General features: G+C 38.1%; 1 protein-coding gene across 2 annotated transcripts; it reads right to left on the bottom strand.

Moving 5' to 3' along the window:
* Positions 1 to 13,485: 13,485 nt before the first annotated feature.
* Positions 13,486 to 65,413, bottom strand: LOC131901776 (POTE ankyrin domain family member A-like). 2 transcript variants are annotated; one of them, XM_059252853.1, is made up of 20 exons: positions 65,021 to 65,413; positions 62,877 to 62,991; positions 62,545 to 62,718; positions 58,372 to 58,478; positions 57,391 to 57,528; positions 55,367 to 55,425; positions 48,898 to 48,928; positions 46,366 to 46,438; positions 39,853 to 39,940; positions 37,964 to 38,046; positions 36,035 to 36,092; positions 30,704 to 30,732; positions 30,553 to 30,610; positions 29,090 to 29,118; positions 28,940 to 29,000; positions 27,217 to 27,311; positions 19,738 to 19,843; positions 19,129 to 19,205; positions 14,925 to 15,023; positions 13,486 to 13,984 (listed from the first exon to the last, which is right to left on the bottom strand). In XM_059252853.1, exons 1-19 carry the CDS (start codon positions 65,269 to 65,271, stop codon positions 14,949 to 14,951), a joined length of 1,707 nt encoding a protein of 568 aa, XP_059108836.1. In that variant the 5' UTR covers positions 65,272 to 65,413; the 3' UTR covers positions 13,486 to 13,984; positions 14,925 to 14,948. The 2 variants fall into 2 exon arrangements, with proteins under 2 accessions (XP_059108836.1, XP_059108835.1); XM_059252852.1 differs by having other exon boundaries at positions 30,553 to 30,613; positions 65,021 to 65,412.
* Between the last annotated feature and the right edge of the window lie 6,676 nt (positions 65,414 to 72,089).

Below are 72,089 nucleotides of genomic sequence, written 5' to 3'. Positions count from 1 at the left end.
TTCTGTACACACGCTGCTCTTCTTTTGTTCTGTTCATGGCCTCCACTCCTGGGGCAGTAGGCTAGCTTACTCACTGTTTTCTGTCCTTGTCCTTTTGCATTTAAGTCAGACATTTGAGCATCATGGACACCTCTGCCACAGACTTCTCAACACCTGTTTCTTAGGTTTCACCCTTGTCCCAAGAGGGGCTTCTGGGGTGATAGCCTGTCAGTAACAGCTTATAGGCATGTGACAGGAAACTAGAGACCAGGGTGAGCTACATCAAGGCTAACATATGAAAGAAGTCAGTTGGCCAAGAAAGCCCGTTTCTGCTGGGTTTCATGTAGAAAGGGAGGGTGCCAGATATGACCATGTAAATGGCCTAACATGGGCTCTGCCTAGTAATTTACCTCGAGCTGAAATATCCCCTCCAGAAGGAGAGGGGAGGCTCCTGAGATGTCACACATCTGGGAAATATGAAATCTAGAAGATTCATGAGGTCCTTCCCCTAGGTTAGAGAAAAAGTCAGCTATGGCTGGACTTTGAGCATCTGAGCTTCTGGGAGCCACATCCCAACCTGTTGCCCTGCCTTCTGCTCTCCTACAGCAGGGAAGGCCTCCGGTCTCTGAGCCAGGTATTTGGCGCTGGATATGAAAAAGGAAATTTTCTAGCTTCTCAAGAGGGTGAACTGAGATTCCACAACATTCTGAACAGGAAGTCATTGCTAAAAGTCAGATAATGTTGTATGTGCATGCATGTAATTCTGTGTGTGTCGTTTGCATGCACACATGCATGTACATTTCAGCTGTCTGGTAACAGTACACTAGACATGTGCTGTTCACCTAATTTCCCCTGGGCTGCTTCCCCTTGCTTAGACTCTGAGGATATAATTTCTGGAGGATGCAGATGTCTTACAAAAGCCAATTGTCTGAATGACTGCAAAATGCTCAGAATAACATTTGCCACTAACTTTGATAATATGTTCCACTTCTTACTGATTTCTGTTACCTTTTAGGGTCCGTCCTCTTTTGCAAAGATATTCCATGGAAAGAAATTTTACTGTTGACCTATAAATATTAAGGAACACAGGCTTTGATAATAAAAATTCCACTTTATAGATGAATATTTGCATGTCAATATTAATATGAATTTCATAATACTCCATTTTAAGGACAAAACTCCTGAAATTACCATACTCAAATTTTTGAGTAAAATTACTCAAAAATAACATTTTTATTTTCAAGTAATCACAATGTATAAATTGTAGTGTCCTAATTATGAAACTAATTACTTTTGCCCAGGAATTATGAAATATATTTACAATGTAGCAGTGACCCCCAGTGGTCAGAAAAGGATGGGCAACTGTTCATAGTTTAAAAGGCAGATAGCCTCTTCCTTCCAAACTGAATTTTTACAAAGAGTTAAACCCACACTCATGTTGTTTGATCCAGACAGGAACTAGTATTTGTAACTCTGTAGTTTACAAAGAACTGTGAATGCATGTAGCCAAGTCATAATCACAAGAATATTAAATTACCGCTCAAAGGCATTTAACTGTGCACGAATCAGGATTTTCTTATAAATTTTAGTAGTGTCCTGAAATTCAGAAGTTCCTCTAAACATCCACCTATGATGGAGGGGAAAGTGAGAAATAGACAAGCCACCTGGCCCCATCATATTTTTTACTTAAAGGTCTGAAGGACTCATATTAGATATTTCACTCAAAAGTAAATGTCTGAAAGGAATCACCCTCGCATCCATGCCTGGAGCATGCTTCATTCCTGCTTCGTTTCCTTGTTCTTTTCTTTGAGAAAGGGTCTCACTGTGTAGCCCTGGCTGGCCTGGAACTTGATATGTAGGTCAGGCTGGCCTTGAACTCACAGAGATCCGCTTGCCTCTTCTTGAGGCATGCTGGAATCAAAGGTGTGCGCCACCTCACACCAGCTCTGACTTTGTTTCTTGAACTGATTCCTGCTCATCACAGTTATCCTCTCTTCTGGTCTAGCAGTGTGGCTGACAGCCTCAATGACTTCCGGTGTCAAGTTGAAGTTGAGACAACATGTTGACCTTACTGATGACCACAACTCAGAGTTAAACCTATCTCTTGGAATGTTTATATGCCATTGTTCTTGTGTGCAGGCCGTTTGTTAATAGTTTTCTTCCTGTGCCTGTTCTAAGTTTAAACACTTCTGCAGGGCAGCACCATGTACTGTGTATCTGAGCTCTTGATGCTTCTGTTAAAACCGTGATTCCCTCTTTCCCTGACAGTCTTCAAAACACAGAGGCAGGGAAGGTCAAATTGACTACTTACTAGGAGAACTACTGGAACATCAAGAACAGCTCCAGAGCAAGTGGACACCAGAGGGATGATGGACACTCTGAGTGAGGCTCAAGGGTGAGAGGGCTGATGGTTAAGGCAACCTAGAATATAAAACACCACTGATGTAGACTCACTAGCATACTACAGACAGGCAGTGCAGTGGTCAGAGAACCTGGAGACGGGTTCATAGACATGTCCCCAGAGAAAGGATAAGTGATGTGGCATCATATTGCTACTGAAGAATTACACGGGTGTAGGAGAAATGGCAGAGGAGGAGGAAGGAGAAGAGGTATTTGTGGTAACAATGCCTGCAGCTTTCCAGTTTCTGACAGAAACCTAACCCTAGTCTCAGGCTGCTGGTGGCCATGCTATGCTGTCTCCTCCTGCTGCTCTAGGTCACTTAAGAACAGAAACAGTAAACACACTGACTTCCTTCTCATAGATTCCTTCTGCCATGCTCGTCCTCTCTGCGAATTTCCACACTGTTTTAGCAGTTGCACCCCACTTTTCTCCTCTGCTTGCCTTCTTCACGGTGGTCTGCCTCTTGTCGCTTCTAGATACCTAAGGTGTTTCTCCTCCCTGCATTTGTTTTCAAGGTTTCTTCCAGCGTCTTCAGGTTTTAGGATCTGAAGATGGCACTCAGTCTTGAGTGTGTTTATCTGGCCTGGTGTCCTTGAGCATCCTCAGCCTGCCTTGATGTTCACATGGCCCATGTCTAGTCTAAGGGATCTTCTGCAGTCTATTCTAAGTCCTCTCGGACCTCACCCTTTCTTAATAGAGTGAGTCCTAAATCTATCAATGATGCATGAACATCTCAAGATTTCCCCCCAAAGCGCATGTGTGACAGTTTCCTCAGCATCTCCACAGAGACAGCCAATAGCATTCTCAAATGTCACATCTGGTCTTTCCCGTGTCACATAACGTCAACTCACTCCTTTGTGCTCCTCAGTACTGCTAGGTTTCAAACCTGGGACAAATGGCTGAGGTGCCTATACCTATATCAAAATAGACTTGACCACCAGGTTCTCCCTGCATCCTTCAGTCCCTATCTGTTAAAGGGTCTTCCTGGCTGGCATACCAGGCCCCCTACCCTGACCTTCTCCAGCCCTGGGGCTAGGCTGCCCTTCTCCTAGCTACCCTTCCTTAATCCAATCATTTTGGTTGAGTGCTATCTGTGTACCTTTGGGCCTCCTGGCTGCTGCACCTGGTTCCCCTCTTTCCTCTCTCCCTTCCCCTCCTCCATCTCCTCACATGACCCACCTCAGTCTGGTCATGTCCATTCTGGGCTCTCCCGGATGTTCTAGCCTCTGGCTATGCTCTCCCACATATCTACAATAAACCTTCTCCTCCATACATACCTAGGAGCAGTCATGTATCCTTTTCCTTTTTTTCCATTCAAGTACATACTTCATTCAACTTAGATGCTACTCTTTGTCTATCCCTCATTCAACAAACACTCATGCTCGGGTGTCCCTCCTACATGCATGCATTCAAGTCTATACTGAAACTACAGCAGTGAGCAACAACTTGACCAAAAAAGGCTTCACGGGGCTTACATACAAGAAGGTAGGCCCAGGCAATATGCAACATCAAAATTTATAGGTGGGGATCAAGAGTGCTGTGGGTGTCATTTGACATTTTTAGTGGCATGATGAAAGCTTCACCAGGAAGGTGGCGGCTGAACCTCTTCTTGGAGGGCATGAGAACCCAGGTGTGTGAATATGTAGAGGGGTTTTCCAGGCAGAGGATATGGTAAATGCAAACACTCTGAGTCACCTGGCCCAGAATGATGAGGCCTGTGTGACTGGAGCCCCATGGGAGCTTCAAGACAGGAGGGTGGGGAAACAGAAACGGAGGCAAGTCAGATCTGGCAGGGACTTGACAACCAGTGAAAGATTGGTTTTTACAAGATGAGACGGGAAGCCCCAGTTCTGGACAGAAGAGTCATGACTTGGCTCCTTTTTTTTTTTTTTTTTTTTTTAAACCAGGGTTCCATTGCCTTTTCTCTGAGAAACCACCTTTTGAAAGTGAAGGTGTGGTCACTAAAGGAGGTTGGAAATGATATTGACTTCACAGATTCACAGCTACAGGGCTGTCCTATACGCCCTATGAACTAGCAAGCTTAACACTTGGGAAGACTCAGAAACGTTTGAGGAATGCCTTAATGGTCTAGAAACCACCGTCCAAACAATGTTACAGCAACCCCGAGAAAAGCAGGGGACTGTCCCAGAAATGGATCAATTTTAAGATGAGCTAAGATTCGGGTGTGGGAAAACCTGGAGTAAATTTCAGCTTCTGCTTTCAAATGGGTATCTCTATTTCATCCTACATGGATTTTAGAGTAATCTGTCGTTTACTCATTTTTATTAAGTATCTTGGGTTTTGTTGCTGTTGAATAAACTATAAAAATGTAAGAGCATACCAATGCAATAAAATAGTCTATTGATGTGGTTTTATAGGGGTTGTCTACTTGACAGGACATAGACTCACCTGTGAGGCAAGCCTCTGGCAGGCCTGTAAGGGATTGTCTAGGTTATGTTAATTGAGAGGGAAGACTCACCCTAGGTGTGGAGGACTATTCCTTGGACTAAGCTCCTGGACTGTGTGGAAAGAAAGCTCTCTGAGCATGAACACTCATCTGTCTTCGTGCTCTGACTGAGGCCGCAACATGATGAACTGCTTCAAGCTCTGGCCTCCCGATTTCTCCACTGTGATAAACTGCACCCTCCAACTTTGAGAGCAGACAACCCTTTCTTCTTCCATTGGTACACTGTATCACAGGAACAGCAAAAGTCACTGAGTGAAGAGTGCCCCAAACCTCCAGAACGTTCATTTGAAGTCTCTTCATGTACTGTGTGCATAGATATATACACATCTGAGACATTTGAGGCTCCACTGTCCAACCTACATGGGGAATTAAAGGCCATGCCCCTGTCCTGGGACACAGTCCATGCAGCCTTTGGTATTCTTTACCCACCTGATATTTAATGAGAGTAAAGAGATGGAATTGCTTTTAAAAGAATGTCTTGTCTCAGCCACTGAGATGGCTTAGCAAAGAGGCTTGTCAACCAAACCTGATGCCCTGAGTTTGATTCTTTGAGACCCAGATGGTGGAAGGAGAGAACCGACTCCCGCAAATTGTCCTCTGGCCTCCACAAGCATGAACAACACATGCACGTACACATAGAAAATGTTATGCCCAGATAGGGACCCCAAAGACTTCACCACAGACCTTAGGTTCAGAATGCAACAGCATGGTTTATTTCTGTTTGTTTACAAGCCACGGGCAGGGAAGCTCGATCCAAAGCACTCACTCGTAGTCGTGAGGCCAGGAGGAACTTGCTTTTTCTTTGTGTGGCTAGCTTTTTAAAGGCAAAATCCACAAGCCCTTCAGGGGGGTTGGGGGAGTTTTGCACGGGTGCAACTCGGATTGGTTTATTTTTATCTCTGTTCTCTTTTAATTGGGTGAGGGTATGTAACCTTTGAATTTACTGGTTGGTGGTTACAATTTATTACTTTGGGGGCAGTCCAGCACAAGTCCCAGGCTTTGTCCTTGAGCCACCATGGGGGCTGGCTGGTCAAGCACGTACTGCACATAACTCTAAGTTGGTGAGGGGCCCCAGAGAGTAAACAACTGGCTGAACTTTGAGCAGTCAGAGTACGTGCAGAAAGGGAGCTACTTCAAGGACTATGTCTTTTGTTCATAGCCCTCCCAGAAACTGCTTGCTCAAGTCTCAGGAAACTGAAATTGAGGCCTGATCTCTGAGAGAAGACTGAGCAGCTTGTTATGGCATCTGCTTGGTCCTTTCAGAAAATAAATTAATATATAATATTTAAAAAATAAAATGTGTTTCATTCCATTCAGCACGAGATTGCAAAGAAACCCTACCTTCTCATGACCACGATGTATGAATCACAAAAGGTTTTTCAAAGTCTTTCAGAGAATGGGAGTCTATCCAGAGGCAGCACTTTCTTGTTCCACCAGATCCCTGAAAGGCGCATGCGCAGGCTGCATCACCGGGCTTGTTTCTACAGGCTGGGATGCCACAGCATACCCTGCTTCATGTTCCCTCTGCTTCTCCTCTGGCCTGGCAGAGAATTCCCATGCCGGCCTTCTTCAGCGGACTCAGCAAATCTTTTAGCATCTCAGGAAAGTTCTCCCAGGAGTACAGGATGGCTGCATGTGATGTGCTGCCTCCACGGCAGGGTTTGATCCCAAAGCCGAATGCAGCTCTGGGCCTGGTTTGTATCTCAGTCATCAGAGGATACAGAAAACCACCATCCCAGAGACCTTCGCCTGCCCTGAGAGCTGTGCCGCTTCTGACACCATCAGGATGCCAGATTCTACTGACTTTTCTTCACCCAGTGGCTTCATCCAGCCCAGTGCTCTGCACCAAAGGAAGGCAAAGAGTTACAATGATACACACCCCACCTGAGACTTAGCCACAGATTTGCCTGGAGATAAAGCCGGCTTCCCAGACACAGTCACTCATAATCTTCTTTTTTCTGTTTAGTGTGTCTTTCTTCAGGTCCCTATAGACCAATGTTAAAGGTTTTGATTAGCATGTGCTCCCCAAGACTCAGTCAGAAATGCTATAATAATATCCACCTCAGCTCTTTGGGGGCCACACTACCCCCAATCTTGACTTTTAAAGTACATGTAGTCCCAAGGGCTTTTAGCAAGAAAGTGGATTTAGGTAGGGTTCTATAATACAATGGCTAATCTTGGTGTCAATTTGACACACCTGGGAAGAGGAAATAACAATGGAGGAATTACCTCCAGATTAGCCTATGGCCATGTCTATAGGGCACTTCTTAATTGCTAATTGGTGTAAGAAAGCCCAACCTGACAGGGCTATACCACACCCCTAGGCCTTGGGTCCTGGGATATATAAAGAAGCCAGCTGACCTAGAGCCTGAGGGTAAGCCTGTCAGCAGCTTTCCTCCACAGCTTCTGCTTCAGTTTTTGCCTCCAATTTCCTGTCCTGGCTTCCCTTGATGACGCACTGTAACCTGCAAGCAGCCAAATAAACTCTTTTCTTCCAAAATTGTGTTTGGTCAGTGTTTCGTCACAGCAACAGGAAACCAAATTAGGTCATAGGCTAATCTGGAAAAATGACCATGACATCTTAAACTTAAAAACTTTTTTTTTTTTTTTGGTTTTTTTGAGACAGGGTTTCTCTGTGTAGCTTTGCGCCTTTCCTGGAACTCACTTGGTAGCCCAAGCTGGCCTCGAACTCACAGAGATCCGCCTGGCTCTGCCTCCCAAGTGCTGGGATTAAAGGCGTGCGCCACCACCACCCGGCATAAAACTTAAAAACTTTTAAAGGAGCATTGGATACAAGTCCTTGAAAAAACAAATGTATACATACACACATGTGTTCATGCGCTTCAATATAGGCACAAAGATAGAGCTCTCTGGAAACATATGATGTCACTGCATTGTTTTTTAATCTTGGTTTTTATAAGTCTGCACCTTCAGCTCTGCGCACAGAGGTTTTTGGAAAAGTTGTAATGAGAGGAAGGGCGCACAAGCACATAATATCCTTTCATTATGAACCTAATTAATTTTAATCTTTATGAAAATCTAATAAAGAACTTCTCAGAAGACAGATGGAATAAATTTACATTAGATTTTTAATTTAATATCTAGTATTAATTCACTGAATTAATGTATATTTTACTCAGAATTTTATAACATTATCTAAATTATACAAGATTCAGTATGACAGGCATTTCCATCTGAACTGAACGTTCTTATAACACTGCTGAATGGTTTTTAAGCTACATTAAACAGAGACTCATTTTTTGAATGTAATAAACTTTCGTCACCACGAAGCTTGCCTCAGTGGGAGTTAGTAATGATGTAACAAACAGTATCAGGCTGTGTGTGTCCCATCCCCGCCCGTCCCGTGTGTGTGTGTGTGTGTGTGTGTGTGTGTGTGTGTGTGTGTGTGTGTCCCTGCCGGCTATATGTAAAGGCTATCTCAACTGTCTCAACTGGTTTTTAAGCACCTAGCCTGACCCATGACCACAGAATTACATTGACCTCTGCCTGGACCTAGGAGTCAGTACAAACCGTTCTTTGTACTAAACTCAATGACCTCAAATACAGTAAATTAATTTTAAAGAAAATATGTACATGTTGGTGCTAAAATACTTTATACGTGTTCACCAAATAGAGGAGAAAGTAAGTCAAGACACATTCAGCCAAGCAGATCCTAGATTTATGTTTTCTAATATGCAAATATAATTCTAGATAGAATTTTGATACAACATTATTCTACACTTGGGGGACATCATGGAATTTGTCTAAAATGTTAAGACCATTAGCTCTTGTACAGTCACAATAGTTCTGGTTGATGTGATAAATACATTACAAGTGCAAATTAAGGGGGTGCAGATTAATTCCAGCTTACACTGCAAGCAGTATGGTCTGTCCTGGCAGAGAAGTCAGAGAAGCTAACTGGTCACATGACACCTGCAGACTGGAAGCAGAGAGACAGGAATGCATGCATTCAGTTGCTTCTCTTTTAGGTCACCCCGGGACCCTAGCTCATGGGGAGGTGCTGCCTACATTTAGGATGGGTCTTTCCACTTTAATTAACCTAATTTAAAACATTTCTCACAGACAGCTCAGAGGTTTGTTTTCATGGTGACTCTGAATAGTATCAAAGAGAAGAAAGCGACCACCAGGTGGCAAATGGGTACTTGGCTGCAGTGATTATGAGCACTGGGAATGAGACCTTTCTCTATTGTCCTGTGAAAAAGTGGACCTGGGGGTAGGGGTGTAGATAAATGTTGGTCTCTTATCTGGGAAGTAAAAGGCTGGGAATTTAAGGATTATTAGTATAAATAGGGAACATGAAGAGAGAAGACAGATGTCAGATTGATCTCTGCGGTTTGAGCATTCATAGAGATGTCATTCAAAAGAGACCATGCATTCACAAGGTCACAGGGCAGGAGCCACATGCCCCGGCTGGCCCCGAGGATGATCAGTCCTACCAGGAAAGGGAGGCAAGGCTGATTTCTCCTGTCTCCTGGAGGTCCAGATTCAGCACACAGGAAGCCATCACGTCCTCACCTGAAGGCCTGCTGCTCAGAAAGAAACCAGAGAATATTGTCACCAGGGGACCCAACCAAAGAGAGGAAAAGGAAGACACCATTCCCAGTGACATCTAGCTTCTATTAGTCATGGAAAGGAAAAAAAATTTAGCGAATGTTTGTAAAGAAGCTCCGTCTTTAAGGACAAATCTGCCACCCTGTGGCAGTGGAGAAAAATACACTTAAAAAAACCCCTGCTTGGCATTTCAGCCTAACCTAGTGGAAGACCCACAGCATGAGATTTCAGGGTTATTATGCCATGTATGCTAAATATTACTTTGTATTTCTGTTGATTTATTTTGGAAACCTTAAGTCATCTTAGAAGGAGAGAACCAAATAGCCTGGTTCAAGGAAAGACGCTTGTCTTTGTCTTAAAGAATATTTATGTATATGTTTATGAATGTCAAGAATGTGTGATAATTTAGACTCAAAAAACAGAGAAAAATATATCCTTCTCAGTTGTTAACATGGTGTTTACACAGATAGCCAAGAAAATACTCTCACTTCTCTTTCATATTTGCTGTCCATCTTCGCAGAAAGCAGCCTTCTACCTAGAGAATTGCATCCCGCAGAGAATTCTCACCACAGTGGCATGTGTTGACTGTCTTATCAATAAACAGTGTACAGGGTGGTCCTTGACTTCACTATCAGGACAGAAGTCACCAGAGCACAGTGGAGAGTCACCAAGGGCACCGACTGCAGAGGCAAGCAGAACCTGGAGGTATGGGGAGTGCGCAGGACTTGGGGTCTCTTTCTGAGTGGAAATAGCCTTGCCAAGAAAATGAGGTGGACATCTGGATTCCATAAATTTTAAAGGATTAAATACGATGATTTAGCTTAATGACTGTCACAAATTATGAAAAGAGTGGTGGCCAGTGGGTACTGGATATCCAAAGACACTAGGAAATAATTTTTAAATTTTGTAGAGTGGAGTAATAACATACTAGATATGCAGAATAAGTGATCTTGATCTTTGCAAGTGGCTGATCTCTGAGTTTTAGGCCAGTCTGGTCTAGAGACCCAGTTTCAGAAGAGCCAAGCTTAGGCAGTGAAGGACAGAAAGCCAGGAAAGATTTCAATTGAACAAGTGGGTCATGTTCCAGCTCCAGTAAGCAGCAGATCTTGGCAGATTTGGCCATGTGGTTCTGGCTTTAGAGTTAAGGATAGAAGAAATGGCATGTGTCAGGATGTCCCTGAGTGGAGGCCTAGGAGAGAGGCCATTGTGTGAAGCTGGGAAGTTGAAGCCTGGATTTCCTTGGAGAACCCAATGTTAGAGATGCCAGTGTCATGGGATACCTGCAGAGGAGAGCTGCTGATGGAGAATGGAACCAGCTCAGGAGAGAGAGAAATGTGTTGCACTCAACAAAGTTGAACAGAGTTGGACATCTGACATCTGAAGAACTTTCTAACATCAGACATTGAAATGCAGCATTTGGAGTTTGTCTGGCTGATTTTCAGTCTTGCTTTGATCCAGTTTTTCTCATTATGCTCCCTTCACTACATTTTGGAATGTTAATGTACGTCCGGTGCTATTATATGTTGGAAGTATGTGATCTGGTTGTTTTATTTTGATTTTATAGGGGATTACATTTAAGAGACTTATGAATTTCAGAAAAGTCCTTGAACTTTGGACTTTAAAACATTGTTGAGATAATGATAGACAATGGAGACTTTTGAAGTTGACTGTATTCATTTTGCATTATGATATTTTTACAAGTTTATGGGTACAGGGGAGTGGAATGTGGTAGTTTGAATGTAACTGACCCCCATAGTTTCATAGGGAGTGACTATTAGGAGGTATGGTTTAGTTGGAGCGGACATGACCTTTTTTGAGCAAATGTGTCACTGTGAGTGTGGGCTTTGAGGTTTCCCATGCTCAGGACACCACTGAGTTTCTTAGTTGACTTCCCACTGCCTGCAAGTTATAGGATTCTCAGCTACTGCTCCAGCACCATGTCTGTCTGCATGCTGCCATGCTCGCCATCATGATGATAATGCAGTGAACTTCTGAAAGTGTAAATGAGCTCCATCAATTAAATGTTGTCCTTCTAAGAGTTGCTGTGATCATGGTGTCTCTTTACAGCCGTGAAAACCCTAACTAAGGCAAATATGCATGAGGATGAGGTCTAAAGTGCCATGGACATGCTAGGATGCTGGAGATGCAAGGAATGTGGGATGTATGTAAGCACTCTCACATTTAAAAAGTGGAATGAGCCTGAGAGAGGCCAGATGTACTGCAGGAGTTAAGGCTGAAAAGGGCCTCTCTATGTCCTTTGGAGTTCATTTCTTGTAATCATATTCCCCACTTTCTTGTGCTGGAGCTGCAAGCTTTGGTATTTTTCTCACTTGTATTTGGTCTCGCTCTTTTTAAGACTTTTGTGTACCATTACCTACACTTTCCTTTTAGAATGCTGGTCTTTAATTTGTGACTTTGTATGTTTAAAGACTCAATATTCATTCTGATTTTGCAAAGGATTAAAGCTTTGAGACTCAGAAGAGCCTTTGGATTTCAGACTTTTGTACATTGTTTGAATTGTGAATCACATGGGGACATTCCAAGTTGCACTAAATGCAGTTTACATTATGAGAAATTCATGAGCCTTATGTATGGAATATTCTTATTTATTTGTGAAGTGTCTTCCAGAGAGCCACCCAATAAATTCCTTCCCCAAAAATAGAGGTGCATTTTTTTTAAAAGTTGTGGGATCTTTAAAAGTTAAGGAATGCCCTGTACAGTAGATCGCTAGAGCCACCCCTTTGAGGGATTATCCTCAATCTTTAGTTTCAGAAGTACTCAGCTAGGTCAACCATAACCGGAACATCTGCCGCCTCACAGTTCAGCCACCTTCCACTGATTTCCTACACCATGCCTTCTTCATTCACATGGACTTAAACTCTCTAAAGTGATGTGCCAAAACCATGCTTTGTTTCTCAAATGGTGTTTGTCACACGACTTAAAGAAGTAATATAGTATCATGGAACAGACAACATTTCATAGTAAATTTTCTTTCTCCTCCTGTCCTTTTCACCAATGAAAGAATGAATTCTACTGAGCAAATGTTGTCCAAAATAAATTCCCATCAGGGCTTGGTTCTGAGGCTTAAAGTATCTTAAAAACAAATATTGACATATCACATATATTTTTTTCACATATAAGACTGTTTTTGAAACAGAAAATTCCTGCATTTATATTTATCTCAAACTATAAATAATGACAGAGAAAAGTGTTCCAATGCAGCAGTTTAACTAAAGCAGTGCTTCAGTCTTGATGGACAGGGAAGGAGCTTGGCCCTGTCTCAACTTGGCATATCATGCTTTGTTGACTCCCATGGGAGGCTTCAGCCTTTCTGAGGAGTGGGTTGGGGAATAGAAATGAGGTTGGGGAGGGAATAGGATGACAGAGGAAGGGGTGTGTGTGGGAACTGTGGTTGATATGTAAAATAAACAAAAAATTTAATGAAAAAAATGCAAAAAACAAAGTGACAAGAGAGTGACCAATATTTGCTGATTGCCTTGCATGGGACACTCAACAGTCAACAGAAAAGGCTTCAGTAGGTTTTATTTTACCCAGAATCACTGGAATGGCAGTAAAAAAGACATTGCAAAAGCAATTAGGATAGCTACTATACATAAAAGGAAGAAGTGTCAGAAAGGGTGTGAGAAATTGTAACCTTTGTGCATTGCTGATAGGTATGGAGAGTGATGTAGGAGCTGGGGGATACAGTATGGCGCCTCCTCACAAACCTAAATGGGGAATTACCATATGATTTTTTTCATATATATTTATATTTACTTCACATCTATATTTATTCCCCAAAAAATTTCATGTCAGGCTTCAGATACTCATGTACTTCTGAGAAAACACACCTCTGCATTGCTCATTATGATTGAAAGATACCAAGAAGAAATCCATTCATGGGTAAAAGAATAAACAATGGATAAACTAAAAAAACTAAAACAGTGCTCATTTACATAAAGAAGGTATGGATGAACCATCAATGACCATCATCAAATACTGTATAGCTGCATTAGTAACTAGAAGAGCTAAAGGGAAATATAGCAATCAAATGGACTCAAACAACTTTGAATGGGTAATTAAATTATCATTTAATTATTATTAATTATTAATTATTCAATAACTTTGTACATTCAAAAATGATATCTTCTAAAAATATATTACAAAGCACATAAACATATATACATATAAACATATATACATATATACACATATACATGAACTATTTACATCAAGGGAAGGAAGGTAAATATAAAATAAACACTGAAGATAGCATAACATATTAACATAATATAACATAATCTAGTAAAACAAGATAAACATATGGAAATAAAAACTGAAGATAATATAATAGTGTAATATAGTATAACATAATAAAACAAAATAAATAGGTGAAAATAACACTGAAGATTATGTAATATAATACTATATTATTCTAAAACATAAAATAAAAATGTGCTTTTTCTTGAAGCAATTATTGGAGAAGAGACAGATTTTCTCCTGAGTTGTCTTATTGTGGATGGTCGGAGAAGTTGTCAGGCAATTGTCGTAGGCTTGTCCAAGTTCTAGGATGAGAATAATTCATTTTAAATACACAGTGCTCTCTTCTGCTTTATAAACTATATGGTGAAAAGAGCTAGTTAGAGCATTCATAAAATGCATTTCTAGAACATGTGTGCCAACAGAGACGTTTTTGTAAAGTTCACCTTTCATCCATCATGAACATTCCATTGAATACTTCACTTTCACGACAGATCGATATGCTCTATGACATTTGTGAACCTTAATGCTAACACCTAACTCTAACCTTAAATCTACTCTAACTATATAACAGGAAGCCTAATCATAAAACTCAACCGAGCCTTAAAGTCTAAATTGGAACCTAGCTCTAGTATGTAACAACAGTGAGGAAAACATGGAAGATGGTTAGGAATACCTTTTCTTCTTATGAATGAAACCTTTGTGTTAGAAATCGCTTTATGTTCTTTTTACATTTTCAACACCATACTATTCCTTTTCTAAAGAATTTATTCTCTCCCTGACCACCAGACACACTGCCCCATTTTCCTCCTTTATGTCCAGTATTTGAAACTGTTCATATTCTTTAGCTCCCAGCTTTCTCTCTTCAGCTTTATTTCCTAATATTCCTGAACTTTTGAAATGTGACCAAAACATACACACACACATTCTAGATATCTATCTATCTATCTATCTATCTATCTATCTATCTATCTATCTATCTATCTTACTATCTATATAATCTATCTAAATAACTGTATATATATATGTGTGTGTGTGTGTGTATATATATATATATATATATATGCGATTGATGACAATCTTGATTTAGCCAGTTGTTGACTCATGAGATAATCATTCCATTGACAGTTAACTCTTTTTATCCCCCATGGTTCACTGAAATACTTATACTCCTGAGCTGGAAAACTGAGTATATATTTTAGATAAACATTCTTTCTAATACATTTAAAAAAATATAACTCTTACCATCACTTTTTTAAGTTTTCTCTTCTATTTCTTGTAGTGGGAAGAAGAGCTCCGTTTTTTGGTGAAACATGCACAAAAGCATGCTCTTATAGCATCAATCTGAAAGAGATTATGTAAAATAAGGAGTTTTTAAACTGAAAATTAAAACAATGTCACCAAAGATTTGAACCATCCATTCAACTAAAAATGGCAACTATGGCTGATTGCATATTTTACGTACATTCACAATTTTAGAATAAGTTACAATAGTATGAGAATTAAGTACTAGGACTCCTTCAGAAAGGGAGGGACTCTGAGTTCTAGGCTTAGGCTACCTCTGATGTTCCAGAAACTCCAGAACCAGATGAAAGATTCTGACTTCCCTTTAGGACCACATAAGATACCCATGAACTTTGTCCTGGGGCCTGACTTGCATGATCTCCTACAACAACATAAGGTCCAGGGATTTTCCTCCAGAATCCCAGGCAGTATGACTTCCTACACCAAGTGAGGGACCCTGCCTTCTAGATGTTAGGCCCACTGATGAACTAGGCAAACTCCATGACCAGTTGAGAGGCTCTCACTGCTTTGATTCAACCTATGTATTCTGCTCAGGACCATTCCCACAGGTGGCTATGTTTCACCTGCCAGGCACCACCTGTATTGACACATGAACCCTGCTCTAGGCTTAAACAGAGGCTGACTCCCAGAAGAAGGATATCCTTCAAATCACAAACATATTTAAAAATCTCCTTTGAATGTAATTCTAAAATCTAAAAGAAATGGATGTATTTCTAGATTCATTGTATGTAATGAAATTAAGTCAGGAGGAATGATATATATATATATATATATATATATATATATATATATATATATATATATATATATATATATATGCACTATTGAGATTGAAGAAGGAACAAAATACTTTTCAACTAAAAACTGACCAGGACCAGATGGAGTATTTGAAGAATTTTACTGAATACCAAAGAAAAATGAATATCATTGCTACTCAGATCATTTCATGAAATAGTAAAACAAAGGATTTCTCCAAAATTTTTATGATGCCAGTAATACCTTGATACCCAAACTAGAGAAAGATTCATACGAAAAGAATTAAAACCACAGACTGATTTTCATGATGAGAACAGATACAAAACTTCTAAATGTGAGATTGACAAGCTGGGGTTTGAGAAATGCCCCAGCATTGACAAGCAATGCCTATTCTTCCAGAGGACCCACTTTCAATGCCCAGCATCCACACCATATCTCACAGCTGTCTGTAACTCCAGTTCCAGGGAATTGGATGCTCTTTTCTGGCCTCTGAGTATACCAAGCACACATATCATGCACAAGAATACATGTAGGCAAATAACCATATATATAAAATTAAAAATGATATTGGCAAAGAGAATTTAAGACCATAACAAAAAGATTATCCATGATGGCCCTTTTGGTTTCACCCAAGAATGCAGGGTAAGAAAAATGTATGTAAATCAATCAATACAACAAATCAAATAAATGGAATAAAGAAATTCACATGATCATCCCAATATATGCATGAACGACCACTAACACAATTGAACATTTGGACCTTAATGATAAAAGTCAGGAGAGGCTAGGTATGGGTAGAGAATATGTCACAATTATACAAGCAATAAACAACAAGCCTACCATCTACATATTCTAAAATGGAGAAAAAATATTAATCTAACCATAATGATGAGAAAAAAAGGCAATCATTGTTCACTGTCTCTACTCTTTTTAATAAAGAGCTGAAGTTCTAGACAGACCCAATAAGGTAAGAAGGATATTAAAGCATACAAAGTGTGAGAGAACTCAGAATGCCCCTACTTAAGGATGGTAGGATTTTATCAGCTGTAAAAGGGTTGAGGCTCCATAAAAAGTCTTTCAGCTGATAAACACTACAACAAATTAGCATTTCACAAATTTAACACCAAAATCAGTGATAACAAACTGAATAAAAAAAATCAATGAAAGAATCCCACTCACCTGCCCTAGGATATAGAATCAACCTTGATAGCCATCAGCAGATGAATGGATAGGGAAAATGTGGTATATACACACAATGGAATATTACTCAATAAAGAAAAATAAAATAGTAAAAATTGCAAGTAAATTAATAGAACTAGAAGAAGTTTTACTCAATGAGGACAGCTAGGATTAAAAAAGCAAATGTGATATGCTGCCCTCATGTGTAGATATTAGACTTTTGTATGTTCAAATAGGATTACACGAGGAAACCTAGAAATTAGACGTGGTCTATTATAGATGGACCCATTGAAAGGGAGGTAGTAAAATATATGTAAAATTAAGTCAGAGAAGGAGAATACTGGATGTTGACAGTTTCAATCACGGAAGGATTGGAGGATAAAGGACAGAATGATGAGTGCCAAATAAAAATGAAGGTCTATGAATAAAGCCTTATAGGAACCAAGATCTTGCAAATTAAGTAAAATATAATTTAAGGGGAGGTAGAACACAGGTGACAAGAAATAACACTGGAGCGATAAGTACTCTGGGCTAAGGTTTAAGTGGCAATGAAGGTAGAAGAGTAAGTCAGAGCAGGGACTAAGGTGTAACTGAACATAAACTAAGGCTGTATGAAGGCTTGTGGAAGCAACTACTTGGTCAAATAGTTTAAAAGACATACTAAAAAGAGTTAGTTCAGAGGTACCTGGAATGTGTTGACTTATCTCATAAGACATGAAATTTATATTGAAACTCCAAAACAAGGGACAGCATACCTCCCTTTGAGTTGTCTGTCAAGTAGGCCTCCATGTCATCTCAAATAACAATCTATTTCTACACATTCTGGTTGTTTGTCATAACTAAATGGTAAGACTCTTTGTTGAAGATACCACACAGTCTGGTTGCAGGGCATTTAGAATTCAATCCCTAGCAGACAAGGAATTTCTGCCTTTCATCATAATAAAAGTTGTAATTCCAGCCACTGGTCATGAAATACATCAAGAGTCTATCCAGTCTTGGACCTTTCCTATGACAACAGTGACCAGCCAGGCAAGCTGTCCACAATGGTTGTGTGGTAGTTATGTAAATAACCAACCTTGTTAGGAATGGATGGGAGACCTGCACCAAGCAATGGATTAAATGTCTGATGCTGTAAACCTTGTCAAAAGCTTATGTCTGGAATAGTCATAAGCTAGTTCAGGAGAATTAACTAGTGCTATTATTATTTACATTTATACTCATAGGTTTGTTCTGCTCTCATTGTTGGTCATATGATATTTTTTTTCAGAAGGTAATGGTTAATGTTAATATTAACTAGTTAACATGATAAGGATAAGCCAGTGTGAAGGTTCATCTGCAGATGGGTCATTTGCATTGACCTTCCACTACTGAAAGCTCAAGAAACAATGAGGAAGAATGGTCTGAAAACAATGTAAGAGTTTGAAGTACACTGAAATGTTCTTTTGGGGACATGGCATAACGGATGCACAGATCAACTCAGAACAGTTGTGTCTTATACTAGACTTGCACAAGCTCAAGCCAGTCAAGATGCCAGCATGAGTGAGGAAACATCTCTCAAGGCCCCAGCACTAGATGAGGAGCAATTGGCCATGGCTGGTTGTGAAAGGAGGAGATTAATTTATCTGTGGGCTGTGGCTTAGGACAGATTGCTCATGTCCCAGAAAGTGTCTTCACACACATTCACAGATGGTCAGCCCTACTTGGACTCAGTGGGCTATTAATAGTAATTTTAAGAGCCAGGCAGTGGTGGCACACACCTTTAATCCCAGCACTCAGGAGGCAGAGACAGGCAGATCTCTGTGAGTTCGAGGCCAGCCTGGTTTACAGAGCAAGTTCCAGGATAGGTGCAAAGCTACACAGAGAAACACTGTCTCAGAAAACAAAAACAAAAGTTAATTTTAGGAGACATTAAGCAAAGAAGAGGAAGAAGAAGAAGAAGAAGAAGAAGAAGAAGAAGAAGGAGGAGGAGGAGGAGGAGGAGGAGGAGGAGGAGGAGGAGGAGGAGGAGGATGAGTTCCACCAGCACAAGATGGAAGGAGTCAGTGGTGAATGTAGTTTTCAAAGAATAAATAATAAGAATACTTAAAAAAAACATTTACGTTCTATGTATTAATTCTAGAAGACATACTAAATTTAACCTTATTTGGCCTATGGAACATTACTGTGGAAACAGCATAAATGTGCAATGTAAACTGAAGTATATACTTACAAATGGCCGCTTAGTTTTTCTAGCACTGTGCTGCTTCTGCTCTTCTAAGGCATGCTCTTGGTCTTCCATGACAGATGCTGTTAAGAAGTGCACATATTTCACTAAGCAAAGTACAATGAACATTTAGGGGAAAAGCTGTCCATTGCTATAATGAAGGCACATTAGGGATGATAAAATATTTATTTTCGTTTTCCCAAGCAATAGTTTGAATTAAGTATAAACTGCAGTGGAAATATTTAACTTTTCTTCTCTGCTTAATAAAGGATCTCTCTCCAAAACATGTGTCTGGGTGTGGTTTTTCTCTGAACAGAGGTTTAGGAAGTAGCCCCCACTGTATGGGAGTTCCCTTCACTTATATATTCAGATTGATCTCATATATTTCTGAAGATAAAGCAAATGAAATATGGACACCTGAGAGGTGGGAACAAGGACTCTGTCTTTGGCAAACAAAATCTTATCTGTTGCTCAGATTTGATAATGTGTGTGTTATTACCATTCTACTAATCCTTTTGCTTCCTATATGTGTAGTTGTCTGTCTATTACAGATAGTGTTCTGTTCTATACACAATCATTCTATAGAACAAGTATATTTTAAAATGTAGTACTTACTTCTCTCTTGATGCATTATTACATTTTTTTCTGCATCATTGTCCATTTTGGATGAGTTGGGACCTGTTGTAGAAGATTCCTGTGGTCCATTAGGGTCAGACACACTCTATCAAAAGGAGTATTGGTAACATATGTTAGAAAGGTCTTATTTGATTTCTAAGAGCATACTTGAATTCCTAATTTTATGACACGTGTACTTGAAATTCTATGTAGTATATATTGAAGACAAAGACATTTTAATAGCAAATCTATTGCGCACAGTAAAGTTTAAATCTATCCTTCATTTTTCATGGCACTTCACTATGTAAGAGGTACAAAGAAAAAAGGAAACACATTCAGAGGATTTGACCTGATGCACAATATTAACAAAACAAAAGCAACTACTTTTATATAAGAACTGTTAATGCTATTTATATTCCCAAATGAATTTGGAGGATATTTATAAAATAAAGAATTGCCTACCCTATTATCAGGAAAATTTCTTTGGACAGTGTGGTACTTTGAATGCAAATGGGCCCCATAAGCTTATAGGAAGTGTCACTATCAGAAGGTTTGGCCTTGTTGGAGGTGGTGTGACCTTGTTGGGGGAAGTTTGTCTCTGTGGGGGCCATTTGAGGTCTCCTGTGCTCAAGTTACACCCAGAGTAGACACAGGCTCTTTTACTGCTTGCTGATCAGGATGAGAACTCTCAGCTCCTTATCCAAGACCATGTCTGCCTGCATGCTGCCATGTCCCACCATGATGATGGTGGACAAAACCTGTGAAACAGGAATCCATCCCAATGAAATGGTTCCCTAATAGGAGTAGCCATGGTCATGGTATCTCTTCCCAGCAATAGAAACCATAACTAATACAAACAGTATTGATTTCTATTCTCCTATTTCTCTCCCTTTAATTTTGTTCTCCTGATTTATTGCTCCAGCTAATAGATTGAGCACAACATTGAAAAGGATTCAAGATGATAGACAAACCTGTCTCTTATCACCTCAATGCACTCATGTTTTCTTCCATTGAGGATGATGTTGGCTCTGAGTTTCTCCTTATATAATTGTTATTGTGTTGAGGTATTGTCCTTCTTGTCTTACACTCTCTGGACTGTTATCATGATGGTATATTGGATTTTGGCAAGGGCCTTATCTACATGTATTGAGAAGATTAGGTGACTTTTTGTCTAAGTCTGTTTCTGTGCTTTGTTAAATCTGTTGACTTGTGCATCTCTGAGACAAAAACAACTTGTTCATGGTGGATCATTGTACCTAGAGTTTTTCTTCCTGACCCACAGTCAGGACAAATCTCTCTCACCTGCCAGTCATACAGATGCTAAGACCCAACCAAGTAAACACAGAGACTTATATTGCTTACAAACTGCATGGCCATACCAGGCTTCTTGCTAACTGTCTTACAGCTTAAATTAATCCATTTCTATAAATCTATACCTTGCCACATGGCTCATGGCTTACCGGCATCTTCACATGCTGTTTGTCATCGTGGCGGCTGGCAGTGTCTCTGACTCAGCCTTCCACTTCCCAGCTTTATTCTCCTCCTTGTCCTGCCTATACTTCCTCCTGCCCGACTACTGGCCAATCAGTGTTTTATTTAGCAACCAATCAGAGCAACACATTTGCCATACAGAACATCCCGTAGCACTTCCTCTTTTCTTTCTTTTTTTTTTCAAAAAGGAAGGTTTTAACCTTAACAAAATAAAATTACATATATTTTGGGAATTTGGGTGTAGCTTCTCTTACTACTTCCTGCTGGAGGGGGCACTGTATCTTATGGGGACACAAAGAAAATTTTAGGATTATGGAATAGCCCATGAGGGTGTATCGTCTGAGCCAGTTGCCTTCAAACCATTCTGGATGTTGGATCATTTGGGCCATGGTGTCATCGGAGACCTTTCAGGGGGTCTTGGCTGGTCAAACCTGATATATCTTAATCTGGAACAAATCCATAGCCTCTGGCTTTCTGTGGGAACAAAAGCAGAGCCTCCTTTCCAAAGCAACACATCCTTACATCCAAATTTTGAAGTCAAGGTATCTTTAAAATATACATATTGGTTTAACTCAACGTCTTTTACAATCAAATGTTTTTCTGCAGTTAAAAATCCCAAAGACAACACAATCCAGATTCTCTTGTGTAATATTCATCTTTACGTGGCTTATTTTTTATATTAATTTTATTGTCTCTTTAAAGACTTTATTTTTTAAAACTATGTATTTGTTTCTATAACTGTATATATCACCTTTTTTGTCTCTTTCAAGCCTAAGTATATTTTACACACATTGTAAACTATTACATCTGAATCTGTCTTATTGTGAATCTATTGCTTTAAATTGCAGCATTTGTAAGACTGAAACGGTGCTATGGCTGCTGGCTCTGCCCACCTCAGTTTCCCAACATGGTGGTGGTACATTTACTGCCAGCTCTGGGAGCTATCATGGTTCCATACTTTCATCCAAGCAGCGTGTAGCCCAGAAACCTCTTTTTTTGTTTTGTACTAGCAAAGGCTAAATCCACCATGCAGCTTAGTGTGCCACTTGCAGAGGCCTCATTCCTGCCATACTGCAGGTCGAGTGCGCACATCAGGAACCCACAAGTAGCTCAAATTGGCAGGTGCTGCTCATTTGAGAGAGACTATTAGGAAGCTATTTTTAGCTCCGTTTTAGAATCTTTTCTCAGGTTTTAGGTGGAAACTCTTGCCAACTTGTTGGGCGCCATTTGTAGCTAGAGTTTTCCTGCCTGGCCCACAATCAGGACAAATCTGTCTCACCTGCCAGTCCCACAGCCGCTCAGACCCAACCAAGTAAACACAGAGACTTATATTGCTTACAAACTGTATGGCCATACCAGGCTTCTTGCTAACTGTTCTTACAGCTTAAATTAATCCATTTCTATAAATCTATACCTTGCCACATGGCTCATGGCTTACCGGCATCTTCACATGCTGTTTGTCATCGTGGCGGCTGGCAGTGTCTCTGACTCAGCCTTCCACTTCCCAGCTTTATTCTCCTCCTTGTCCTGCCTATACTTCCTCCTGCCTGACTACTGGCCAATCAGTGTTTTATTTAGCAAGCAATCAGAGCAACACATTTGCCATACAGAACATCCCACAGCAGATCATCATTTTGGTGTGTGTCTATTTTAGCTTTGAAAGTTATTTTATTGAGTATTTTTGAATCTCTATTCAAAGGCTCTTGTAAATTCTGTTGGTTGCTCTCCTGATCTGTAATATCCAGGGCTTAATATCACAGCATATAGTAAATATTCCCTACATGTGAATTACAACTTTTTGGTATTATTTTAAATTTATTTATTTATTTCACATCCCAACCACAGCTTTCCACCCCACCTCTACTTCCTGTGTCTCTCCCTACACTGTCCCCCATGCACTACTCAGTTTCTATTCATAAAAAGGCAGGCTTCCCATGAATATCAACAAAACATGGCATAACAAGTTCCAGTAAGACTAAGCACAAATGCTTGCTTTAAGGCTGGGCAAGGGACCCAAGTATGAAGAATAGATCCCTAAAGCCAGCAAAACAATTAGAGAAAAGTTCTGCTTTCACTTTTAAGAGTACTACAAGAAGGAAGATCTACCCAACTGCCACTTATATGCAGAGGGCCTAGGTCAGTCCATGAAGGCACTCTGGATGTCATTTCAGTCTCAATGAGCTCCTATGAGGCCAGGTTAGTGGATTCTGTGGGTTTTCATGTGATGTCCTTGACCCCTCTGACTCCTATAATCCTTCCTCCCATTATTCAGCAGGATTCCCCCAGGCTAGGCCTAAATTTTGGCTGCAGGTCTCTGTATCTGTTTCCTTCAGGTGTTGGGTGAAGCCTGTCTGATGACAATTGAGCTAGGGCACAATCAAGTTTGTATTCTGGCTCTGGGTACCTCACTCAAGATGATTTTTTCCAGTTCCACACATTTGCCTGCAAATTTCTTTCCTTTTTCTTTTTTTGGTTTGATTTTGGTTTTTGTTTGTTTTTGATTCTTTTATTTATTTATTTGTTTGTTTGTTTGTTTTACATCCTAACCACAGTTTCTGCTCTCTCTTCACCTGCCTTTCAGTCCCTCACCTCCATTCACTTTCTGTTCCCACCCCCCATCAACTCCTCCTCCCTTTTGTTTAAGAAAGGGCAAATTTTCCATGAGTATCAACAAAGCATTGCATATCAACATGGCATGCCAGTTTAATGATGTCAGTTTTTTAACAGATGAGTAATACTCCATTATGTAAATGTACCACATTTTCTATATCTTTTCTTGTGTTGTTGGACATCTAGCTTGTATTGAGGTCTAGTCTGTTATGAAAAAAGTAACTCTGATCACAGTTGTGTAAGAGTCCTTGTGGTATGATTAAGTGTGCCTTGGAATATACCCAACATTGTTATAGCTGCGTCTGGAGGTAGATGGATTCTCAATTTTTTGAGAAATCCCCATAGTGATGTCCAAAGTGGTTGTACAAGTTTCCACTTCCACCACCAAGAGAGAAGTGTTCCTGTTGCTCCACATCCTTTCCATCACGAGCTGTCACTTTGGTTTTAGGTCTTAGCCATCTTGATAGGTGTAAGATGGACTCTATTGTAACTGTTTCTTGGCCATTTGAGATTCTTCTACAGAGAATTCTCTGATTAGATCTGTGTCCTGTTTTTAATTGAGTTATTTGGTTTATTGATGTGTAATTTCCTGAGTGTTTGTTTATATATTTTGGAACTATTTTCTCTTTTAGAAGTGAGGTTGGTGAAGATCTTATCTCATTCTGTAGGCTGTCATTTTTTTTTCCATTGATGGTGCCCTTTGCCTTAGAAAAGATTTTCAGTTTCTTGAGGCTCCATTTGTTAATTATTGACCTCTGTGTCTGCTCTGCTGGTATTGTATTCAAAAAGTTGTCTCATGTGCCAATGGATTCAAGATTATTTCCCAATTTCTCTTTTATCAGGTTCAGTGTAACTAGATTTATGTTGAGGTCTTTGATCCACCTGGACTTGAGTTTTGTGCAGGATGATACATAGGAATCTATTTGCATTCTTCTACATGTCAACGTTCAGTTATAGCAGCACCATTTGTTGAAGATGCTTTCTTTTTTCCACTGTATTATTTTGGATTCTTGGTTGAAATTCAATATCCATACATTTATGGATTTACCACTGAGTCTTTGAGTCCATTCCAATCAAATACTGGAGCATTATGGAGACATTATGGAGACATTATGACTCACATGGACCCAACAGATCTCCTGAGACCATTTCATCCAAACACAAATGAAAACATTTCTCAGCACCTCATGGAACACTCTCCAAACTGACAACATATTCAGTCACAAAGCAAGTTTTGTCAGATACAAATAAATTGAAACACACTCCCTGCATCCTATCAAACCACATGGATTAAAGTTGAATTTCAACAACAACAGAAACAAGAGAAAGTCTAAAAATTCATGGAAACAGAACAACTCTCCAGTGAATTACCACTGGGTCAAGGCAGAGATAAGAAAGAAATTAAAGACTTCCTCAAATTCAATAAAAGTTAATGCACAACATATTCACATGTATGAAACACATTGCAAGGGTTGTTAAAAGGAAAGTTCATAGCACCAACTGCCTTCATAATGAATTTTGAGAGATCTCATTTTAGAGACTTAAGAGAACACCTGAAAGCTCTGCAACAAGCACACCAAGAGGAGTAGACTGCAGGAAATAACTGAACTGAGGGCACAAACCAATAAAATAGGAAGAACTTATCTAATGAATTCAATTTAGAGGATAGCACTTTCACACCGTCCATTACAGAAACAGACTCAAAAACAAATAGCACATGATTATGTCATTAGATACAGAAAGGGTCTTTGACAATATTGATCGTCACTTTATGATAAAAATCTCAGAGAGTCTAAGAATGAAAAGGACATATTTCTGCATAATAAAGCCAATAAAAAGCAAACACACAACTAACATATTATTAACACTCAAATCATTCCTTCTAAAATCAGGAACCTGACAAGGATGACCACGCTTCCTCCTTCTGTTCAATATAGTACTAGAAGTCTTAACTAGAAGAGTAAGACAAGACAAGATACATTAAAGGAACCAAGAGGTGAAAATATTTTCATTTGTAATAATATGATTCTATAAAAAAACATATTTTGCCCAGAAAACTCCAATGGCTGATAAATACATTTAGCAAAGTAACAGGTTTTAATCTGAGCCTCCAAATCAGTAGCCTACCTAAAAATACTGCACATATTGAGAATAAAATCAAGAAAACCATGCTATTCCAAATAATCTCAAAGTGTAATGAATTAGGATAAATGTCACCAAAAAGTGAAACTTCAACAATGAAAGCAGTAAGAAAATGAAAATAAGAAACTGAAGATATTTCGATAACTTGCAAAGACCTTCTGTGATCACTATTGTAGGGTTAATATTGTGAAACTGGTCATTCTAATAAAAGCGATATATGAACACCACATGATCCACATAAAATTTCCAGTTCAATGTTCATAGAAAATGAAAAAGAAATTTTAAATCCCAAACGGAAACCCAAAAGACCAAGAATAGCTGAAACAATTTTGAACCATGAAACAAAAACAAAGCAAACTAAAAAGAACAAAAACAAAAACTTATGGAAGCATCACCATTCCAGATTTCAAGTTACGATAACCAATTGAAGTAATAAATAGAGTATGGCAGTGGTCCCCAAACAAACATTGATTGGTGGTAGAAAACTAATGACCCACATATAAGCCCACAGTCCTGCAGTCTCTTAATTTTTGTAAAAGAGGCCAACGATTCACATTGTAGAAAACAAATGGTGCCAGTCACATTGGACAGATTGGACTATAGGTGGATGAATGAAGTTAGAGCCTTATCTCTCACCCTGCATAAAACTCAGCTTCCAATGATCCAGGTATCTCAACACAAGGCCCAAATGTTACAGATTAATGATTAATTCTTTGGTATAGCTAAATACTTTCTGAGCAGGTCACTGGTACAGACACTATAAACAAGTAATTACCAAAGTAATAAATGGGATCCCATGAAACTAAAAATCTTCTGTGCAGCAAAGGACACCATAAAGTGATTGACAAGGCAGCATGGAAGAATGGTTAAAAGTCTTTACACATTGTACACATGAGAGAGGGTATGTAGAATATAAAGAATGCATTGTTACTTCAAAAACCGATCCATGATATTCACATTGAGTCTTGTCTTTACCCTGGTGTGTAAATACATTAAAAATAGAGCAATTACAATTATCAGAAACTTACTTACTATACATCAAAGGAAATATTTAGCAATGTCATGGGATTCTAAGAATACTTTGTAATTAAGAATAGATTAAATGTTTTCATTGTATTACTCGATTATTAATTTTTTGACTGAATAACGTGGTTTAAAATGTAGCATGTGAGTCTATGGCAAAGTCATTGAAGCAAACAATAGGAAATGAGAAATTTAAATTTAAATTTTACGTACAAATTCTTGATTTTCTGCACTCTTATCAAAACTTCTCTCATTTTCCACTTTAAATTCTGTTATTTCTTCTTCTAGTTCTTCTGAAAATATTATATCTTTTACATAAAAAATAAGAACAACAATTAGGCAAAATAATACTCTATAAAAATAGAAATAATGTAAAGTTAGGGTTTTATTTTTTATATGTTATTTCAATTAACTACATGGTATAGGTGTATATTTACATCCTCAAGAAAACTTGTAATTGTAGACAAATCAACACTTGGACAGGTACTACATATTGGCCAGTTTTGAGTCATACATGCTTCATATGATTTGTCAGGAAACTCATAAATGACCTATATGCTTACATCCACATATGAAGGAACTGTGGAAAATAACATTTTCATCCTGTAAACTATCCTTGCCTTGCAAGAGTAACTTAAGTAACTCACTGTTCACTTCCCCCAAATGGTACTTGGTTTACCACACATTTTTCTGTGAACAGGATAACATGCTTTTGCTCTGCACTGAAACTGCTCCTTTTTTTTTTTTTTTTTTTTGGTTTTTCGAGACAGGGTTTCTCTGTGTCGCTTTGGAGCCTTTCCTGGAACTCGCTCTGTAGACCAGGCTGGTGTCGAACTCACAGAAATCTGCCTGCCTCTGCCTCCCAAGTGCTGGGATTAAAGGCACCACCGCCCGACAAATTGCTCTTTTATGACCCACTTTATCACATGGAGTCATTTTGTACTGTACATCCTTCTTTTCCCAAGAAAAATGGGTATTGCTGTAGCTACCCTAGCTTAAGATAATGCTTAAACTCTTCTTTTGGACTTCAACATGAACCCACTTTGTTACAGTTGTATCCGTTTTTTCTCCTTGACATGTAGGAACTATATTAAAGGTTATTCTAAGATCGGAAGATCTCATTTGCTCTTGTTTCCCGTTTTCTTTTAATTACTTTGTGTGATTCTGATAGGTTTTGACTTTTAAGTTTTGAAAGTAAGTAAGCCATGGCAGACATGGTTTCTTTACTGATATAAACACAGAGAGATGAGTTTCAGACAATAGAGTACAGAGAAATGAAAAGGTGTAAAAGCAAACAAGATGTGCATATAAGTAATGAGATTTTCAGTGACTGAACTGCCATATGCAAGTGTTCCCTAATTTATTGAAATAGATTATAGATATGGTTTGAAAATGCCATTCCTATTCCTTGTAAATCAATTACAATGCTCTGCAGATGGAGGAAGGCAGTGCACTATGAGTTATAAACAACACAAAAATTGATTTTCTTTTCTGAAGAGGTGGTACATTGCTGTTTGTCCAGCCCAGAACAGAATCTCTGAGCTCAACATGTCTCTGCCCTGACCTTTCAGGGAGCTTTACTATAGGTGTGCGTTTTGAGACCTAGGTGTCCAGAAATGATGTTCAAACTTAAGGGAAGTCACATTAGTCTCATGATTGACTTATAGAAATCACTAACAAACAGGGAATTTGCACACTGGAAAGGTTAAGGTGAGTGAACCTGGGTATTAAACATTGAAGCTGTGCTTACATTTACTAATAATTCATATTGTCCTTGTGAATGTTTTTGAAGCATGTCTGCCACTAGTGAGATGGCATTGCTTATGTCAAACCCTATCATCACCATCATCAAGATATAATGGGCATCAGGAAGTCTGTGTGCATTTGAAATGTAATAAAATAAACTGATCAGAAGAATATGACATACGAAATTTACCTGGTTGAGATTGGTGTGGTAGAGACTCAGGTTTGTAGACTGGACGTGAATAATCCCTCAGCTGAATGGATTTTCAAATGAGATACTTAATTAATGTTTTGGAATTCAATAAATATTAATCATTTAATATAAATTTTAAAAGTAATTTACCTCTGAGTGAGGACATTTTTCAGCCCACACTAAAAGAAAAAGGATAAATTTATTAATCTCCTACACAATGGGAACTACAAAAGTAACTTTATATAGGCTTTGGATGGCAGTGAGTTCTTATTCCCTTCTTCCTAAATAAACACCTATTAGTTTACTGGTTAGGACAACAGCTGACAGAAATGACTGAAACATTCTAAAAGCAATCTATAGATTCAATGTAATCCTCATCAAAACTACAACATAATTAGTCAGAGAAATTGAAAAAAAAAATAACCACACCAGCATGAAGAAGCCTTTCAGCTCCACATAGAAATAAAAACAAATGAACAAAGAAAAAACCCTGGAGAGAGGTAAAACAAACCCCAATACAAAAAGAGTTGGAGAAACCACCACCCCAGATTTCATGATTTTTACAGGTCTAGAGTAATAAAAACATCATGGTTTTAGCATCACAGTATATGTGTTGATCAATGAAATCAAACTGAACACCAAACGTAAGTCCACACACCTATGGACACTATTTTTGATAAAGAAACTAGAAAGACACGCTGGAAAAAAACAGCTTTAATACATGGTGCTCACCAAACTTTATGGCTTCAAGAAGAATGCACAGAGAACTGTATTTCTAACCCTGAATAAAACTCAACTCCAAGTGGATCAAGGATCTCAAAATGAGACCAGAGACCCTGAGTAAGACAGAAGACAAAGTGTGTAATAGGCTTGAACTGACTGGTACAGGAAAAACACTTTCTGAATAGGACACCTGTGGCACAGGCACTAAGACCTACATTTAATAAATGGGACCACATGAAGCTAAAAGCTTCTTTATGGCAAGATATGTATACCAGTTATGGGATTTTAAATAATCACTCCACCATATGATAGTGTTATTGAAATAAATTATAGATATGAATTCTAAATACATTTCCTATTTCTTGTTACTAAATTACAGTGCAGTACAGATGAAGGTAAGATATACATTATAAATTCTAGAACAAAACAAAACTTGATTTTATTTCCTGAAGATGTGGTATACTGCTGGCTGTCCAGTGCAGAACAGAATCTCTGAGTTCACATATGTTTTTGCTTTGCCCTTTCTGGTAACTTTGAGTACGACAGGTGTTCATTCTGAGACCCAGGTATCAAGAAATCATAGACATTGGAGAAATCTCATTATTCTCACGATCGACTTCTATAAGTAACTAATAAACAGAGAGCTTGCACACTGGAAAGGATAAGGCCTTAGATCATGAGTATTAAATATTAAAGCTGAGCTTATTTTGCAAATTTTTTATATTTCCAATGTAATATATTTTCCAGCATGTATGCCACTATCAGATGGCATTGCGTATGTCAAAGTCTATCATCACCATCATCAAGATATAATTGGCATCAGGAAGACTGTGTGCTTTTGAAATTTATTAAAATACCTTGATCAGGAGAATGTGACTTACAAAATTTACCTGCTTGAGATTGCTGTGTTTCAGACTTGGGTTTGGAAATTCGATGAGAATAATCCCTCTGCTGAATGGATTTTAAAATGAGATATTTAATCAATATTTTGGACTTCAATCAAGATGTAATTATTCAATATTACTATTAAAAAGCATTTACCTCTGGGTGTGGACATTTTTCAGCCCAAACTGAAAGAGAAAAATGTAGAGTCAGTCTCATGCACAATGAGATCACCAAAACTACCTTTATGTAGGCTTCAGATGGCAGTGAGATTTCATTCCCTTCTTTCATAATAAACTCCTATTATTTTACTGCTTAGGACAAAAACTGACATAAATATACCGAAACTTAGCAAAGCAACTTAAAGATTCAGTGCAAGAGCCATCAAAATTCTAATATAATTTGTCAGAAAAATTTAAAAAAAGAAAAACCAACCACAACAGCGTCTAAACACCTTTCAGGTTCATATGGAAATCCAAAAAATAAAAATAAAAAAATAAAAAACCAAACAAAAGAATGGAGAGACTCCACCAGCTCAGATTGTCCCCGTTCTCCTAGGCGCAGTTACAGGCCAGCAGGCAACACTCCTGCAGGCAGGTCTGATTCCCACCACCCCATCAGATCCTTTAATCACAAGTCCTACTCTGTCCCTCTAAGCCTACCCACTGCACCAAGACTGCAGCTGCTCCCTGAGACACACACTCTGCTAGCTCCAATTGAACCAAGAGGTGAATCACTGCTCTTCCAGCCGGTCACCCAGCCTCTAGGCCTTAGGCCCAGGGGCACAACCCATGCCCCCATTCCCCTACCCATTGCAGCCCCAATTTCAGGCCAGTTGGAAAGTCTCCTGCAGGCAGAACTAACTACCTCCACTCCACATAAAACTCTGTTATCTACAAGTCCCACTTGCTCTCCCAAATCCACCCATCCCCCAAGACCATAGCTGTTCCCTGAGACACAGACTTGGCTGGCTCCCATTGGACCAAGAGGTGACTTACTGTACTCCCAGCCGGTCACCCTGCTTCAGAGGCACAACCCAAGGCCCCTTACCCCCACCCATTGCAGCCCCAGTTGTAGGCCAGCAGGCAAGACTCCTGCAGCGAGGTAACCCAGGCTCAGAAAGACAAACATGATATGTAATCACTCATCAGTGGATACCAGATGTAAAGAAAAAAAAATAATCAGACTACAACCCACAGCTCCAAAGAAGCTAGGAAACGAGGAGCCTAAGAGGGACACATGGATTGCCATGGGAAGGAGAATCAGAGGAGATCTCCATGAGTAAGGTGGGGATGGGGGGCAATAAAGGGGATGGGATAGAGGAAGAGAACATGAGGGCATGATGGGATGGCTGAGCTGGGAGAGAGACAGAGTGGGAGAGCAATGAAAGAGATATCTTGATAGAGGGAGACATTATGGGGTAAGGGAGAAACCTGGTGCTAGGGAAATTTCTAGGAATCCACAAGGATGACCCCAGATTAGAAGACTGGCAATAGTGGATAGGGTGCCTGAACTGGCCTACCCTGGCATTCAGATTGGTGAATTCCCTAACTGTCATCAATCATAGAGCCTTCATCCAGTAATTGATGGAAGCAGATGCAGAGATCCACAACCAAGCACCAGGCTGAGCTCTGGGAGTCCAGTAGAGGAGAGGGAAGAGGATTCTATGAACAAGGGGGGCGGGGTCAAGATTTGTAGGGAAATCTACAGAGACAACTAAACCATGTTTGTAGGAACTCAGGAACTTTAGACCAACAGCTGTGGAACCAGCATGGGACTGGACTAGGCCCTCTGCATATGGGAGACAGTTGTGTAGCTTGGTCTGTTTGAAGGCCCCCCGGTAATGGGATCAGGATCTATACCTGGTGCATGTGCTGGCAATCTGGAGCCCATTACCTATAGTGGGATGCCTTGCTCAGCCTTGCTGCAGTGTGGAGGTGCTTGATCCTGCCTCAACTGAATGTACCAGGATTTGCTGACTCCCCATGGGAGACCTAACACTTTTGGAGGAGGGGCTGGGGGTATACTGGAGGGGAGTCGGAAGAGGGATGAGAGGGGGATCTGTGGTTGGTATGTAAAATAAAATTTTAAATAAAAAAAAAGAGCAAAATAATGAAAGACAACACTGAATAGAGATAAAAGGATACTTAATATGAAAAGAGGATGGAGAAACCACTATCTTAGAGTTCATGTTTTGTTACAGAGGTAGACTAATAAAAACAGCATGGTTCTAGCATCACAATAGACATGTTGATCAATGAAATCAAACTAAACACCAAATGGAGGTCCACACACCAATGGACACATGATTTTTCATATAGAAACCGGAAGTATACACTGGGTAAAAAACATCTTCCACACATGGTAATGAACTAATCTTGATTGCTGCATGGAGAAAACTGCACAGAGATCTGTATTTACTACCCTAAATAAAAACTTAATTCCAAATGAATCAAGGATCTCTAAATAAGACCAGAGACACTGAATATAACAGAAGAGAAAGTGTGTAATAGGCTTGAACTCATTGGTACAGGAAAAGACTTTTTGAATAGGACACCTGTAGCACAGGCACTAAGACCCACACTTAATAAATGGGACCACATGAAGCTGAAAGTTTCCTATGGCAAGATATCTATGTAAGCTTTGGGATTGTCAATGACTGCTCCACTATATGATAGTGTATGCTGTGTTATTGAAATAGATTGTAGATAAGAATTCTAAATGCATTTCCTATTCCTTGTAATTAAATTACAATGCACTATGAGTGAAGTGAAGCAGTGTACTATGAGTTCAGGAGCAACACAAAAATTGATTTTCTTTCCTGAAGATATTGTACATTGCTGTTTGTCCAGTCCAGATCAGAATCTCTGAGCTCAAATAAGTTTCTGCCTTGTCCTTACAGATAGCTATGTGTGTGGGTGTGCATTCTGAGATCCATCAAGAAATTATGGTCACACACTGGGGCAGTCTCAATAGTCTCATGATTGACTTCTACAAGTCACTAATAAACAGAGATTGCACACTGGAAATGATAAGGCAGTCCAACATGAGTATTAAACATTGAAGCTGAGCTGACATTTCTAAATGTTTTATGTTGTCAATGTAATAATTTTGAAGCATGTATGCCACTAGTGAGTTGGCATTGCTTATGACAAAACCTTCCAACATTATAGTCAAGATATAATTGGCATCAGGAAGACTGTGTGTATTTGAAATGTAGTAGAATAAATTGATCAGGAGAAAGTGACTTACAAAATTTACCTGTTTGAGATTGCTGTGTTTCAGGCTTGGATCTGGAGACTAGATGACAATCATCCCTCAGCTATTTTGAAAAGAGACATTTAATCAATATTTTGGATTTCAACAATATATAATTATTCAATATAAATATTAAAAGGCATTTACCTCTGGATGCGGACATTTTTCAGCCCACACTGAAAGAAAAAGAAAGTATAGTCAATCTTATGCACAATGAGAATTCCAAACCTACCTTTATGAAGGCTTCAGAGGGCAATGAGTTCTAGTCCCTTCTTTCAAAATAAACATCTATTATTTTACTGGTTAGGAAAGTAGCTGACAAGAAATATACTGAAATATATCAAAAGAAATCTATAGATTCAATTTAATTCCCATCAAAATTCAGAGGAATTTAAAAAACAACCACAACAGCATCAAAAAGCCTTTCAGGTTCATATGGAAATACAAAAAAATCTTGGATAGATTTAAGAAGATTCTCAATACTAAAATACACTGGAGAAATCACTATCCCAGATTGCATGTTTTGTTACAGAACTAGAGTAATAAAAACATCATGATTCTATCATCAAAATAGACATGTTGATCAATGAAATCAAATTAATGTCAAAACACCTATGAATACATGATTTTTCATAAGGAAACTAGAAATACACACTGGATAAAAAAATAGCCTCCATACATGGAGATTACCAAACTTCATGGATACATGAAGGAAAATACACATAGGAGTATTTATTACCCTGAACAAAACTCAACTCCAAATGGATCATGAATCTCAAAATAAGACTAGATACCCTGAATATGACAGAAGAAAAAGTTTTTAACAGGCTTGAACTCACTGGTACAGGAAAGACTTCTGAACAGAACACCTGCAATACAGCACTAAGACCCAAATTTAGTAAATGGGACCACATGAAACTGAAAGTTTCTTTATGGCAAAGGACACCATCATCAGGCTACATAATAGGAAAAGAACTTAATCATTCAAACCTCTAATGTACAGTTAGTATCTAAAATACATAAAGAAGAAAAATTGGACTCCCAGGAAACAACTAACCCAGTGATAATGGTGTTCGGGAATACAAAGACAATTTTTAAAAGATAAAACACAAACTGCTGACAAACTTTTAAAGAAATGCTCATCATCTTTCTTTATCAGGAGAATGCAAACCAAAAGTCCTTTGAGATTTTATTTTTCTCCTGTCCCAAAGGGCAAAGTTCAATTAAGCAAATGACAACTCATGCTTGTGAGGATATGACGAAAATGGAACACTTGCTCATTACTGATGAGAATGTAAACTTTTACAGCCATTAAGGAAATGACTCTGACATTTTCTCAGGAAGCTGGCTACTAATCCTTCTCTAAAGCCACCTATACATCTATCTGGCATATACCCAAAGGACTCTATATCCTACTACAATAAATACCTGCTCATACATGCTCATTATTGACTATTTACAATAGCCAGATTTAGGAAACAGTTTAGATGTTCTTTAACTGGCAAATATATAATGAAAATATGGTGAACTTACACGATGGGGTGTTTTGCTTCTATCAAAAAAAGGAAATTTACATATAAGTGTAGGAAGCTAGAAAAAAATCATCACCAATGAGGAGACCCAGATCCAAAAGTCAAATACTGTATAATTTCCCTTATATGTGAGTGTTAGCATTTAAGTCTTCAACATGTATGCTAAAATCCATAGACTCTGCATCCAGTAAGGGACTGCTTGCGAGGATCATTCAAGTAAAGGGAAATAGAATATATAATTGTAAAGAGACAGTGGGGGGAAGGGCGATGCAAGTGAGAGGTTAAGGTAGGAATATGGGGATGGACAATTTACTAAAGTCCACGTGAAAAACCATATGGAAACATACTACTGTAGAAGATTTCTAAATACATATGCATATAAAATAAATCCAAATGGAGTCTCCAAATAAAAGAGGAGATAAAGCCCCAATTAGACATCTTTTGCTAAACATGAAACCTTCAGTTATACCTAGTTGAGTCAATGGACAAAGGGGCACTTTAGGTATCTCAGGTAGAAGAGAACTCAGAGATCCTTCTGGGAGTATCTCAGTTTTACACATCGCTCATGCTTATTAACATATGGGGCTTATTACCACTTTTGTTGTCTTTTATTTAAGTGTAAATTTATTCAGTGATTTCTTTTGGTAGCACAACATACCAGCATTTGTCTTACATAAAGTCTCTTCATGATGACTCTTACCTTGAATTATTTCATTTTCTTCTAGACCATTTCCTATGTTGGATGACTGGGCAGCTTTCTGCAGTGGATTAGGGTAAAAGACACTCCGTCACGTGATATTAGTAGTGTAATTTCAAAAGGTCTCATTTTCTATTTCTGAACATATCATGATATTGGACTTTAAGAAAATTGTTCATGAGAATATATGCAGTATATATCAAAAACCATGGTATTTGAATGGAGAATCTTATATACACAGTCAAGTTTAAGTCTTTCATTTCCCAATTACATACAAGAAATATAGAATAGAGGAAAAACATCCATAGACAGAGTAATGCCTGATGTGTATGTATCAATAAAAGTAATTATTTTATATTACAATGCATAAAACTAATTTGTTCTTCTTAGTAAAGTTGGAGGATGTTAATGACACAAATGTTCACATCTTTAGTAAGGCCATTCCTCTAGGACACGATTAATATTAATCATGAGGTGTTATACAATGACGTTATTTGTGTGGTTAGGCTTGATAGGAGATATGTATTATGTTAAAAAGCATTCATGTTATATCATGCTGATTGTGTAGTGAAGAAGGCAGAATGTGCTTAATTTCGGTAAAAGTGAACAAACAAAACTGACATATTTCGTTAATTTCTTATAGATGGTAAATCTGGATCAAAATGATAAGCAGACAAGTTATTTCCTATGTTACCTTTAGACAATAACATTAGACCATTATGCAGTTTTAATATTTTGCAAATGTTTCTCAATGAACAGAAATCTTCCCCAAACACCATTTCACATTCTTTGCATGTTTAATAGAATCAACAAATCTTGCTTTCTCGTCATTCAAGAATTTTAAAAGTTATGAGAATATGTTGTCCACTATTCTATATGTACAGTAATGCCATCCTATTTGACAGTTACTGAGTGGACACTCCCTCATCTTCTAAAACATGTTAGGCTTCATACTTTGATCTCTGATGACAAAATACCATTCTCACTCCTACCCTGTATTAACGACAATCTTACCTAAATATCTCTCTGTACCATATGTTTTCTTTATGACAAAATGCACCTATCTGAACTAAAACAGTTGCTTTTTACTTGTTTTGTGTTCTATTACTATAGCATATTAGGCTTCCCTCTGAAATTCTCAGTTCTTGATTTCTCAACATAGAGTAGATATTGACTATACAGATTTATGTAGGTTTAAAATATTAAAAATGTCTTCAGAACATACTCATACTTCAGTAAGTACCTAACATTGTGTAAAAGGGAAACTATAGTGTCTTTAATCTATTTGAATTCTCTATATTAACTCAACTCCCAATATATATATTAATTAAGCATATTGGACAATAATGTGGAAATAATTAATTTTCTTCATTGAATTGAGCAAAATAGTTGAGTTTTTCCTTCACAACGAAGCCTCTTTTATGGAATCAAAAATTCTTTCTGTTGGCAGATTAGTTGATTATATGTCCATATTATCTTCTCAAATGAGGACCTTGAAATAACCCAATGACCATAAGGAAAAAATTTCTCCTTGACATAACTGAGTATAATCATCACATAACAAATTTAGTTTCTGCAGGAAGAATCAACTTTATGAAATAAATCCAACTCTGAAGTCACAATTTTATATCATCCACTATTTTAAATAGAGAGCCATAAGATTCTCCAGCTACGTAAAGAGCTTAACATAAAGCACAAGTAATAATCACATAATTATTTACTAAATTACTTATAAAAGACAATGATTAGCTGTGTGACTGGATTCTAAGAATACCCTGTGTTTTATAATAGGTAAAAGACTTTCACTTCAATGTTAAATCATCATTGATGGACTGAATATAGTAGCCTGAAGTGTAGTTTCTTTTGGCCTATGGTAAGATCATCAAACCAAACAGCAGTAAGTGAGAAATTTAAATTTAAATAGTTACATACCAACTTTTGATAGTCTTCATTCTTATTATAAGCATTTTCATTTTCCAGTTTTAAATCCGGTATTGTTTCTAATTCTAGTTCTTCTGACATATCCACATATTTTATTTAAAAAATAAATATAACAATTAGATACACAATTTTCTATGACAATAGACTGAAATACATTCATAATTAGAATTTAGAAAAAATTTACTCTTATCAAATATTTCAATTAAATGTACTTTATACATGAATATTTACATGCTTAGATAAATGCCCAAGTTGTAGAAATACCTGTATATCACTTGTACAGAAACTGCATGTTGCCAGCTTCAAGACATCCAAATACTTGACTAATTCATCTAGTAGTAACACACCTCTCATAAATGACCAAGCTCTCTAAAATCTACATTTTCAGACGTCATCCATTTTTCAGAACATTTATCATGTGCTCACACCCACAAGCACATTCAAAAATGTACAAATTAAAGAAATTGGAGAAGGATTATGAAATAATTTTTTTTATTGAAACTGGCAAAATAGTTTTAGTTGTAAGGCCCTATTGCTCAAGACTCCACACTTTAGACACAGAATTTGGAGTAATTTAGCTGGACCTGACATAGAAACCTGCTCTCCTACTATGAGAACATGCTATGCAAAGTGCCAAGGGAGATAAGCAATCAGTAATCCCACCACCAAGATGTTGAAAGGCCTGGCAAGATAACGCTCATGGTAGGATAGCGACACTTTTATTTTTGGGGTAACCAACAGCTGTCCTATCGGTCCGGAGACCCACTCAATGAGAAATTCATTCCTGGTACTGGGAAACTAATCAACTATCCATGGATGGAGAAATCATAAACACTAGGAGTCATCAATTACTCCCGTTTTCTTATAACAGTATACTTACTGTGTTCTAAATATGGTTTTTATAGTCACGGTTATACCACAGAAGAATGTAGCTGTCATTTCTTCTCAAAGAATTTACTTTACACAGTACATAAAAGTATTACAGTATATACAATTAATCAGACTCCAAGGAGTGACCATAATATGCCGCAACTCCACTTATAAAGTCCTAAATCTAAGGATCAGGAAAAATAGCAAGAATTGGGTAGATAGATTGTAAAATCAAAGTACCAGCACTCTTGAAGCTACACAGCATCTTCTATGCATGACTTAGATATTGCTACCACGAAATTTCAAAAGTATGATATCTGAAAAGACACCTGTATAAGGACAACACTTGATGAAATGCTACTGTGGGTGAAGTGAATCTCACAATGCACAACCCCTAGATGAAGATCTGTAGGCAATCAGTGACTGATAAACAAAGACAAATCAGGTGATTTTCCAGAGATGAGCTCATCCTAGTAGGATAATAGGTTGTGCAATTCCAGTGATCAGTCCTAAACACATGTACATACAAGCAACACACTAAACAAATACACACAAGCATGCATGCACTTACACACACTCACACACGCACAGAGACACAAACACGCATGCACACACATATTCACGTGCGTACGCACACACACACACACACACACACACACACACACACACACAAACATAGTGTGTCTTTACTAATAGTATAGAAGTCACACACATAGTTACTAAGGACTTGAGCACAGGAAATGTAGGAATAGCCAGACACCTGAAAATGATGTAAATATAGTACACAAGCATGAAATTATCAAAAGCTAAATAAAATAAAAGGCAACTCTTTTACTGACATTCTTATTTCAAACTTTGGATGAAAGTTTTTCTTGTCTACCATTACATTTTTACTTTTGTTTGATTTAATATGTATTACGTGGGTTATTTTATTTGGCTAAGGTATTTGTTGCCATGTTTTAAGCAAACCTCTCTGCCAAGTGATCTTACAAGTTAAGCATGTGCATTACCTTCTTGTTCTTCTACGTTTTCATATTGTTTGGAAGCTATTGGTAAGTCATCCACACCAATTTTCAGACTATTCTCAGGAATATCTTGCTAAAATAATGAAAATAATAATGAGAATATAGTTGAATTTCCTATTTTGAATTCAACTAAACTTAAAAATAGGATAGAATATTTTCATAGATAACCTTTTGCATGCTCTTGAGATCAACCTGTCTTTTTACCCCATACAGTCACATATTCTAAAATCAAGCCTTGTAGCAGAAATAGAAAAAGATCATCTGCAGAATTCAATAAAGAACTAAACTCATAATATGAAACTTACATTCCTCACCAAAAATTAAACAGTTAAAGGATACATTTAAGTAATAACTGTTAATGTGCTTGCCATATCAAAGTATTTGATTTAAAAATCAATTCCTTGAGAAAATCAATTTAATATTATAATAAGGCCCTTTGATTAGTATGAAAATACAAACTATGCCAGGTGGAAATGAATTGAAATATTTTAGAATCAGTTTTGTTTATGAAAAGAAGGATGTACAAAAAATAGTTTTGTTAAAATCTTAGATAGAGAGAAAATAGTTTCATAAAATTAAAAAGCAATTAGTGATTCTTCTTTGTTTATATAATGCATGTAATTATTCAATGAAATCTTAAACTCTTTCACAGTAAAAAATGGGTATCATTAGAGCATAACAAGCATTAACATGAAGGGAAGCATCAGAACATTCATTCTATGTCTGGAATGTTCCTGGTGCTTATTTATACTTGAAATAGTAGAGAGGTCCTTATGCAATTACACACTCGGCATTTTTAGTCATTTACTTGTGAGATAGGTAAGAAAATTTAAAGTTCACATAGATTCACTATTCTCTAAATGGCATAACACTAATGGTTATCACTTCATATTTAAGTCATATGAACTGGTAGTTTTAATTCAGAAAGATTCTGTGATGAAACATCAATGTCATTATGTCAGTTGGATTTGTAAGTCTTCAAATACTGTTGAAATATATGTCAGTCTGGTCCCAACATTCATAAAACACATGAAGAAAGGAATAAAAAGCCCTATTGACTATATGCTGAAATCCACATTTGAAGAATTTATGTATAGCTTATCACAATAAGACTCGAAGGACTGGGTGTGTGGTTGAGTGGTAAAGAATTTGCCTTGCATTCATTAATTTCATAGTTGATGTAATAAATGAAAAAACAAAAAAGAAAACTACAAAACTCTAATCACAAGTGATTTAGGACACCCAGAAACAGGAAGCCTAACCTCAGAGTGATTTTGGAGATTTAAATGAGTAATGAAACCATTGTGTAGACATCCTTTAAAATTTGAAGTGTTACATATGATGCAAAGAATTTCAGGTTACTTTTAAAGATTTTGAGTGCAAAAATAAGATGAAATTGAAATTTTGCCTTTAGCATTGGTTATCAAAAACCTTATTCTAGAACTTGCTACAATTAGGGGGAAACATGTATACCTCAATTATATGAAGAGTTTTTTCTTCCGTTTTTGATTTAAAAATTTGCATGTACAATATATTTTGAACATATTTTCCCAACCAAAGTACTCCCAGATTATTCCCCATCTACCTACCCCCCAAGTTTATAATCTTTCTCTCTTAAATCTACCCCCAAATTGAAAATACAAACTTACAACCAATAAGACAAACATGCCACAAGAGAACAATCAGCCCCCAACAATACCACAAACACAAAATTGAACACTGCTTCCTTTGTGTTGATCAACTTCCCCTGGTCATAGTGTCTTCTCTGGAGTGCCTTTGATATACCCAGTGATGCTTCAAGTAGAACACTGATTTTTCCTTTTGCCAACAGCTATCAATTACAAACTGTGTCCTGGTTATGGATGGCAGCCTGTGTCTTCTTCTGCCTCTTAGTGCTGGCACCCTGTCTTGTTGGAACCTGGGCAAATCATCTGTGTATGGGTGTAGTCTTTGAGTTCATATGTGCATTGGTCTTGTTCCTGTTGTGTCTGGAAGCCAAAGTTTCCTTGACCTTATCCATAAGCACTGGCTCTTATAATCATTCTGCTTCCTTTTCTACATAAACACTGAGCCTTGATGGAGGAGGTTTGATGAAGACATCCAATTTATGACTAGGTGGTCCAAAGTCTCTCACTCTGCATTTTGACCAGTTGTTGATCTCTGTGTTGATTCCCATCTACTGCAAGAGAAAACTTCTATAAGGACGATCGGGAAAGGTATAGTGACATGTCTCTAGGACTCATTTTCTTGCTGTATTCATTCAGAAGAAGAGTAGCATTGGGTTTATCCATAGGCCCATACCCTACATTATCACGTTATTGGCCTCTTTGGCAGTGTTAGGTTTGTATTCCACCTTATGCAGTCTTTAAGTCCAATGAAAAAGTTATCTGTTATTCCCATAACATTTATGCTACTATGGGACCATCATATGTTTCAGACAGGTCACTGTTGTAGGTCACAGGGTTGTAGTTGGTGATATCGATGATTACCTTTCTCCTCTGTGAGCAGGAGGTGTATCTTCTAGCACCACGAACATTAGTTAGAAGGTGTAATGATTCTATTTGGGCACAAATCCATCTACTTTATGTTTGGTTAATTAATATGTGGTTTTTTCACCAATAGGGTCTTTCTGTTTGGTTGTGGAGTGAGACCAAAGGCCTTCACCATAGCCTGTTATGTTTGGATAATTCTATGTGCCTGTAGAATCATCAACAAATGGTTCAGGTCAAACTGGATGGCCACATGCAGAAGAACTAAGTAGATCCATATCTATCACCCTGCATACATCTCAACTACGAATGGATCAAAGACTTCAACATAAGACCATAAACTCTGATTAAGATAGAAGAAAATGTCTGGAAAAGGCTTGAATTCATTGTTACAGTCAATGACTGACTTTCTGAACCAGATACCAATAACACAGGCATTAGAACCAAAACTAGCAAGTGTAACTTCATGAAGATGAAAAGCTTCTCCTTAGAATAGAACAGTATCATGTAAAAATTTATGGCATGGAAAATGAATAAACCATTGCCAATTATACATCTGATAGGGGATTAGCATCTAAACCACAAAGAACTAATAAACTGAATATCAAGAAAACAAATAACATGTTCTAAAAAATGGGGTACAGAACAAAGCAGAGATACACAAATGCCTGAGAAACACTTCAGTAAATGTTCAACATCCTTAGTCATCAACGGAAATGTAAATCAATGCCCCTCTGAGATTTCATTTTACCTAAGTCAAAATGGTCAAGATCAATAAAACAAATGACAGCTCAGCTGGGGAGTATGCAAAGAAAGGGAAACACTTGTTCCTTCCTGAAGGAAGTGCAAACTTATACTAGGATGTGAAGAGCCTTCAAACATTCTTTTTGTACCTCATTGTATACCCATTGGCAGCCTGAGACAGAACTCATTAGGAACATCCTTGAACTCTTGGAAAGTTCAACCTGCCTCTGTCATCTGAATTTTAGGATAAAGACTGTGCCATGATGACTGGATCCAATATTTTATGAGAATGAATAATGCAAAGCTACAATTGTACTTATTTTGAGAGAAAGATTTTGTATTTCTACATTTTAATCACTTTAAATAATACTTTTTTCTAGATAAAGTACCAAAATGCTGTGGGATGGTCTTTCTGTATGCTGTGAATATATGTTGCTCCCATGGGATAATAAATAATGCTGTACTGGGCTATGGCAGGGCAGGATGGAGCCAGGCAGGAAAACCAAGAGAGATAGAGGAAGAAGAAGAAGAAGGGTGGAGTCAGGGAAGATGCTGCAAGCTGTCAGGGGGAGCAAGATGTAATAAAATACAGGTAAAGCCTATGAGGCACATAGACTAATAGAAATGGGTTAATTTAAGATATAATAGCAATAAGCCTGAGCCATATATCAAACAGTTTATAATTAATATAAACCTCTGTGTTTTTATTTGGGACCAAGTGGCTGCAGGACACAGGAAAACTTCCATCTATACCAGACTTGAAAAATTGTTTTTAAAAGTTAGTGTGATGAGTAAGAGGGTTTTTTCTGGTATTTTTATTATTAAGAAATTTTCTATTCAGGTTACATAATAACCACAGATTCCCCTGTCCTCCCTCCTTGCACCCCCAGCCTTCCTCCCCAACCCACCCCCCATTCCCATCTCCTCCAAGGCAAGGTCTCCCATGGGGACTCAGCAGAGCCAAGTACATTTGGTTGAGGCAGGCCTAAGCCCCTCCCTCATGCACCAAGGCTGCTCAGGGTGTCCCACCACAGGCACTGGGCTCCAAAAAACACACTCACACACCAGGGACAGATCCCAATTCCACTGCCTGGGGGTCTGCTAACCAGTTCAAGGCAAACAACTGTCTCACCTATCCAGAGGGCCTAGTCCAGTCCCATGGGCCTCGATAGCTATTGGTGCACACTTCATGAATTTCCACTGGTTTGGCTGGCTCTCTCGGTACATTTTCCCATCGTGATCTCAATGTCCCTTGCTCACAGAATTCCTTCTCTCTCTTATCAATTGAACTACTGGAGCTTGGTCTGGTGCTTGGCCATGGATCTCTGCATCTGCTTCCATCAGTTACTGGATGAAGGCTCTATGATGACAGTTACGGTATTCACTAATCTGATTATCAGAGTAGGCCAGATCAGGCACACTCTCAACAATTGCTAGTAGTCTAAGGTGGGGTCATCCTTGTGGATTCCTGGGAACTTCCCTAGCACTCTGTTTCTCCCTGTTCCCATGATGTCTTCATTTATCATGGTATCTCTTTCCTTGCTATCCCATTCTGTCCCTGTTCCAGCTCAAACCTCCCATTGCCTTATGTTCTCATCCCCCATTCCTTGCCCTCCATTACTCCCCCTCACCCTCAGTTTGCTCATGTTGATCTCATCTATTTCGCCTTCACTGTTTGATCTATAGGGTCTTCCTTGTTAGCCAGCTTCTTTGGAGTTGTGGGTTGTAGTCTGGTTATTCTTTGCTTTACATTTAATATCCATTTATGAGTGAGTACATACCATATTTTTCCTCTTGAGTCTGGGTTTTCATCCATTTGCTTGCAAATTTAATAATATCATTGTTTTTACTGCTGACTAGTACTCCATTGTGTGTATGTACCACATTTTCTTTATCTATTCTTCACCTGAGGGGCATTTAGATTGTTTCCAGTTTCTGGCTATTATGAATAATGATGCTATGAACATAGTTGAGCTTGTGTCCTTGTGGTATGATTGAGCATTCCTTGGGTATATGCCCAAGAGTGGCATAGCTGGGTATTGAAGAAGACTGACTCCCAATTTTCTAAGAAACCACCATACTGATTTCCAAAGTGGCTGTACCAGTTTGCACTCCCACCAACAGTGGAGGAGTGTTCCCCTTCCTCCACATCCTCTCCAACATAAGCTGTCTTCAGTGTTTTTTATCATAGCCATTCTGACAGGTGTAAGATGGTATCTCAGAGTTATTTTGATTTGTATTTCCCTGATGGCTAAGGATGTTGAGCAATTTCTTAAAAGTCCTTTGGCCATTTGAGATTCTTCTGTTGAGAATTCTCTGTTTAGGCCTGTAGCCCATTTAATTGGATTGTTTGGAATTTTGATGTCTAGTTTATTGAATTCTTTTATATACTTTGGAGATCAGCCCTCTGTCAGATGTCAGGTGGGGTTGGTAAAGATCTTTTCCCATTCTGTAGGCTGTCATTTTGTCTTATTGACTGTGTCCTTTGCCCTACAAAAGCTTCTCAGTTTCAGGAAGTCCCATTTATTAATTGTTTCTCTCAGTGTCTGTGCTACCGGTGTTATATTTAGGAAGTGGTCTCCTGTGCCAATGCATTCTAGGCTACTTCCTACTTTCTCTTCTCAAGTTCAGTGTAACTGGATTTATGTTGAGGTCTTGGATCCACTTGGACTTGAGTTCAGTGCATGGCAACAGATAGGGATCTATACGCAGTCTTCTGCATGTTGACATCCAGTTAACACGTAGTTGACATCCAGTTAACAGTTTTTAAAAGTTAGTATCATGAGTAAAAGATTTTTTAAAAGGTACTTTAAAAACTAATGCTAATTTCTGTGCCCTTCAATACATGGGTTGGATATGTAGGCTACCTTAAGTAACACAATGAATAGGTTAGTCTACATATTTAGAGAAGCCTGAAAATTATGTAAGTCATGCTATAAGAAATAAAAATAAAACTACTAATGTTTATTTGTCCAAATATTCCCAAATTTCAAATTCCCTCCACTGTGGTAAAACTATACAAACTAATTTTTCTGTGATTACTTATTTCTTATCTCATTTTTGGCTTTCAGAACCTTAAAGTAATTATTATGTTTTGGTACTTTTCACCATCAATATGGTAATATTGTCATAATTTTATAAAAAAAATTCTAGCCAATTTTTTATCTAAAGTGATGACATTTTGACAACTGCTCTATTATACCATTTCAAACTCCACAAAGAAGAAATTCAGCACAAGAATTTACCTCAAGAAGGCATTGATTACCTGAGTTTTCAAATTAGCTGTGTCCTCCATTGTTGCACACACGGAAATCAGTGACTCAGATTCAAAGTGATGTCTTTGAAGCAAAACACACAACAACAAATAAGTGAGTAGTGGACAAAAGCATTTGTCCTGAATGTTTAGTTATTTGAATAGCAGATGGTGTTTCTGTTGTTATTAGACATCTGTTTTATAAAATTTGTTCAGCTGTTAATTTCTGTCTCCACTTCTCCTAATCTCTGCATTTGTCAAGAAAGAGTTACACATGGTTCCACATCAAATAGTGTCAGTCAATATATTTGTGGAACCTGAAAATCATTTGTTTTGAAAACTGTCCTGATGATTGCATGCAAATTACAATGAATTGCTCACATACTTTAATCATTAATTTAAATAAAGGTAATAGCCCCAAATAAAGCAAAACAATAGTGTCCTCATTCTACTCTATTAATAAAGCATAAAACTATATAACTACTAAATGGCAACCTTCATTCTTGAGCATGGAAAATACCCATTGAAAGGAAACCATCACATCCATTCATTGTAAAACAACTAATAAAGTCATGAAAAAGATGTGAAATCCTTGAACATTAAAGTTATAAGTGAACAAACAAATGTGCACATTGAGGTTTGAAATCCTCTTATCATGGGTGTTCAAACATTAAAATGTAATAATTCAGTTATTACTTTGGTAGAGGCTGATTCAAAAACTACCAAGCACTTAAAAACCTTCATATGTGCTCGGTTGATGGCAGAGACTTCTGGAAAAGCAGATCCCTGGGACTTTTGCCTCTGTTTCCCTCTATGTTCTCTAGATGTCTTCCTTATATAGGATACCACTCCTCGTTCCCTCTTTTGCAGTCTTCAGTGATGCTCTCTGGCCTTTCAATATTCATCCCAGGAAGGTGCAGATTCCTGAAAGTACAGGCTCAAAGAACCTGAAAGACAGCTAGTTCCCTGGTTCAGGCAAATAAGCTAAATGGAGGGTCAGCAACACACATCCCAAGCCTAGATATATTACAAAATTCTATGATTATGTTCTGCAATTCCAATCTGAAAAGGACAGGAATTTGGCAAAGGTAACAGGAAAAGAAGCAGTGGCAGTGGATCACAGATATTTTTCATTTCAGCCCTTGGTTCTGAACATTCTCTAGCCCACCCTCTGTGATACCACATTCCCATTTTCTATAAAGACTTCAGGTTGCTCAAGTAAGTTTCAACAGAAGAATCTATTTGTCATTTCTATCAATTAAGCACAAAAGGTAATATAGTTTCCAAATTACGTTCAACCCTATCCATTCCCAGATGATTTTCACCATCCTGTGTCTATGTAAATAACTTTATTGTCTTTAAAAAACTAATCACGAGGCCAAACTCTTAGTCCTATTGGCCTCCATGATTTTCCTTTCGAAATTGCCCTTCCCCTGTTAAAGTCATTCAAATCATCCACCATTAGGCTACTTTTAATGCCATTCTTGGAACACTTGACTCATTCCCATATTTTCCTACAGAAATTCTCAATCAAATACTGGTCAGTAAGGACTGGTCTTTTAGTGAAGGAATGCATGGGAATCTAAATTGGGCCATTTGTATTTCCACCTCCATAGAATACTGTGTTTTAGTTTTGGCTTCTCCCTCAGAGCAACTGTTTATGTATAACGTTGGATCTAGTTTTCTGTGCTCAGGATATTTTTATTAGTTTTCAAAATTCCTTAAAAACTACAAATTTTTCAGATCTGAGATTTTCTAATAAAACAAGGAGCAGTACCTGGCAGTCAAAAATTCTAAACTATAGGTCAAGAAACATGAGGAAAAATCAATGTACAGTAAAAAATTTCAAAATGCTTAGTGTCATGGGGAAACAAAGACTTGATAAAATGAGAAAAAAACTCTCCTGTACCCAGGCAGTCCAGTAGTTTGAAGAGAAAACAAAACTGAGTATAAGTTCATAACGTCTCTTAAATAGATGCTCAGTTGTATCAACATAACATGGTATATGTGCACATGGACTACCATTCCAATAATGTAATTCCAAGCCTTCTGTCATCTTGCTCATTTCAAACCTATGGCACTACAGACACAATAAAGAGAGGTTTCCCCCTCCAATCTTGATAGCAATGTAGTATCTAAGAACAACTTTCAAAAGAAAAACTATGGAGTTATAGATAGGTTTCTCAGGAAAACTCTAATCCAGAGTTGACACATAAGGAAAACTGGCTTTCTACATGAGATCATCTCAATGTAGTCACAGGAACAAGAGAGTGCACAGGCTGACAGTTCAGTCAAGAGATGGCAACTTGTTACCTATGGGAATCATAGAATTAATCAAACTCTCTGGATGACCTTTGCTAAAGTAGTAAGACACTTAGTCACAAGGATATAAAAGCTTTAAAACATATGATTATATTAATACATCATGGACACTAAATAAATCAGATGGAATCAGTGAAGAACACAATATTCAATAAACATTAGTTCTTTTCCCTGGTTCTAATTATAAGTTAGCATTCATATTCAAAGACCTTAAAATCTTACCCCGATAAAAAGACATCTTCAGGCTGATTTCCTATAATTGAATGAAAAGTAGACATATTTCAGTCGATTATATTAGTCTATAAAATACCGTAGGGTAAATCTTCTAGAGTAAAAAATCTTCTAGGGTAAATAATAACTATGGTACTGGAATATAACAAATGCATCAGGAAATCTTCACCTCCTTTGGATTTATTGAATAAAAGAATGAAAGAAATTATCAGCATTTGATACCTCAAAGTAGGTGACCATGTATACTGACAACAAGTCCAACTAATGGCAAATAGTGCCGTTGCCAGAATCAGTGCCTATCATAAATAAATAGCAAAGAGAGTAGTTTTCTGGAAGAATGGTACCAGGATCAATTTGAAGACAGCATAAATATTTTGTTATAACACAACAAATATTCCCCAGATACACGGCTGCAATCCTTTAGGTAGGGATGAAACAACCTATCAGAGAGAACCTGAGGCAATGATCATTGTACTTATCAATCTCCCCTAAAATTATGGAAACCTATCTGGACAAGGTTTCTCATAAAGACTTGCAAGGTATCAGAAAAGAGAGGTAAGGTGAAATCAATGCTGCCCACCCTCCCGATCTCCTCTGTGATTAGGTTCTAATGAGCTCTTTTAGATCTGGCTATAGTTTTCATTCTTACCTATGATGCAATAAGGTAGAACCTCAATTGCTATTGTCACCTTTGGACATAACTACTGGTAAGATCCCCTCCTAAAGAATATATCTATTCTGCACATGGCTAAAATACAGAAGATTAAAAGTATGTACTAGGAAGGCTAGGTCAGAGAAAGTTGCTTTGGAGGTTTGTTTATTATAAAACTATAAATCCATATGTAGGTATCTACATATATATCACTTAATAACTCACTTAAGATCTTTCTACTGGGATAGAAACCTAGTTCCCTATGGTGGTATTTTATTTGTGCTGAAATGCGATTTTATTTGTATGTTAATAAAGATGCCTGGAGATCAGAAGTAAAACCGAGCCACTAAGCAGAAGTCAGGTGGTGGTGGCACATACCCTTAACCCAATCCCATGGCAGGTAGAGTCTCTGTGTGGTCAAGGACACAGCCAAGGAGTGGTGACCTGAACCTTTAATCCCAGTACCAACCATAGAGACCTGGAGGTCTGTATAGACAGGCAGTGACAGGGAAGTCATGTGGTTGGGTTTAGAGCCAATGAGAAGGCAGAACAGAAAGGCAATAAAAAGACAAGTCACACAGGAAGAAGGTCTCTCTCTCTAGAGAAGAGACAGCAGCTAGGTATTAAGATAAGGCTGTCTTGGCTCTTCACTAGTGCTCTGATCTCTTGAACTTTTAACTCTGTAGTTGGCTCTGTGTTTCTTATTTACTAAGACCATTTAGAATTTTGTCTACAGTTCTCCTTTTATATAAAATAAGAAAGACAACACATGGTGAGATCCTATTGACATTACCCTTGAGAAAGTATCTTCCCATGGAAAATGAAGACTAGAAATGTGCCCAAGTGGCAGAGCACCTGTCTTGCAAAAATAGGGTAAAAGATAAAACGGGATTGTGGATGGATAGTCAAATATTCTCTGGTGTATGAGTGGCTTCATATTTACTGATAAGTACTATAGATATTAACGACTCACAATAAAAACAGAATTTAAATCTGGAATTAGTAGACTAGTTTCTTCTTTTTTTCCCCAAAGAAGAGGTTCATTATTTGCTTCATCTACAGCATTCACATTCTAAAGGTTACTGCATATGGGAAAAAGCCATGTGAAAGACTTGACTACAGTTTGGAAAAGTATGACCTCTGGAGATTGCCTTTTGGCAGTCAAGAGTCAGTTTGGCAACACAAAGCAGGAAGACAAAAATAAACAAAAATAAAAATAAAAATAGGGTCATTGGAGTAGCAAATACATAGAGCACCTCCTTCTTAAAGTATGAAACCTTGAGTTCAACACCTCACAGATAAGAATATTAATTTCTAATTATACATTTAGAAACCAGACCATTGCCATACAGTAGAGCCAGAAGTAATCACCGTGTATATAAACATTTCAGTAACACTATATGATGTATTTGTTTAAATGGAAGAATTTGAATACAAAATTACCATTATTTTAGGTTTTGTGCCACCTTTATTGAATAAGTCTCTTTTGGTCTGTCACCCCCCAAAAACTGCCATCAGTAAACTCACACCTGGTCCAGATCCAAGCTGACAACCCTCTTTGTTTGTGAGCCACCATTGTTGGGCAATTCTCTTTTTCCATTTCCCATCCTATTATCCCCTACTACTATCTCCAAACCCACATGCCTTGCTTAAGAAATGCAGCAGGCATGGCCTCCATGTTTCCTAGCTACCTTTGCTAGCTAGGTGGCTACTTCATTTTCTCTGGAAGCCAACAATCCTATTCCAGACCCAAAGCTGTGAACCCTCTGTTGCAGGAATCCTAAATGTTATTTTAATTAAAAAATGGAGCCAGATATTGGGGAAAATGCTGAAAGATCAGAGAGACAAAGAAACAAGTCATAGCCAAGTCTAACCTCGCCAACTCCAGGAATCCTCTGACTGAATGCCTCTGAGTCCTCAGCTGAAAGCGCTCCAGCTGAAAAGCCTCTAGACAAAAGGGGTTCCAGCCAAAAAGCCTTTAGTTCCTGTCTCCTCATGCCTTATATACCTTTCTCCACCCAGCCATCACTTCCTTCCTAGTGTTGGGATTAAAGGCATGTGACTTCCCAGTAATGGGATTAAGGGTTGGTGCCACCACTGCTTGCCTCTGTTACTCTCCTAGACTGATTAAATCTCATGTAGTCCAAGGTGGATATAACTCACAGAGATCCAGATGGATCTCTGCCTCCCGAGTGCTAGGATGAAAGATGTGTGGCACCACTGCCTGGCCTCTATATTTAATCTAGTGGCTTGTTCTGTCCTCTTACCTTCAAGCAAATTTTATTAGAGTACACAATATATCACAACCTTTTCTGGGTAAGTCACTTCTTCCCTGTGCTGCCCCCACATTTTTTGTTTGTGGCTGTCACCATACACAGAAGACTAGGTCCAGATCAATGGCTGCAATAGATATAATACTGAAAATTTCAGCATGCCAATTAGAAAGTTCAGAGAAAAACCTTACCAATATAACAAACCAAACAAAAAATAGAATATGAGAATGTAAAGAAAAAGTAGAAAATCTATAATTAATTAGCAAATAATATAAAAAAAGAAAAAAACCATGCTAGAAGACCAGGAAAGAAATTTGAGATACTATCAAAGGCTCACATCTTTGAATTCTATTGGCATACATGAGGAAACAGTATTCTCAATCAATAGCATAGACAAGATTAATAGAAAGATCACAGAGGAATTCTTCATCCAAGTAAGGAAATATATACACACACTGATACAAGAATCAAACAAAACCCCAACCAGACAAGATCAGAAAAAGAAAACTCCAAAGCATATAATAGTAACACCACCAAATATACAGGACTAGGAAAAATATTGAAAGCTTAAGAAAAGAAAGTATACAAGTCATTTGGAAATGAACATGCCCAGGGCAACAGCTGAATTATCAAATAAAACTCTGAAAAGCAGAAGAGCCTGAAGCAATGAACTTCAAATACTACAAGTCCATGCATGTCAACCAGGACTCGTGTGCCCAGTGAATCTGTCTGCCATAGCTGAAGAGGAAACACTTCCATGATACAAGCAGCCTGAAACAGTCATAGCAAATAATAAATTCTAAACAGACTACTAAATGTAATACTTCTAACTGAAGAGAGGAGTAAGTGTGAGAGGAGACTTTTAGAAAGAAAACAAGCAAAGCTATAATTTAAGGAAATACAAAGGGCATCTAACAACACAAAACAACAGGAAAATAAAACACTGCAATCTAGGTACAACTTTCAATAACGAATCCAGATATCAATGGCCTCAACACTCCAGTCAAAAGACAAAGGCTACCTAAACAAATTAAGAAACAAAATCCAACTATCTATTGTCTATGAAAAATCCCATCTTAGTTTAAAAGTCAAGCACCCTCTTACAATGAATGGATGCAAAATGTATTCTCAAAATGTATTCTAAGCAAACACTGTCAGGAAGCAAGCAGGTATCGGCATCCTAGTACCCGAAAAATCATTTTCAAACTAAAATGAAGCAGAAGAGACAAAGATGTGCACTTCATACTAATTAAAGTATCAACAAATACAAAATAGAATACTTACACACACACACATACACACACACACACACACACACACACACACACACACACACACACACGCAGGTGCACCCAACTTCACAAGAAACCTAATGGAACAAAAGGCACAGATCAACACAGACCCGATAACATTATGTGATTGCAAACACTGATTTTTCCAATTGATTGGTCATCCAGCCCAAATACATACAATCTCAGAATTAAATGACATCTTCATTCAATTGACCTAACCAATACTCAAATATTCTACCTCAACACTAAAGAATATATATTCCACTCAGCAGCACAAAGAGGCTCCTCTTAAATAGAGCATATGCCTAGAGACAAAGGAAACTTTAAGAAATACAGAAAATTGAAATAATGCCATGTACAGTATGCAACCACTGAGTCATAAAAGTTAAAATTGGCAGCAAAATAAACTCCAGTATGCATATAAACAAATAAATGACCTAATGATCCAAGTCAAGAATTTGAAGAAAAAAAACAAGAACAAACCAAACCCCCAAACAGTAGATAGTAAGAAATAATAAAAAGTAAATGAATTAAATAGAAAAAAAGAAAACTGTGCAAAGAACTAATGAATCTAATAGCTATTTTTCTGAGAAGATAAAGATGACTCCTTCATCAAGATTCTCTTGAGTCCCACACCAGAATGTAGACATGAAGCAGAGATCAGCAGAGTCTAGGGATCCCAGTCTCAGCTGATAAATCAACATTTCAACTCCAGCATCTATAGCTCAGGGAACATCACAGAACAGGCAGATGGAAAGACTGCAAACATCAGGAAGTCTGCTGTGAAACAGTCTCTCATGGAAATGGCTACATTAACAAGATCTGAACAGAGACAATATCAATAGACATGCTAAGGAAGAAGTAGGGAGGAATCTCCGAGGGCCATGCTCCTGAACAAGGAACTGCAGGAAACTAATGACTGCTGAGATAGGGATAGTGAGTCTCTCTCAGACAGGAACCCCTAATTGCTTGACTGATGAAATTGTAGTCAGCACTGAAACCATGTAACTACAAACAAGAAAACTGAACTCAGTAGGTTGTAGTTACACATTTGTGTCTCTGTGTGTGAATGTGTGCATTGAAGAGTAATTATAAGGGAAGAAGAGACTATCAATTTGAGACCTGCAGGGACATGGAAGAAGCGGGAGCATGGGGAGAGTGCTGGAGGGAAGAAAGGGAAGTGGGAAAGTGATCTAATTGTACTTTAGTTAAAATCTATAGAAAAGAAAACATTCCTTTAATAACATACACAGGAAAGGAAATCATAAAAGGATTGAATATTGTGTCTTGTTTAGCCATACAAATCATGTTTTCTATGATATGTATAACAAAGTAATTGTGTTCACTTACTGCAATGCATTCATTTTTACTGTGAGAAAATAATGTGTTTTTTTTAATAATGTGTGTGGATAGCTAAGAAGACAACTTAGAAGTTAACAGCATGTTTTGCTCTTCAAGAGGACCTGTGTTCTGCTCTCAGAACCTATGTGGTATTTTACAATCACCTGTAACTCCAGTTCCAAAGAATACAACACCATCTTCTCTCTCCCACAAGCACCAGACATGAACATGATGCACATGCCTGGTGTACATGCAGGCAAAAACACTCACACATGAAATAAAATAAACAAATAAAATGAATTACAATACAGTGTAGTGGAACTATTAATGAAGTAGACACTATGTTAACATTTTTAGAAAAAAAAATGTATGAAGTACACTAAAATGTGCTGTGGGCTGGGGAGAGGCTGGCATCTCATCACAGTATGGTAATTTAAAAAATATTTTTACATGCAAGTATGTAATTCCAGTGCAAAACTGAGAAACTTTTTAACAAAGCAGTTTCATACAACTAATTTCTTAAACAATTCAGCCGTCAATAGACACTTGGTTTTTAAAACTGCCTAGGAGGAGCTGGAGAGAGGAATGTAAAGGAGGAAAGTATATTAATTCTATCATAATTTAAATGCATTTTAAAAATAAAAACTGCTCTTTGTGAGTGAAGTGGAAGGGGAACACTCATCCACTCACCCAAAGGTAAGGGCAGTACAAACATATAACCACTATGGAAATCTGTTTGGCCATTATTCAAGAAGCTGGTTATGGATCCACCTCAAGATCCAGCTACACTATTCTTGGGTATGTACCCAAATAATATCTAATTACAGAGAATTGAAAAATTCTAAATGCAACATTTTTAATCTAAAGAATGGCTACAGAGAAGGAAACTTCAAAAGACTTACGTGTGAAGGTATTTTGTTGTCTCCAGAGGAGTAAGTCGTGCTGAATAATCACCATTTTTCTGCCAAGTATGGAAATGGTGGTAAACAACGTTATTATTTTAATATGGATGGAAAATCATTTATCAATATATTAAATATTTAAGATATTTCAAAGACAATATAAGATTCCATCAAGTCATCTGGACATACCCTTCAAATTTATTAGTTCTAAAAGATTTTACAAAGTGTCTCATTTTAGAGGGAAAGAATAGAGTGAGATGGTGTAGATTTACTATGGTTCAAATCATCTGGATTATCTTGACAAGATGGAAAGTGCCCTAATATAGGTAGGAGTCCTAAGTATACTCGCTCTGGGAAAGTGTTTCCTTAGGCTCCGACTTAAGTTTCCAAAACTCAGGATTTCCCTACTTTAGTTTATAAGTTTGCTATGAAAATTTCACCACCTAAAAACAGGCACAGAAATAGTAAAGCAGTATCTAACTTGCTTCTCAGTCTTGATCTGATTAGAATCCTAAATGAAAGCACTCTGTAATTCATGAATGGACCTATTATCAAATGCTACAGAATTCAGAATTTGATATTACTGAAATAAAGAGTAAGCCCATGGTGAGAACACTAATGAATTCCAAGACATAGGTTGCTCTATTGCTGGTCTTCCTTTAGCCAAGAAGGAAACAATGATCTGAGTTTTGTCATAATGATCCTGAATCGCCATGCTTACCATCAACCTACATGGAAGACAAAAATCATTTTTTATACATGTTATAAGTATACTCATGGGCTGTGATGGGGCTTAAATACTGAATACAGTTAATATAATTTAGATTCACAGAATTGTATTCAGTGTCTTCCTTCTGAGACAGAGTTGTAAAATATCCTGAAATCTTGAGGTAAAGATTCAAGTATCTTGAAAAATGTTCCTTTTCACAGAAAAAGCACTTAGTGGGCCAATCACTTTCTGTCATCTTCCCTGGGAAAGGCGCTAGAGATCTGTCACAAACACAGATTGTGCTACAGAGGATGATACAAAGGAAACCTTGCCTACAGATTACTATGAAAGAAAGAAAGCTCTGGCCTCTTTCTGCAAGTGCTTGGATTCATGGGATAATTTAGTATATCTGCAAACCCATTTGATGGCTGAAAAGAGAGACTCCTCCAAAGTATCGTGCCATGATGGTCTTCTAGGATACTGGAATGCTTTGAATAAGTGATAAGGTTCAGATGCCTAGCAACAGCTTTGGAGAAATCTTAAGAGTTTTAGCTGCCAGAGAACACTGTTATATTAGGAGAAAATTTGAATATTCAAGCACATAGTTGCATTTTCAACTACCCTTTCCTCATGGCTCCATAACTATTATGATAAAGATACAGATCAGTAGGTACAACCTGATAATCAATTTTACTTAACACTGGACTAAAAGACAGGTGTAATCACATTAAATCCCCATGAATAAATGCTTGCTAAGTTTTCCTCATGTATGCCATATCTATCTGATATATGTAGGAATTTTTACTTTCTTGGACTGAGGGAGCATGTTAGATTGTTGAACATTCAGGTAATAAGTTCGATGAAATATTTGGAAGATAAGTGTGAAGATTTTCTATCAAACTACACATGTTTAGATTCAAAGAAGTAACTCAAAAACTAAAATTCTGTGCCATGCATTGCTTTATTTTTGGAACGACCAGAGCATGCTGGGATCTTGAAAGACAAAGATATTAAGGCTTCCAAAAGAGACTTTAGCCATGAAGTTGAGTGGTAAACTAAACACCTCATACATTCAAGTCCCTGAGTGTGATTCTCAGCATCATCATAGATCAGTCTTGAGATTAAGACTCTTGCACACCCGTTGCTATTCTGACCAATCTATCCCTTTGCTTGTCTCATGGCAAGTGGAGTTGACTAAAATGCTTCCATTCCAAAAGCATTTAAATAGTGAAGTCACGCTTGGTTAAAATACAACATTGGTAAATATTTCATGTCTAAATTTAGTTTCAATTAGCGTTTTAACTTCTGGACTTACGTTTTGCGTTTCCCCATAATGGCATAATAAAGAGCACTCCATCCAAATGTGTCCTTTAACTGGTGATCAACACCTTTCTTCAGTAAAATTTCAACCATATTTTCACAATCCCATCTAACAGCATACATGAGTGTTGTTCTAGAACGGCAGAGGCAATTCAATTACTTAAATGGTGAACTGTATACATTTTACCATATAAGTATAAGGCCTTTGTGTGTAGAATTGCCCATTAACTAAGTAGCCTTAAGCATCCTGAAAGCAGAGTTCAGATTCCTAAAATATGTCCAAGGCTAAAACTAGAAAACAAGCAGAAAACTTCTTAGCCCACTATGATACTTTATAGAGTAGAATTTGTATTTTAAATTGTTTATGGTGAATAACTGTTTAGAGAAAATTGACCAGAAGTACAGAAAGCTTTATATGAAAAAGAACACCATTTCCTTCCTATTCTATTATAATATAATTCACTGTTAAATATGGAATTGCAATTTGTGTAAAATGATAGTAATAATGTTATCAAATAATTTTAATGTTAAAAATGAATGTTTTCAATTCCTGATACTAATATCATGCCATATATGTAACTGTACAACTACCATTCATGTATCATCCTTCTCTGCACACCACCAAAAGTATTTGAAGATTAAAGGGTGTTCACAAGGTTGTGTGATTGCAAACTTGAAAACTTTGGAACTGACACTGTAAATGTAAAATCTAATATAAATGCTATCAACTCATATATGATCATATGGCAGTCAAAATAAAAATCAATATAAAATCCTCTCATTATGAAAGGGAATATGAACCTGACTATCATTCTTTGGCATAACCATTTCATGTAATAGATATTTTTTAGATATGTAACTGATGTTTTATTGACTTTTTCTAATCTATTCCCATAACACATTTGAAATGAATGATTTTTACTATTCTAGACTATTTTCAACACAAGTAGTGTTTTAAAAATGCAAAGTGTAGTACCTTTGATATTTATCACATACGTGAAGATTCGCACCGTGTGTGATTAGGTATGCTGCCATGCGGTGTTTCCTTTCTCGGAGTGCTAGCAGCAGAGGGGTCAACCCATCCTGTAATGATATCAATTAATCATTCGCAATACCGCATATTTCACAACTAAACTGAAAATCATATATGTAGCCCTGTGATTATAATGTTTACCATAGACTTGACCGCAGTAGACTTTTCCTTATTAGCCTAATGCACCTTCTAAAGATCCTCAAGATTGCAATATTCTAACCATGGCTACAGTTGTCACAAAGTCCTCTAGTCCATTACAGAACTCATGTGACACCCATGGACCTGTGGTTCCTGTCACAGAAGTTGTCATGGTACTTTGAAGCCATGGCACTCTCCCCTCAGAGTTTATCTGAAGAGACACACACCAACACACAGTGGCAAAGGTGTTAGATCCTAAGTTGCATGGATGAGCAAAATTGTCTTTTCTATGTCAGAAATTCTCCTGTATTTCTAAAGACAGTTATGTGGCAGATGTAGCATTTCCCAACAGAAAAATTCAATTAAGGACGATGACAAAACTATGGGATTGTCCAGTATTTAAAACCTGATTTCTAAAGTACTGTTTGGCAAATCTTCTGTGGGGCAAATGTCAGCAACAGCAGAAGTTGTTTCACAGGCACAATTCTCAGAGTATTGTAATTATGTGTTATTTGCTGAGGACACAGAGGAACCTCTTCTTGATTCTCCATTCAGGAAGGGCCAAGGGTAACAATGTCTGCCTCTTGCTCTGAACAGGTCACCAAAGAAATGACCTCAAAATGAGTAAGAAATCAAAGAATCTTTTTTTTTTTTTTTAACTCACAAAGATCCGCCTGTCTCTGCCTCCAGAGTGCTGGAATTAAAGGCATGTGCCACCACCGCCCAACTCAAAGAATCTTTGATTGCTTACCTTGAAATGTATTCTGTCCTGTTACAAGTTGAAAACTGTCTTAGTGTTTAAAAATCCAGTACATTTTTAATATGTCTTTATTTATATTATTTTTAGACAATTTCCTACATGAGATCTGTATTTACATAGTTTCTACACCCTCACTCCTCCAACTCCCCCTAACTCCCTCTGAAATTCAGGACCTGTTTCTTATTACTGTCACACACACATGTGTATTATGTACAACCTACTGGTTCCATGTAATGTGAGCAGACTCTCTGTGTGCCTCTTTTTTATGTCTCTGCCTCTCCTTTTCTCTTTCCCTCCCCCTCTGTCTCTCTCTCTTCCTGTATGTGTGTTGGTTTGTGTGTGTGTCTGTGTGTGTCTGTGTGTCCATGTGTGTGCATGTGCATGTGTGTAAGTGTGTGTGTTTAAGCATGGCCACTGTGGTTAGATAAACTATTGAGGAGTTTAGAGTGTATCCCTGGAGAAAATTGAATTCTACTCTCAGCAGTTATGGATAATTGGCAACTCTTTATTTACGAGTGTAGTTTTGAAGTTTCCCCTATCAAGTGTTTGCATGTCAACTGGTGTTTTCCTTGTGCACGTCTTATTTAGGCAACCATATTATTAAGATTTCATAGATGAATTATCCCTTTTGTATCTAGAAGACACTTTTCTGCAACAGTCATCCTGGTCACTGGAACTCAGAGTTTGTTTGTTTGTTTGTTTTTTTCAGAACTTTCTTTCTCAGTGTCACCTGAAACTTAAGTGTAGGCATTGTATTGTAGATATAGGATCGTGGTAGGCACCCATGGTCCTTTGGTCTTTGCATTTTCACTAGTTGTGGATCTCTGTTATACTCTGTATTTGCTGCATTTTAATCATCATTGCATCTAACTCCAATTTACTGAGTGACTGTACTGTACTATAGCTAGTGCATACAGATCTGTGTAATGGAAGTTTTAGAGATGGGCAAGGCATTGCTTTCTTTCTGGTTTATATTTTGCTTAGAAAACAACCTAAGCAGGAATCAAAATAGAGCAATAATTTAAAAGTATTTTAAACATTAGAATTTAGAAATGAAGGCACAACTGTAATCCCCTCAATAGAGTGCAGGGTATTATTGCAGGAGGATCGTGACTTCTAGGAGAGTCTGGGCTACATAGTGAAACCCTATCTAAAAAATTAATATTGGAAGTCTATGATGATTTTAGGATTATCAATATCAGTGAGATTAAGACGATGTATTGTAATTTACATGAAGTTATGCAACAAGGGGTGGAAAAGCCTTGCCCAACTCCACAGCTAACAAAATACACAGTGCCAGGCAGGTAAAAATTCCCTAGACTTTTTGGGAGTTCCAGAGATTTCCCAAACAATATGAGCTACTGCCAGTGCTCTTGGTTGCCTCCAGTCACTTAAGTGTAAGATCTTGCTACAGAAGACACCAAATCCTTTGGAGAAAAGACAAGCAGGAATAAAGCTGGAACTAACCCAGTGATTCCTATCCAAGTACTAGCTTCCTGTGGTGCTCTGCAAACTGCCAAGGGAGAAAAGGAATCTTCAGACATCCTAAATTTATATCAAACACTAAGAAATAAGGCTAGGAGACTGAAACACCTGTATCGGCAAAGCAGGTGAAATGGGGTTTGTTAGCAAATAAAACACACTTGGAGGTTGGATTGTGGAAGTACCTGCAGGGAACCATTCCATCATAGGGGCTCAAAAGCAAAATGATTTGATTTGTTATAGTCAGGATGAAGCACAGTTTTAAAAATTCTCTTAGAGATTGAGCGTGCACTGCATTCCTGGAGAAAACGGAGGTTATGAATGGACTGCGCTGTTCCATAGCCCTTGGGTTTGTTTACTAAAATTTTAACCTCTGCTGCATGCATACTAATGGATGTGTGGAAATCAAGTGCTTGTAGTGCAATGTACCATGCTTCAGTTGCAAATATTCAGTCTGTGATAGCATTTTGAAGGTGAAGTATCACCCACAGCCTGAAGTGATTTATATCCCAGCACAGCTTGTCAATATTTTGGGTAGGTGTTGAAGCTTTTGGAATTGGATATTTGATGGGTGTGATATTGGTATGTAGGCAGTTTTGGGGTACACCTATTCTGAGTTTTTCAAGAGGCCACTGATTCTGTTTCTGTGGAGATATGAGGAGGAAGGAAGGATTACAAGTTCCTGATACCACAGACAAAGCTATATCCAGCTGCCTATAGGAAGTTATCTTGATGGCTAACCAATGAAGAGAACCCAGCCCCTGGTGGGTGGCACCACAGCCTTGTTTCAGAACACGGCTGTGTAAGACTTTACAGAGATAGCTGCAGAGTAAGCAAACAGGCATCCTGGACTCATTCATTTCTCCCTCTCTTGAGGATAGATGATATGTCAACAGCTTTCTCAAGATCCTGATTCTGTGCTTTGCCCAGTAATACACAGTAACTTGGAAATGTAAGTCAAATAATCCTTTTAGTCCATTATCTATTTTTATAAATATTTTCCATAGCTCCATAAAAGTAAGCTAAATTCTCTAATACTGATTTCAATAAATTAACATTTACTTCTCCCCCTTTGGAAATAATTTTGAGAGCTATATTCAGTGCAATTTAATCATATTCACCCCTTCCCTTTCACTACTTTCCAAATGCACCTCTCTTCTGTACCCACCCATCTTTCTAACCTTATTGATATAAACCTCCTCTCAAGTCTCTGGGGTCACTGTAGAAGATCAGGTTAAAGCTTGTAAGAGCCAGGTCCACTGGATGACCAAAAGCAAAGAGTGTCTCATGGGCACACCAGCGTAGATGTTCATATGACATCACAGTCACCGTGAAAACATTCAGAAGATGGTTGGAAGCTCAAGTGACACAAAATGTCATTATGCAAGCAGGAATTTAGCATGAAGTTCTGCTCTGAGCTGAGAACTTCTTGACAGTTATAGCTGCTAGGACTGGATAGTCATTTTCATTTAAAGGTGTGGCCTGGGTGGACTGAGCATGCTCCAGTGAATGGTCACATACCCAAGAGTATGTGGGCAGCACGAATTGGACTCAGTGGGGTAAAAAACAAACTATAACAACATATCAATACTTAGATGGATACCGATCAAGTTATTTCAAAGTGCCAGTCAAGTAATACTTCAACTTCTAAACCTGAAAAAATTGGACCAAGATATGACAACTGTTAAAGCATATAGTTTTCAAATACTTGGGGATTCAATTTAGAAAATTTTTACCTTTGTAGTATCTTCAATGTTTCCCCCAAATTCAAGAAGACTGCTGGCAATATCTGGCCTGTCTACATACACTGCATGGTGGATTGCTGCTTCTCCATTGCAGTCTTTAATATTGGGATCTGCTCCATGATCAAGTAGGACAAACACGATCTCTGTCTCCCTGCTTTGTACAGCCTGTGGATATCGTTACCAGGAAAACACTGTCAATTTAAAGAACACACAAGAAACTTCCCCCAGCTTTCACCATGATTTATATTTAAGTGACTTTAATTTTACTTTCATTCTAAACACTTAGATCAACTTAATTACTGAAATTGAAGTCTTTGAAATACCTTCATTAGTGGTGTGGACATTTGATTGTCAAGGGCATTAATCTCACAGTCCTTAAATAACAGTAAACAAACCAGATTGATATGGCCATAAAAACATGCAAAGTGGAGCGCAGTTCTGTGGGAATGAGAGACATTTTGAAGGAAAACTGTAAGGCACTATTATCAACATACACAATCACTCTGGTGTTTATAAATATTATATAGTATTTAAGTCCATAGACCCATAAAAATATTTAACTTCATTCAAAATTTATTTTTATTTGCTCTTATAATTTACTGTATTTAAAAATTTATTGCAACTATCATTTATCGCAGTGTGAATAATACACACAGCTGTTGCAGCCTAGATAAGTGCTCTATTAGTGAACTATGTAGTAAAGAGCAGCCTATTTGAGCAAAAAGAACATGACTATTGGGTGAACTCATTTTCAGTTTGAATCCTACTCTAGACACTACCATCAACCAACTACTTCTCAGCCTTCCTATGTTGTGAATTCTTGTCCAGAAAATGGGTGTTAAAAGGAATACTTCTATCAAATTAGGATGACTCAATTAGATTCTTTGCAACTATTCAGAAAATATTCTTCAACAACAACTTAACAATCTTTTCGGTATTTAAGTTATGAATGTTAACACTATAATAAACATTTTCAAGTCAATGTTAGTTCCATTATCTCTATTTTGTAAATATATTAAGGAGTATAAATTTTAGAGTCTAAGGATATCTCTTCAAAACTTGAGACAAGTTCTGCAATAAACTTATGCTTCTGCTGCCTCAGCCTGCAAAGAGCGTGGATTGTAAATATGACACACCACTGAGCTTGAGATTTGGTTTTTCATGCATTTTAACTCAGCTAAAATTGAAATGTCATTTACAATTCATAATGTACAACAGTGACTGCCAAAACTTAAAGGCAATTCTTAATACATAAGATAGCATGTCATTGTGGCATGCATGGTGTCTCTACTAAGTGAAATGTGATAATATAATGTGATATACATATACATACATATATACATATCCATAAATATAAAACATTTCTAGACTTTTACTGGATTTTTTAAAGAAAGCTATGAAATGTACTATTGATAAAAACTGGAAATTATCAACAGCAAAATCTAAATGCACAGCAAACTTGGCTTTGATTTTTAAGGAACTTTAATTCAAAGGAAGTAAGTATGGAACTTCAAGTCAAATACATAAGAATGCCCATTTTTGATAATAGTTAAATTCATAGCATACAAGGAAATTAGATGTATGCTATGTCTAACGTCAGTATCTAATATCAATTTCATGAGAGAGATTTAGGACACTGTGGGCCAACTCGAGTAAACCCAAAATTGGGAAAGCAAGACAGTTTGTTGATTTGTAAATCATGAAATTCACAGCAAGTTCCATTCACCTCTATCAGAAGTAAGTAAAGATGTCAGAAGTAACTTTCAGAGAATTTGGAGCTTGTCAGCACATTGTGTTATGAAAATGGTGGCTGATCAAGGCCGCACTGAATAAACTTTCAGAAACATATGAAGTAATGAGTGAAGGAACTTAAGAGAAATTTACGGAGATGGGAGAGTGATATCCCCAGGAAACTAGTGAGAAACAACAAGAAAATGAAGGAGCAGCAGGAAGAGGAGCACACACCCATCTGTCAAGTTTAGATTATTTCTGTTATTTTCAGTGAGGAATATAAATGTTAGTACACACAGATAAAAGATCCATATTGAATGTTTTTGGGTGATTTTAGGTGGGAGGAAGACATTATGAGGAACACTACTTGATCTCTGTAGTTTCTACAGTTTACACAACATTGTGTTTATTAGGTACATTGAAATTAATTCCCACTTCTTTATAGTTTGTTAGATTATTCTATTGTGTATTCGATGCTCCATAAGAAAATGCTCCGTAGGGGAATTACGGGGTGACAGTAAACCTGCTGGAGCTTTAGTCTTATGGTTCTCCTCCTCCAGAAGAAGATCTGGACACTGGACCTGTGTGATCACGGGTACCAAGGAGACTGTAGTCCAGAAAGCACAGCTGAGTCTCTCCTCACCCCTATTGCCCTCAACAGAGCTAGGAAAGGTAGGCTTCTCCTATCACCCGATTTCCTCAAGGCCCCTCATCCTTATCTTCCAAGTGTTCTTACCGTTTCCCTTCATCCTCATCATTCACATGAAATTGGTTCTTCCTGAGGAGACGCACCACCACTTTGAGCTTTCCCATGCATACTGCCTCATGAAATTCATTTTCAGGGTCATAAGGCTGGCGGTACCTGTCTTCAGTTCCACAGTGAAAGCAGGACAAGGATCCCGTTGCCCTGCTTGGGCCGTCACAAAACCCCAAGGGGGTTTTCGGCTCCTTCTTAAAGCAGAAGAGCTTCCTCAGGGTGGACAACATAGCTGTGACCACCTTTCTATCAACTCAACACTAAGTAATTTTAGGAAATGATGAACTTTTAACCCCTGACCGTCTAACAACCAGAGCCTAACTCTGCGACTCTCACAAGTGCGAGGCTATGGTTTGACCAGTCAAACCGAAGCAGGCAGTTATAGAACAGTCGTTGCTAAGCAACACTGGTAAACAAAAGCGTGCTCGTTCTTCCTCAGGCATAACTGACAGTTTATGGAGCAAATAATGCTCACTGCGCATGTGCAATATAAGTGTGGCGGTCTCCTGGGCTTTAGTTTGTGTATATCCTGCAAGATCTCGATCTCTTTATTTCTTTATTCCCCACAACAATCTTGCTTGGTACTTACTTTCTTTGTGGGTGTAATTACTCATTATGATATCTTTTTTTGGTTTTGTTCTTGTTTTGCTGAGTGTTTGTTTTTTTATTTCCTTTTTCACTAAGAGGTCAAGGATGGGCTTGTCTTTGTAAGGAAATTTCTCTCTTGAAGCTTCTCCCTGATATTTTTGTTTCAGTGTTCTTTGAATTTTCAGTGTAGTGAAAAGCTGTAAAATTACTATTTTCTGAGCTCAGAAGTGATGGTACACACCTTAATCCCAGCCTTTGGCAGGAGACAGAGACAAATGGATTTCTGTGAGTTTGAGGTCAGTCTGGTCTAGTGAGCCAGAGCTGCATAATGAGAACCTCCTTAAGAAAATGAAATGAAAAAATGTTTTTAATTTCACATGATTTCAATACTAAGTGGAGAAGTTTTTATCCAGTCATGTCTGTTGTGATTCTAAATGTATTCTGTGTACTTGGGTCTATTTATTTCTCTTGATATGAGGAAATTTCTGCTGTTGTTTCATAGAACATATTTTCTATCCCTGAATATCTCCATACACTATCTGTAGTGTTAGATACATATATTTGCTGTGTGAGGTACTTTTGAAAGAGAATGTACCCACAGGTTTAGATAATTGAACACTTGTTCCCAGAGGGTAGTGCTAATTGGGGAGGATGTGGAACGTCTGGGAGATGGAGCCTTGTTAGATGACATCCATCCCTGGAGACAGGCCTTGAATGGTCATAGTCTCCGCCCATTGTGTTTGCTCTCTGCTTCCTGAGTGTGGTTGGGATGGAACCTCTAAGCTTCCTTTTCCTGCCCCCAGGTTGACCATTTGTGCTAAGTCTCCCCACCATGATAGACTCCTATGCTTCTGGAACTGAAAGCCTAAATACACTCTTCCTTCTGTAAGATGCTGCTGGTCATGATGTTTTATCACAGAAACAGAAAATTAACAAATGCAATCTCTGAACAGTAGCATCTCAGAGATCATAAAAGATGTGCTCATTACTTTTAATTTATTAGTGTCTAAATATAATAATACACATACCTTAGTATCCCTGATGTTTTTGTACTGGATTTTCACTCTATTGCTGACTCTTATGAAAGAATTTCTATGCTTTGTGTATAGAGATATATTTCCATTAAAAAAACCTGTAAAAGTGAAATTCCCAATAGCCAGCCACTCCAGTGAGTACAGGAGCAACACAAATTGTACTTGGTGTATTTGGAGCTGGGTCACAAATGTTGGATGGTGGACCTGGGAGAACTGGGAAGCTAGTGTGATTGTTACACATTTTTTGAAATTCCCAATAAGCAATACAAATATTATGTTGGAAAAATTACTGTGATAGTTTTCACATTCTTTCTCCTGAATTTCACATCCAAGTTGTGTATTAATTTTCTTATACATTCAGTTGTTTTATGTGTATCTTCACTGTAGTAATGGATGTTTCATTTCTAATTATTTTAAATTTTATTTATATAGTAGTTATTCTTCCCATAGCTCCAGAGAAGCTAGGAAACAAGGAGAATCCTAAGAGAGACACATGGATCACCTTGAGAAGGGGAAATAAATGAGTTCTCCATGTGTAAACTGGTGATGGGGGTGCAATATAGGGGAGGGGATGGGAGATGAAAACATGTGGGAACAGGATAATCAAGCGGGGGGAGGGATGGAGTGGGAGAGCAATGAAAGAGATATTTTGATAGAGAGAGAAATTATGGGGTTAAGAAGAAACCTGGTGCTAGGGAAATTCCCAGGAATCCATAAAGACAACCTCAGATTAGACTACTAGAAATAGTGGAGAGGATGCCTGTATTACCCTACCTAGTAATCAGATTAGTGAATACCATAACCACCATCATTATGATGGAAGCAGATGCAGAGATCCACAGCCAAGCACCAGGCCAAGCTCAGGGAGTCCAGTCAAAGAGAGGAAAGAGGGATTATACGAGCAAGAGGGTCAAGATCATGGTGGGGAAATATACAGAGACTACTGAACCAAGCTCATAGGAACTCATAAACTTTAGACAGCTGTGGAACCCACATGGGACTGGACTAGGCCCTCTGCACACAGGAGACAGTTGTGTAGCTGGGCCTACTTCAAGGGACCCTAGCAATGGGATCATGATCTATTCATGGTACATGAGCTGGCTTTCTGATCCTATTACCAATGGTGTGACACCTTGCTCAGCCATGATGCAAGGGGGAGGGGCTTGGTCCTGCCTCAACTGAATGTACCAGGCTTTGCTGATTCCCCATGGAAGGCCTTTCCCTTTCAGAGGAGGGGATGGGGGTTGGGTCAGGGGGAGGAAGGCTGTGGGGGAGTGGAAGGAGGTATGAGAGGAGGATCTGTCACTGGTATGTAAAATGGATAAAAAAAATTCTTAAATTAAAATAATTAAATTTTTCAAATGGCTGAAAGACATTTAAAGAATTGCTCAACATCCTTAGCCATCAGGGAAATGCCAATGAAAATGACTCTGAGATACCATCTTACACCTGTCCAAATGGCTAAGATCAAAAACACTGAAGACAGCTTATGTTGGAGAGAATGTAGAGCAAGGGGAACACTCCTCCTTTGTTGGTAGGAGTTGCAAACTTATACAGCCACTTTGGAAATCAATATGGCAGTTTTTCAGAAAATTGGGAGTCAATCTTCCTCAAGACCCAGCTATACCACTCTTGGGCATATACCCAAGAAATGTTCAATCACACCACAAGGACACATGCTCAACTATATTCACAGCAGCATTATTTGTAGTAGCCAGAACCTGGAAACAACCTAAATGCCCCTCAACTGAAAAATAGATTAAGAAAATGTGGTACATATACACAGTGGAGTACTACTCAGCAGTGAAAAACAATGACATCATGAAATTTTCAGGCAAATGGATAGAACTAGAAAATATCATCCTAAGTGAGGTAACCCAGACTCAGAAGGATAAACATGATATGTACTCGCTCAAACATTGCTGTGGGATGTATGGCAAATGTGTTGCTAATTAATCAATAAAACACTGATTGGCCGTTGGCTAGGCAGGAAGTATAGGCGGGGCAAGGAGGAGAATAAAACTGGGAAGTGGAAGGCTGAGTCAGAGAGACACTGCCAGCCACCACGATGACAAGCAGCATGTGAAGATCCTGGTAAGCCACGAGCCATGTGGCAAGGGATAGATTTATGGAAATGAATTAATTTAAGCTTAAGAACAGTTAGCAAGAAGCCTGCCACGGCCATACAGTTTGAAAGCAAAAAACAAAACAAAACAAAAAAAAAACAACAACAAAAAAAAAACAAAAAAAAATGTGGCAAGGGATAGATTTATGGAAATGAATTAATTTAAGCTATAAGAACAGTTAGCAAGAAGCCTGCCACGGCCATACAGTTTGAAAGCAATATAAGTCTCTGTGTTTACTTGGTTGGGTCTGAGTGGCTGTGGGATTGGCAGGTGAGAGAGATTTGCCCTGACTGTGGGCCAGGCAGGAAAACTTAAGCTACAAATGGCGCTCAACGTGGGGCAAGAGTTTCTACCTAAAAACTGAGAAAAAAGATTCTAAAACGGAGCTAAAAACAGCTTCCTAATTGTCTCTCTCAAATGAGCGGCAGCTGCTGGTTTGAGCTACTGGCAGGAATGAGGCCTCTGGAAGTGGCACATTAAGCTGCATGGTGGATTTAGACTTTGACAGTACAAAACAAAACAAACAAACAAAAAAAGGTTTCTAGACTACACACTGGTTGGATAAAAGCATAGACACATGATAGCTCCCAGAGCTGGTGATAAACGTAGCCATGTTGGGAAGCTGAGGTGGGCGGAGCCAGCAGCCACAGCTGCTGCAGTTTAAGGCAAGAGATTCACAATAAGACAGATTCAGATGTAATAGTTTGCAATGTGTGTAAAAGATACTTAGGCTTGAAAGAGACAAAAAAGGTGATATATAGAGTTATAGAAACAAATACATAGTTTTAAAAATAAAGTCTTTAAAGAGACAGTAAAGGTAGTGTAAAAAATAAGCCACGTAAAAATGGATATTACACAGAGAATCTGGATTGTGTTGTCTTTGGGATTTTTAACTGCAGAAAAACATTTGATTGTAAAAGCTGTTGAGTTAAACCAATATATATATTTTAAAGATATCTTGACTTCAAAATTTAGATGTAAGGATATGTTACTTTGGAAAAGAGTTTCTGCTTTTGTTCCCACAGAAAGCCAGAGGCTATGGATTTGTTCAAGATTAAGATACATCAGGTTTGACCAGCCAAGACCTCCTGAAAGGTCTCCAATGACACCATGGCCCAGATGATCCAACATCCAGAATGGTTTGAAGGCATCTGGCTCAGACGATACAGCCTCATGGACTATTCCATAATTCTAAAATTTTCTTTGTTTCCCCATAAGATACAGCGCCCCCTTCCAGCAGGAAGTAGTAAGAGAAGCTACGCCCAAATTCCCAAATTATATGTAATTTTACTTTGTTAAGGTTAAAACCTTCCTTTTTGAAAAAAAAAAAGGGGGGGGAAGTGCTGTGGGATGTATGGCAAATGTGTTGCTAATTAATCAACAAAACACTGATTGGCCATTGGCTAGGCAGGAAGTATAGGCGGGGCAAGGAGGAGAATAAAACTGGGAAGTGGAAGGCTGAGTCAGAGAGACACTGCCAGCCACCACGATGACAAACAGCATGTGAAGATCCTGGTAAGCCACGAGCCATGTGGCAAGGGATAGATTTATGGAAATGAATTAATTTAAGCTATAAGAACAGTTAGCAAGAAGCCTGCCACGGCCATACAGTTTGAAAGCAATATAAGTCTCTGTGTTTACTTGGTCGGGTCTGAGTGGCTGTGGGACTGGCAGGTGAGAGAGATTTGCCCTGACTGTGGGCAGGGAGGAAAACTTAAGCTACAAAACATGGTATGTGCTCACCCAGACTACAACCCACAGCTCCAGAAAAGCTAGCTAACAAGGAGGACCCAAAGAGGGACACATGGATTGTCCTGGGAAGGGGAAATAGATGATCTCCATGAGTAAACTGGGCATGAGGGGTGGGCAATGGAGGGTAGGGGATTGGGGATGGATGAGAACATAAGGGAACTGGATGGTTCAGCTGGAAAAAGGGTGGAGTGGGAAAGCAATGAAAGAGATACCATGATAAAGGGAGATATCATGGGGATAGAGAAAAAACTGGTGCTAGGGAAGTTGCCAGGAATCCCCAAGGTTGACCCCAGCTTAGACTACTGACAATAGTGGAGAGGGTGCCTGAACTGGCTTACCCTGGTAATCAGATTGGTGAATACCCTAACTGTCATCATAGAGCCTTTCTCCAGTAACTGATGGAAGCAGATGCAGAGATCCACAACCATGCATCAGGCCGAGCTCCAGGAGTTCAGTCGAAGAGAGAGAAGAGGGATTGTATGAGCAAGTGCATCAGGATCATGATGGGAAAACCTGCAGAGATGACCAAACCAAACTAGTGGGAACTCATGAAATTTGGATCAACAGCTGTGGAGCCTGCATGGGACTGAACTAGGCCCTCTGCATCGTGAGACAGTTGTGTAGCTTGATCTTCTTAAGGGGCCCATAGCAGTAGGATCAGAATCCATCCCAAGTGCATGAGAGGCTTTTTTGGAGAGCACTACCTATGATGGGACACCTTGCATAGCCTTGGTTCAGGGGGTGGGGCTTGGACCTGCCTCTACTAACTACCTCCCCATGGGAGCCCTTACCTTCTTGTAGGAGGGAATGAAGGGTGGGTTGAAAAGAGGAGGCTGGAGGGGCAGAGGGAGGGAAGAAGAGATCTTTGATTGGTATGTAAAATGAATAAAAAAATTCTAAAGAAAAAAATAAAATAAAATACAAATATATGAAAAAAATAAATTTCTCAGTCTCTGTCTCTCTGTGTATTTCTATGTGTTATGTGTGTGAAGGTGCTTGAGGTGGCTAGAATAAGGTGTTGTATTCCCTGGAGTTGAAGTAACAGGCAGTTGTGACCCACTTGAACTGCATTCTAAGAACTAAACTTTAGTTCTAATGGAGAGTAAGAAACACTTTAAGCACTACACAGTATCTCCAGTTCTGATTTTTTAATTCCATATTATATTTTGATTAACATATAAATTATATCACTTTACCTTTTTCTTTCCTTCCTTGATCTCTTCCAATGTTTTCACCTTCCAAATTATTCTGTTTTTCCATTACCTCTTAAACTGATAGCCTCTTTTTAAAATTATTACTGTTACACACACACACACACACACACACACACACACAGAGAGAGAGAGAGAGAGAGAGAGAGAGAGAGAGAGAGATTAATGCAACCTGCTGAGTCCACTTCATGTTGCTTTTGTGTATATGTACCACATTTTCATTATCCATCTATCAATTGAACTACATTAAGATTTTTTCCATTTCCTAGCTATTGTTAAAAGAGCAAGAATGGACATGATTGAAAAGGCATGGATGAGGAGAGGGTATGTACATGAA

The sequence above is a fragment of the Peromyscus eremicus genome, unplaced genomic scaffold (genome assembly GCF_949786415.1).
Source record: "Peromyscus eremicus unplaced genomic scaffold, PerEre_H2_v1 PerEre#2#unplaced_306, whole genome shotgun sequence".
NCBI lineage: Eukaryota > Metazoa > Chordata > Mammalia > Rodentia > Cricetidae > Peromyscus > Peromyscus eremicus.
This window is presented reverse-complemented; position numbering and strand designations above follow the sequence as displayed.

Coding starts and splice junctions, on each gene's coding strand:
- LOC131901776 (XM_059252852.1), bottom strand. CDS start 65,271: ATGTTGTCCACCCTGAGGAAGCTCTTCTGCTTTAAGAAGGAGCCGAAA. Junction 39,941..46,365: donor CAGCTAATTTGAAAACTCAG/GTAATCAATGCC, acceptor TCATTATTTTAG/CAAGATATTCCTGAGAATAG. Junction 19,844..27,216: donor GTGCAGAAAATCAAGAATTT/GTACGTAAAATT, acceptor TCCTTTTGATAG/AGTGTGTCTGACCCTAATGG.